General features: G+C 46.9%; 2 protein-coding genes and 1 pseudogene across 3 annotated transcripts; 1 reads left to right on the top strand and 2 right to left on the bottom strand.

Annotated features, from left to right (window-relative positions):
• Nucleotides 1-16891: 16891 nt before the first annotated feature.
• Nucleotides 16892-33612, top strand: LOC306940553 (pyrin-like; the record flags this gene model as incomplete). Its single annotated transcript, XM_079525649.1, has 2 exons — nt 16892-17034; nt 32655-33612. The coding sequence occupies 2 exons, from the start codon at nt 16892-16894 to the stop codon at nt 33610-33612; spliced, it is 1101 nt and encodes a 366-aa protein (XP_079381775.1).
• A 6917-nt stretch (nt 33613-40529) lies between these two features.
• Nucleotides 40530-41941, bottom strand: LOC306940552 (pyrin-like; annotated as a pseudogene). Its single transcript has 2 exons — nt 41930-41941; nt 40530-41378 (listed from the first exon to the last, which is right to left on the bottom strand). The product of its transcript is annotated as a pyrin-like (transcript).
• A 908-nt stretch (nt 41942-42849) lies between these two features.
• On the bottom strand, nt 42850-43998 carry LOC306940551 (pyrin-like; the record flags this gene model as incomplete). Its single annotated transcript, XM_079525648.1, has 2 exons — nt 42850-43810; nt 43982-43998. The coding sequence occupies 2 exons, from the start codon at nt 43996-43998 to the stop codon at nt 42850-42852; spliced, it is 978 nt and encodes a 325-aa protein (XP_079381774.1).
• Between the last annotated feature and the right edge of the window lie 8502 nt (nt 43999-52500).

Raw genomic sequence — 52500 nt, 5'->3', positions numbered from 1 at the left:
GTTCTACAGTAGCAGGAGTATACCTGTATATGTTTACAGCAGCAGGAGTATACCTGTATATGTTTACAGTAGCAGGAGTATACCTGTATATGTTTACAGCAGCAGGAGTATACCTGTATGTGTTTACAGTAGCAGGAGTATACCTGTATGTGTTTACAGTAGCAGGAGTATACCTGTATATGTTTACAGTAGCAGGAGTATACCTGTATATGTTTACAGCAGCAGGAGTATACCTGTATATGTTTACAGCAGCAGGAGTATACCTGTATATGTTTACAGTAGCAGGAGTATACCTGTATATGTTTACAGTAGCAGGAGTATACCTGTATATGTTTACAGCAGCAGGAGTATACCTGTATGTTCACAGTAGCAGGAGTATACCTGTATATGTTTACAGTAGTGCTACAGTAGCAGGAGTTTACCTGTATATGTTTACAGTAGCAGGAGTATACCTGTATATGTTTACAGTAGCAGGGGTATACCTGTATATGTTTACAGTAGCAGGAGTATACCTGTATATGTTTACAGTAGCAGGAGTATACCTGTATATGTTTACAGTAGCAGGGGTATACCTGTATATGTTTACAGTAGCAGGAGTATACCTGTATATGTGTACAGCAGCAGGAGTATACCTGTATATGTTTACAGTAGCAGGAGTATACCTGTATATGTTTACAGTAGCAGGAGTATACCTGTATATGTTTACAGCAGCAGGAGTATACCTGTATATGTTTACAGTAGCAGGAGTATACCTTTATATGTTTACAGTAGCAGGAGTATACCTGTATATGTTTACAGGAGCAGGAGTATACCTGTATATGTTTACAGCAGCAGGAGTCTACCTGTATATGTTTACAGCAGCAGGAGTATACCTGTATATGTTTACAGTAGCAGGAGTATACCTGTATATGTTTACAGTAGCAGGAGTATACCTGTATATGTGTACAGCAGCAGGAGTATACCTGTATATGTTTACAGTAGCAGGAGTATACCTGTATATGGTTACAGCAGCAGGAGTATACCTGTATATGTTTACAGTAGCAGGAGTATACCTGTATGTTCACAGTAGTTCTACAGCATCAGGAGTATACCTGTATATGTTTACAGCAGCAGGAGTATACCTGTATATGTTTACAGTAGCAGGAGTATACCTGTATATGTTTACAGGAGCAGGAGTATACCTGTATATGTTTACAGTAGCAGGAGTATACCTGTATATGTTTACAGCAGCAGGAGTATACCTGTATATGTTTACAGTAGCAGGAGTATACCTGTATATGTTTACAGCAGCAGGAGTATACCTGTATATGTTTACAGCAGCAGGAGTATACCTGTATATGTTTACAGTAGCAGGAGTATACCTGTATATGTTTACAGCAGCAGGAGTATACCTGTATATGTTTACAGTAGCAGGAGTATACCTGTATATGTGTACAGTAGCAGGAGTATACCTGTATATGTTTACAGCAGCAGGAGTATACCTGTATATGTTTACAGCAGCAGTAGTATACCTGTATGTGTTTACAGTATAGTTCTACAGTAGCAGGAGTATACCTATATATGTTTACAGCAGCAGGAGTATACCTGTATGTGTTTACAGTATAGTTCTACAGTAGCAGGAGTATACCTGTATATGTTTACAGCAGCAGGAGTATACCTGTATATGTTTACAGTAGCAGGAGTATACCTGTATATGTTTACAGTAGCAGGAGTATACCTGTATATGTTTACAGTAGCAGGAGTATACCTGTATATGTTTACAGTAGCAGGAGTATACCTGTATATGTTTACAGTAGCAGGAGTATACCTGTATATGTTTACAGTAGCAGGAGTATACCTGTATATGTTTACAGTAGCAGGAGTATACCTGTATATGTTTACAGTAGCAGGAGTATACCTGTATATGTTTACAGTAGCAGGAGTATACCTGTATATGTTTACAGCAGCAGGAGTATACCTGTATATGTTTACAGCAGCAGGAGTATACCTGTATATGTTTACAGCAGCAGGAGTATACCTGTATGTGTTTACAGTAGCAGGAGTATACCTGTATATGTTTACACTAGTATAGTTCTACAGCAGCAGGAGTATACCTGTATATGTTTACAGTAGTGCTACAGTAGCAGGAGTATACCTGTATATGTTTACAGCAGCAGGAGTATACCTGTATATGTTTACAGTAGCAGGAGTATACCTGTATATGTTTACAGTAGCAGGAGTATACCTGTATATGTTTACAGTAGCAGGAGTATACCTGTATATGTTTACAGTAGCAGGAGTATACCTGTATATGTTTACAGTAGCAGGAGTATACCTGTATATGTTTACAGTAGCAGGAGTATACCTGTATATGTCTACAGCAGCAGGAGTATACCTGTATATGTTTACAGTAGCAGGAGTATACCTGTATATGTTTACAGCAGCAGGAGTATACCTGTATATGTTTACAGTATAGTTCTACAGTAGCAGGAGTATACCTGTATATGTTTACAGTAGCAGGAGTATACCTGTATATGTTTACAGTAGCAGGAGTATACCTGTATATGTTTACAGCAGCAGGAGTATACCTGTATATGTTTACAGCAGCAGGAGTATACCTGTATATGTTTACAGCAGCAGGAGTATACCTGTATATGTTTACAGTAGCAGGAGTATACCTGTATATGTTTACAGTAGTTCTACGGTAGCAGGAGTATACCTGTATACGTTTACAATAGTTCTACAGTAGCAGGAGTATACCTGTATATGTTTACAGTAGCAGGAGTATACCTGTATATGTTTACAATAGTTCTACAGTAGCAGGAGTATACCTGTATATGTTTACAGCAGCAGGAGTATACCTGTATATGTTTACAGTAGCAGGAGTATACCTGTATGTGTTTACAGCAGCAGGAGTATACCTGTATATGTTTACAGTATCAGGAGTATACCTGTATATGTTTACAGTAGCAGGAGTATACCTGTATATGTTTACAGTAGCAGGAGTATACCTGTATATGTTTACAGTAGCAGGAGTATACCTGTATATGTTTACAGTAGCAGGAGTATACCTGTATATGTTTACAGTAGCAGGAGTATACCTGTATATGTTTACAGTAGCAGGAGTATACCTGTATATGTTTACAGTAGCAGGAGTATACCTGTATATGTTTACAGTAGTGCTACAGTAGCAGGAGTATACCTGTATATGTTTACAGTAGCAGGAGTATACCTGTATATGTTTACAGCAGCAGGAGTATACCTGTATATGTGTACAGTAGCAGGAGTATACCTGTATATGTTTACAGTAGCAGGAGTATACCTGTATATGTTTACAGTAGTGCTACAGTAGCAGGAGTATACCTGTATATGTTTACAGTAGCAGGAGTATACCTGTATGTGTTTACAGTAGTGCTACAGCAGCAGGAGTATACCTGTATATGTTTACAGTAGCAGGAGTATACCTGTATGTGTTTACAGTAGTGCTACAGCAGCAGGAGTATACCTGTATATGTTTACAGTAGCAGGAGTATACCTGTATATGTTTACAGTAGCAGGAGTATACCTGTATATGTTTACAGTAGTGCTACAGTAGCAGGAGTATACCTGTATATGTTTACAGTAGTGCTACAGTAGCAGGAGTATACCTGTATATGTTTACAGTAGCAGGAGTATACCTGTATATGTTTACAGTAGCAGGAGTATACCTGTATATGTTTACAGCAGCAGGAGTATACCTGTATATGTTTACAGCAGCAGGAGTATACCTGTATATGTTTACAGCAGCAGGAGTATACCTGTATATGTTTACAGTAGCAGGAGTATACCTGTATATGTTTACAGTAGTTCTACGGTAGCAGGAGTATACCTGTATATGTTTACAATAGTTCTACAGTAGCAGGAGTATACCTGTATATGTTTACAGTAGCAGGAGTATACCTGTATATGTTTACAATAGTTCTACAGTAGCAGGAGTATACCTGTATATGTTTACAGCAGCAGGAGTATACCTGTATATGTTTACAGTAGCAGGAGTATACCTGTATGTGTTTACAGCAGCAGGAGTATACCTGTATATGTTTACAGTATCAGGAGTATACCTGTATGTGTTTACAGTAGCAGGAGTATACCTGTATATGTTTACAGTAGCAGGAGTATACCTGTATATGTTTACAGTAGCAGGAGTATACCTGTATATGTTTACAGTAGCAGGAGTATACCTGTATATGTTTACAGTAGCAGGAGTATACCTGTATATGTTTACAGTAGTGCTACAGTAGCAGGAGTATACCTGTATATGTTTACAGCAGCAGGAGTATACCTGTATAAGTTTACAGTAGCAGGAGTATACCTGTATATGTTTACAGCAGCAGGAGTATACCTGTATATGTGTACAGTAGCAGGAGTATACCTGTATATGTTTACAGTAGCAGGAGTATACCTGTATATGTTTACAGTAGTGCTACAGTAGCAGGAGTATACCTGTATATGTTTACAGTAGCAGGAGTATACCTGTATGTGTTTACAGTAGTGCTACAGCAGCAGGAGTATACCTGTATATGTTTACAGTAGCAGGAGTATACCTGTATGTGTTTACAGTAGTGCTACAGCAGCAGGAGTATACCTGTATATGTTTACAGTAGCAGGAGTATACCTGTATATGTTTACAGTAGCAGGAGTATACCTGTATATGTTTACAGTAGTGCTACAGTAGCAGGAGTATACCTGTATATGTTTACAGTAGTGCTACAGTAGCAGGAGTATACCTGTATATGTTCACAGTAGTGCTACAGTAGCAGGAGTATACCTGTATATGTTTACAGTAGTGCTACAGTAGCAGGAGTATACCTGCATATGTTTACAGCAGCAGGAGTATACCTGTATATGTTTACAGTAGTGCTACAGTAGCAGGAGTATACCTGTATGGGTTTACAGTAGTGCTACAGCAGCAGGAGTATACCTGTATATGTTTACAGTAGTGCTACAGTAGCAGGAGTATACCTGTATGTGTTTACAGCAGCAGGAGTATACCTGTATGTGTTTACAGTAGTGCTACAGCAGCAGGAGTATACCTGTATGTGTTTACAGTTGTGCTACAGCAGCAGGAGTATACCTGTATGTGTTTACAGTAGTGCTACAGCAGCAGGAGTATACCTGTATGTGTTTACAGTAGTGCTACAGCAGCAGGAGTATACCTGTATGTGTTTACAGTAGTGCTACAGCAGCAGGAGTATACCTGTATGTGTTTACAGTAGTGCTACAGCAGCAGGAGTATACCTGTATGTGTTTACAGTAGTGCTACAGTATCTGGCAGCAGGAGTATATAAGTGACCAGATTTGACTGAGAGCCTGCCATCGCTCACATTCCAGCTTTTCACCAGAGGAGAAAAACGTTTTATTTTATTTATTTTTCTCCACAAACTATATGTCAGAGCTGAAATCGACATGTAAATATGAAATAAATGCTTAAACATGTAGCTAGGTGTAATGTTAGAGACCACAGAAGACATGTAAATATGAAATAAATGCTTAAACATGTAGCTAGGTGTAACGTTAGAGACCACAGAAGTGAACCTTTAATTTCAAGCCTGTTTTTCCTCAACTCGCTGTTTCTCTGCAAGACATTACTCTATAAGCCATATCTCCAAAACTGGTGGGTCAAACTGAACAACCAATATGTCAATTTGAAGCTATGATTCCCTGCTTTCTAGAGATCAGCGGATGAGCTTTTTTGTCACCCGAATCCGAGTGTGCATATTTATAATCCGCCCGTTATCCGACCGCATTAATTAGTTAATCCAATTCATATATCCGCAACCTCTTGTCCACTAGTCCCCTAACATTTTAGTCTAGTTATTATTTCTTGACGAAATTGTCGATATATTTAGTCTTAGTTTTAGTCATCATAGCTTAGTTTTCATTTAGTTTTGGTTGGTGAAAAAAGGTAGAAGCAGAACAGAGAAAGACAAGCGAGAGAGAGCCGAGTTAGATCTGTGTAGTTAGATCTGTTAGATCTGTGTAGTGTAGAGACAGCCGAGTTAGATCTGTGTAGTGTAGAGAGAGCCGAGTTAGATCTGTGTAGTGTAGAGAGAGCCGAGTTAGATCTGTGTAGTGAGTTAGATCTGTGTAGTGTAGAGTTAGATCTGTGTAGTGTAGAGTTAGATCTGTGTAGTGTAGAGTTAGATCTGTGTAGTGTAGAGTTAGATCTGTGTAGTGTAGAGTTAGATCTGTGTAGTGTAGAGTTAGATCTGTGTAGTGTAGAGTTAGATCTGTGTAGTGTAGAGTTAGATCTGTGTAGTGAGTTAGATCTGTGTAGTGTAGAGTTAGATCTGTGTAGTGAGTTAGATCTGTGTAGTGTAGAGTTAGATCTGTGTAGAGTTAGATCTGTGTAGTGTAGAGTTAGATCTGTGTAGTGTAGAGTTAGATCTGTGTAGAGTTAGATCTGTGTAGTGTAGAGTTAGATCTGTGTAGTGTAGAGTTAGATCTGTGTAGAGTTAGATCTGTGTAGTGTAGAGTTAGATCTGTGTAGTGTAGAGTTAGATCTGTGTAGAGTTAGATCTGTGTAGAGTTAGATCTGTGTAGTGTAGAGTTAGATCTGTGTAGTGTAGAGTTAGATCTGTGTAGTGTAGAGTTAGATCTGTGTAGTGTAGAGTTAGATCTGTGTAGTGTAGAGTTAGATCTGTGTAGTGTAGAGTTAGATCTGTGTAGTGTAGAGAGAGCCGAGTTAGATCTGTGTAGTGAGTTAGATCTGTGTAGTGTAGAGTTAGATCTGTGTAGTGTAGAGTTAGATCTGTGTAGTGTAGAGTTAGATCTGTGTAGTGTAGAGTTAGATCTGTGTAGAGTTAGATCTGTGTAGTGTAGAGAGAGCCGAGTTAGATCTGTGTAGAGTTAGATCTGTGTAGTGTAGAGTTAGATCTGTGTAGTGTAGAGTTAGATCTGTGTAGAGTTAGATCTGTGTAGAGTTAGATCTGTGTAGAGTTAGATCTGTGTAGAGTTAGATCTGTGTAGTGTAGAGTTAGATAAATGGTAAATGGTAAATGGTGCATTTATATAGCGCCTTTATCCAAGGCGCTTTACATAGATTGTGCATTACATTCACCCATTCACACACACATTCATACACCGATTGCAGCGGAAGCCATGCAAGGTACCAACCAGCACATCGGGAGCAATTTGGGGTTCAGTGTCTTGCCCAAGGACACTTCGACATGTAGACAGGAGGAGCCGGGATTCGAACCACCGACCCATGGATCATTGGACGACCTGCTCTACCTCCTGAGCCACAGCCGCCCCGATCTGTGTAGAGTTAGATCTGTGTAGTGTAGAGTTAGATCTGTGTAGTGTAGAGTTAGATCTGTGTAGAGTTAGATCTGTGTAGAGTTAGATCTGTGTAGTGTAGAGTTAGATCTGTGTAGTGTAGAGTTAGATCTGTGTAGTGCGGAATAGAGAGAAAGAAAGAGACACATGCAAAACGAAACAACGTCTGCGTGTTTTCAAACAGTGGAAAAATATGTAAGATCCCTTTTATAGTGTCAATTTAGCTGAAAGAGTGACTCATGGATGGTGTTGTGAGGGATGATTGTTTGGGTCATGGATGGTGTTGTGAGGGATGATTGTTTGGGTCATGGATGGTGTTGTGAGGGATGATTGTTTGGGTCATGGATGGTGTTGTGAGGGATGCTTGTTTGGGTCATGGATGGTGTTGTGAGGGATGATTGTTTGGGTCATGGATGGTGTTGTGAGGGATGCTTGTTTGGGTCATGGATGGTGTTGTGAGGGATGCTTGTTTGGGTCATGGATGGTGTTGTGAGGGATGATTGTTTGGGTCATGGATGGTGTTGTGAGGGATGATTGTTTGGGTCATGGATGGTGTTGTGAGGGATGCTTGTTTGGGTCATGGATGGTGTTGTGAGGGATGATTGTTTGGGTCATGGATGGTGTTGTGAGGGATGATTGTTTGGGTCATGGATGGTGTTGTGAGGGATGATTGTTTGGGTCAAGGATGGTGTTGTGAGGGATGATTGTTTGGGTCATGGATGGTGTTGTGAGGGATGATTGTTTGGGTCATGGATGGTGTTGTGAGGGATGCTTGTTTGGGTCATGGATGGTGTTGTGAGGGATGATTGTTTGGGTATCTTTGTCATATCAGTTGATTTCTTTTTTTGTGCATCTAAAAAGTGAGAGTATAGATTTAGTGTTCTTTCGTCTTTTGTTTTTAGTACTTTTGTGTTTTTATTCTGCACTTTTGTGCTTTTTCAATTTAAAATATCTTACCATACTGTTCTTTTTTAATATCTGAAGCACTCTAACCTATTTTGGGCGGGAACCCCTTTTGGTGTTTTAAGCAATATGTTATACTTTAGCTATTGAAAAATAGCAGATCTACAAGCTCATAGCGCGGCACCGAGTGCCGCGCTACGAGCTTGTAGGTCTGCTATTTTTTATTTTTTTTGAAAATGTGGCGCAAACCTTTGAATATATACATTATTTCAGGGCAAACGTTTTTAACTCAACATCTTTGCTTCTGGGGAGTCCCTGGAACAACATATTTTCAGATGGGGGTGTCGGTGGCCAATTTATAATTTTTGGGGTCCTTGACATGAAATAGTTTGAGAACCACTGACATAGAAACATAGGTTTTTCAGAAAACTGTCAGGATTTAGAAGACATTTGTAGAATAATCCTCAGGTCTAAATGGGTTAAACAGAGCAGGTCGTCCAATGATCCATGGGTCGGCGGTTCGAATCCCGGCTCCTCCTCCTGTCCCACATGTCGAAGTGTCCTTGGGCAAGACACTGAACCCTGCATTGCCTCCAATGAGTCGGTCGGTGTGAGCTCGCCACCGTTGGTGTGTGAATGTGGGAAGTGAGGACGCTGGCGTCGACTGTTCGCCGCTTCACCTCCCAGTGTATGAATGAATGAACCATTGTAAAAGCGCTTTGAGTAGGCACGTAGTGCATAGAAAGGTGCGATAAAAATGCAATTCATCAGTGGCGTGCACAGACATTTAGAGGGGCAGGTGCTCAAGTTAAAAAAGGGCACCTTGTGCAGCGCGTGGAACCGGCCGGTTGCCTTAATCCATTTTGGGGCGGGAACCCCTTTTGGTGTTAGCATTATGTTATTTAGTTTAGTTTAGTTTATTTGATCATCTTCACAGTAACAAAACAACTTATTCGTTAACACACGGTTACATAACCAAAAAGAACTGGAGGTGATCAAAAGGAATAGGCTGAAGCTGAAAGCTTATAGATGCCTATCCTACGAACATCAAAATAAAATAAAAATCCTCACGTATCCTCACATACCCCACCCACCCCCGTGTCACCATAGAGATCCACCAGGATCACTATAAAGTAATTACCATAATCATCATCATCATCATCATCATCATCATCATCATCATCCTCATAGGTTAAATATGTTATATACAAATGAACTTATGATATACTGTATTTAGCCAAAAGGATATACTTGAATAGTATCTTGAATCGAGAGATGTGTCTGCTGTGTTTCACATCCTCAGTCAAGCCATTCCATATTTTAACCCCACAGACAGAAATACACATGCTCTTCCGGGTGGTGCTAACACAAGGTTGTTGAAAGTTTAGGTCCCATCTTAACTGATATCGTCCCTCCCTATCCTTGAACAATTTTAGGATATTCACAGGAAGTTGTTTATTCCTTACTTTGTACATAATTTGTGCCGATTTAAATTCAACTAAATCTAATAATTTCAGTGTGGAAGACTTTAAGAACAGTTCATTTGTAGGATTATAGTAACCTACCTTATGTACTATTCTTAATGCTCTTTTTTGCATTATAATTAAAGGCTGTAGGTTGCTTCTATAGGTGTTTCCCCACACCTCCACACAATATGTCAGATATGGTGATATTAGTGTGTTATATAATGTAATCAGTGACTTATAATTTAGTATATGTCTGGTTTTGCCTAGTACACCAACACTTCTAGCTAATTTAGAACGGATATATTTTATATGGGGTTTCCAACTGAATTTGTCATCTATAATCACTCCCAAAAATATGTTCTCATTAACTCTTTCTATGTTTACATTGTCGATCTTTAACTCAACTGGTGAATTTGATTGTATTGATTTATTTCCAAAGATCATGAATTTTGTTTTTCCCAAGTTGAGTGATAGTTTATTTGTATCAAACCATAGTTTTAGTTTACCCAGTTCAAATGAGACCTCCTTCAACAATTGCTGAAGGTTCTCCCCAGCACAGAAGATGTTAGTGTCATCGGCAAAGACAACATACTTCAAGATACTTGAGACTTTACATATGTCGTTTATGCTTTAGCTATTGAAAAATAGCAGATCTACAAGCGCGCTATGAGCTTGTAGGTCTGCTATTTTTCAAAAGGGCACATTGCCAAAAGGGCAGGGGGTGCTCTAGCACCCCCTAGTGTCTATCTGTGCACGCCACTGCTTGCCATAGCAGCTGCCTCCCTATAGCCAGCCGTGCTGGTTTTACCTGCAAGTCATTCAAATTCCACAGCGACAACAACACAGAAACCAACAATGTGTACAATGAGAAACTAAAAGAGATGAATTGGAAGGGTGGGAAATATGACAAAAAATATCAATAATACATGCAGTACATGCTGCGCCACAGGAATGCATATAACTCACTGTAGAAGAGCAGATCGAGGCAACAGGCTATTGATGCAAATATATATATATATATATATATATATATATATATATATATATATATATATATGAATTCATGCCTTTTTGAAAGTGAAAACATTGAAATAGGAGTCTGAAGCCACACTATACCGAGAAGGACAAAGACAAACCCTGCTCACATTAACACCTCTGCTTTGCTGAGATAAGACAGATTTCACTTATTCCACAAGTGATTCATTTCATAACAGTAAGGGCCTTTCAAACATGAAGCGATATAACGCGCCTATAGTTCGTTTTCAATGAGACCTGCGTTTTTGCGCGGAGCACTGGGGAGCAGTCGCGGTGCGACAACGCAAGCGTATTTACGCGGTCCCGTGAATTTGTTTGTGTGCGTGCTCGTTACGTGCACACGCCCCCCCGCGACTCACCAGACCTGGATTCTGTTTAGCTCTTTTTTTTACGCTTGCGTCGTCGCGCCCCTCTTGAGCAGACCTGTAGCAGACCTCTCGTTGATCCAGACCTGTAGCAGACCTCTCGTTGATCCAGACCTGTAGCAGACCTCTCGTTGATCCAGACCTGGAGGAGACCTCTCGTTGATCCAGACCTGTAGCAGACCTCTCGTTGATCCAGACCTGTAGCAGACCTCTCGTTGATCCAGACCTGGAGGAGACCTCTCGTTGATCCAGACCTGTAGCAGACCTCTCGTTGATCCAGACCTGGAGGAGACCTCTCGTTGATCCAGACCTGTAGCAGACCTGTCGTTGATCCAGACCTGGAGGAGACCTGTCGTTGATCCAGACCTGTAGCAGACCTCTCGTTGATCCAGACCTGTAGCAGACCTCTCGTTGATCCAGACCTGTAGCAGACCTCTCGTTGATCCAGACCTGTAGCAGACCTCTCGTTGATCCAGACCTGGAGGAGACCTGTCGTTGATCCAGACCTGGAGGAGACCTCTCGTTGATCCAGACCTGTAGCAGACCTCTCGTTGATCCAGACCTGGAGGAGACCTCTCGTTGATCCAGACCTGTAGCAGACCTCTCGTTGATCCAGACCTGGAGGAGACCTGTCGTTGATCCGGACCTGTAGCAGACCTGTCGTTGATCCAGACCTGTAGCAGACCTCTCGTTGATCCAGACCTGTAGGAGACCTGTCGTTGATCCAGACCTGGAGGAGACCTCTCGTTGATCCAGACCTGTAGGAGACCTGTCGTTGATCCAGACCTGGAGGAGACCTCTTGTTGATCCAGACTTGGAGGAGACCTGTCGTTGATCCAGACCTGTAGCAGACCTCTCGTTGATCCAGGCAACAACGTGTGCGTTTCTCGCTATAACTCGTGAAACAGTATAAGAAGGCGGGACATTGAGCTGTGCACGACACAGCCAATCACAGCATTTGGGGCTGGGTTGAACCCTTAGAGTATATATGAATAGAGACGGCACCCATTGCAGCGTGGGCCCAAACACATGATCCGTTGGTCCGTTGACTATCATTGTGCACGTTCACGATGACACGTGAACGCTGAATGCCTGCAATGATAGTCAGCGGCAGCGCGTTCATGTGTTTGGGCCCAATCCATCCCAGAATGCACTCTTTTCCTACCCAGAATGCACAGTGAAATCGCCTCATGCGCTTTTGAGCAACTTAATGCAAATGGATGGGAGGAGAACTCGGGTGACGTCTCTATTCATATATACTCTAAGGTTGAACCGCACAGAGCAGTGGTTCTCAAAGTAGGGTCCGGGGACCCCCAGGGGTCCTTGAGGGAAGCCTGGCAGCATGCAACAAAGTAACATCCTGCATTTTGTTCAGAAATATTTAATGTATATTTTAAATTGGATGGTGACCCATTTTGGGCGGGAACCCCTTTTGGTGTTAGCATTATGCTATGCTTTAGCTATTGAAAAATAGCAGATCTACAAGCTCATAGCGCGCCACCGAGTGGCGCGCTATGAGCTTGTAGGTCTGCTATTTTTGAAAAATCGAAGAACGACTGACATAGAAACATAGCTTTTTCAGAAAACTGTCAGGATGTGGAAGACATTTTTAGAATCTGATCTCAGGTCAAAATGGGTTAAACCCACTATGGAGTCATATTCCAGAGTCATACAGTACTAAAGCTTTTCTAGCCTCGGAAACCCAGACGCTTTTATTTCCAGGGAGAAGGAAAAAAAGTCTGGGTCCGAGTCCACTTCAATTCGGCATACAGTAGCGCAACCGTCGATCACTCTCTGCTGATTTCTGATCGTCTGCACCTTTGTTAAATTGACACACACACGCACACCCGTACACACACACACACACTCCTCTCTCTCTCTGTCACTCTAATTAATTAGTCTCATGTCCAGCAGCTGCGCACAGTTTCTCCCGGCAGAGCTGCCTATGCCATAGAAAGCATAGGTGAGCTCCAGGCTAAAGCTTTTCAGGTTGTGACCCCCCCCCAAAAAAACTGGGGACCCCATTAGTTATTGTGATCTATAGTGTCTGCAATGTTGCTACGATTTTATTTTCACCCTTATCACAAAAAAACAATATAAGTTGTATATAAGTATATAGCGGCAGCTCAGTGTGCAACAATGTGTGGTTCTGTGAGTCTTAACTGGAATTTGCTTTGTCGTTTTTTCTTTCCTTTTCCACCAAAATGAGTCGAGCGGGATTAGTCGCAGTCGCAAATTGAAACCCGCGTTTCTTGTTTTGCTACATGTGGCGTTTAACCCATTTCGACCCGAGGACGATTCTACAAAACGTCTTCTGAATCCTGACAGTTTTCTGAAAAAACCCTATGTTTGTGTCAGTGGCCGGTGCTCAACCTTTTCCATGTCAAGGACCCCCAGAATTATCTGTATTTGGCCGCGGACCGACCCCCCCATCTGAAAATATGTTGTTCCAGCGACCTCCCCATGACGCAAAGATTTGAGTTAAAAAACGTTCACTGTGAAAAGAATATATATTAAAAGATTTGCGCCACATTTTCACAATTAAAAAAAAAAAATAGCAGATCTACAAGCTTGTAGATCTGCTGTTTTTCAATAGCTAAAGTATTTAACATAATGCTTTAGAACACCAAAGGGTCGGTCCCGCCCAGAATGGGATAAGCATCGGGCTGCTGTGATTCTGTCCCTGGCTGCCCTGTGGGAGATTGTCGCTGTTAAAGCTATACAGGCAGCATATTAACAGGCCACCCGCTACCGTGCGCGTGTGCGTGCGTGCGTTGCGTGCGTGCGTGCGTGCGTGCGTGCGGTGTGTGCGTGCGTTGCGTGCGTGCGTGCGTGCATGTCAGTGTGGCTGCTGGTAGAATATTAACGTTTCTCCCCACGGGATGGCAGGCATATCAAAGAGTAGTCTGGGAGAGAAGCCTGTGGGACAAATGTCTCACACACGTACACACACACACACACACACACACACACACACACACACACACACACACACACACACACACACTGAGCTCCGAGGCACATGGGGTTCGTAGCATTGTCTTACTAAACGTTGCACATTATTTTGGTACTGCCGTGGGTGCAACTGCTGTTTCAATCCACAAACACAGCCTCTTAAATGATGTGGTATGCAGAGATGTAGCTTAACCTCCTGGCAGAGATGTAGCTTAACCTCCTGGCAGAGATGTAGCTTAACCTCCTGGCAGAGATGCTTAACCTCCTGGCTCCACTGAAGACTACGGAAACCACATATTAGTGCCGAGGTCTCGAGGTCTTGTGTACAGTACGTACGTACAGTATGTGCGTGGATAGATAGATGCCATGGTAGATACTAGATGGATGGATAGATGCCATGGTAGATACTAGATGGATGCATAGATGCCATGGTAGATACTAGATGGATAGATAGATGCCATGGTAGATACTAGATGGATGCATAGATGCCATGGTAGATACTAGATGGATGGATAGATGCCATGGTAGATACTAGATGGATAGATAGATGCCATGGTAGATACTAGATGGATAGATAGATGCCATGGTAGATACTAGATGGATGCATAGATGCCATGGTAGATACTAGATGGATGGATAGATGCCATGGTAGATACTAGATGGATGCATAGATGCCATGGTAGATACTAGATGGATGCATAGATGCCATGGTAGATACTAGATGGATGCATAGATGCCATGGTAGATACTAGATGGATGCATAGATGCCATGGTAGATACTAGATGGATGCATAGATGCCATGGTAGATACTAGATGGATGCATAGATGCCATGGTAGATACTAGATGGATGCATAGATGCCATGGTAGATACTAGATGGATGCATAGATGCCATGGTAGATACTAGATGGATGCATAGATGCCATGGTAGATACTAGATGGATGCATAGATGCCATGGTAGATACTAGATGGATGCATAGATGCCATGGTAGATACTAGATGGATGCATAGATGCCATGGTAGATACTAGATGGATGCATAGATGCCATGGTAGATACTAGATGGATGCATAGATGCCATGGTAGATACTAGATGGATGCATAGATGCCATGGTAGATACTAGATGGATGCATAGATGCCATGGTAGATACTAGATGGATGCATAGATGCCATGGTAGATACTAGATGGATGCATAGATGCCATGGTAGATACTAGATGGATGCATAGATGCCATGGTAGATACTAGATGGATGCATAGATGCCATGGTAGATACTAGATGGATGCATAGATGCCATGGTAGATACTAGATGGATGCATAGATGCCATGGTAGATACTAGATGGATGCATAGATGCCATGGTAGATACTAGATGGATGCATAGATGCCATGGTAGATACTAGATGGATGCATAGATGCCATGGTAGATACTAGATGGATGCATAGATGCCATGGTAGATACTAGATGGATGCATAGATGCCATGGTAGATACTAGATGGATGCATAGATGCCATGGTAGATACTAGATGGATGTCTTTACCCTTCAATCCACCAGTATTGTACAGCACTGTTAATTTTGTTGACTGAAACTAAAGACTAAGTCGACTAAACTAAATGGTGTGTCATTCAAAAGACTGAGCCTTACCCCTTATCCTTGAACCTATTTGCCATTTTTTACTATTTTGAAAAAACATTTCGAAATAGTTCAACTAGTCGACCTACATCAACACGTTATGAGCCTGTAGACGTCACCACACGTCGGAGGGATCCCAAGCGACGCGTCCATAGGACGTGTGTACGTCATAGCGCATCCTCAATGATGCCGGGCGAGAGAGGAATATTCTGAATTTTTCCCTTTTCTTTTTGTCAGTTCGCCTTTCGGCTACCGTATGCTACTCTGGGCTCATGTTAGCTTACCGTTGACTTAGCTGTTAGCGCAGCGGAAAGAATGCCTCGTCTCTCCTAATCCAGGGCGCTCTCCGTGGTTTTGAACGGATCGATATACTAGCGCTTCATTTCTGCTCCTCATCCGTCTCTCCCTCAGAATATGAACGCTTTTTGGATCATATATCGTATAAATTAAAATGATAGCAATGTAAGCTAGCAATGTAAAGCAAACTTTTTTTGCGGATTGTTTCCGGGTCGTGGGTTTCAGAGTAAAAGCGGCCATGTCTTTCCGGCACCCCAGAGCTCCTATTTTGAAGGAATCCCGGCACGGATTGTGTTAAAAGGTTTTTCTAAATAGTACAAAAATAATAATAATCAAATAAGTTTATGGATAATGGGTAAGATATAGCCTTACATTTATACAGATAAAATGAACTAAACTATAGCAGCATGCTTATTTGTTGCGCGGGTATCACACACACACAGCGACTTGGTGTGAGCTTGTAGATCAGATATTTTCAGTGCATGCGCACGGCAACACCGTATACCGTGTGCAACTAAGCATGAATAAGTACAGCTTTATCACATCTGGGCGGGAACCCCTTTTGGTGTTTTAAAGCGTTATGTTACACTTTAGCTATTGAAAAATAGCAGATCTACAAGCTCATAGCGCGGCACCGAGTGCCGCGCTATGAGCTTGTAGGTCTGCTATTTTTTAAAAATCGTGAAAATGTGCCTCAGATCTTTGAATATATATTATTACAGAGTGAACATTTTAACTCAAATCTTTGCTTCTGGGGGGAGGTCCCTGGAACAACATATTTTCAGATGGGGGGGCGGAGGCTTATTACATATAATTGTTGGGGTCCTTGACATGAAATATTGAGCACCACTGATACAGAAACATGAGGTTTTTCAGAAAACTGTCAGGATTTAGAAGACATTTCTTAAATGTCGACGTCGGGCCTAAATGGGTTAAAGAAATGTGTCTGAAAAGCATCTCGCTGACGCTCTGTGTCAAACGGTGCCCTGCAGCAGCGCTGCACCACATCGCAGCAGCGCTGCACCACATCGCAGCAGCGCTGCACCACATCGCAGCAGCGCTGCACCACATCGCAGCAGCTTCGTTGGCTGAAATTGCACCGAGACTTTCCTTTGAATCTTATTTAAAGATCAGTGCAGGGTGTGTTGGGACTTTGTGTTCATCAGCGCTTGGCCTTGGCCTGCCTCGAACCGCAGCCACGTGCACGCCACCACCACCACATGACCGCAATATGAGCCACGTGCACGCCACCACCACATGACTGCAATATGAGCCACGTGCACGGCACCACCACATGACCGCAATATGAGCCACGTGCACGCCACCACCACATGACTGCAATATGAGCCACGCGCACGGCACCACCACATGACCGCAATATGAGCCACGTGCACGCCACCACCACATGACAGCAATAAGAGCCACGTGCACGCCACCACCACATGACAGCAATAAGAGCCACGTGCACGCCACCACCACATGACTGCAATAAGAGCCACGTGCACGCCACCACCACATGACCGCAATAAGAGCCACGTGCACGGCACCACCACATGACCGCAATATGAGCCACGTGCACGCCACCACCACATGACTGCAATAAGAGCCACGTGCACGGTACCACCACATGACTGCAATATGAGCCACGTGCACGCCACCACCACATGACCGCAATATGAGCCACGTGCACGGCACCACCACATGACCGCAATATGAGCCACGTGCACGCCACCACCACATGACCGCAATAAGAGCCACGTGCACGCCACCACCACATGACCGCAATATGCAGCCACGTGCACGGCACCACCACATGACCGCAATATGAGCCACGTGCACGCCACCACCACATGACCGCAATATGAGCCACGTGCACGGTACCACCACATGACCGCAATATGAGCCACGTGCACGCCACCACCACATGACCGCAATATGAGCCACGTGCACGCCACCACCACATGACCGCAATATGAGCCACGTGCACGCCACCACCACATGACTGCAATATGAGCCACGTGCACGCCACCACCACATGACCAGCAATATGAGCCACGTGCACGGCACCACCACATGACTGCAATATGCAGCCACGTGCACGCCACCACCACATGACTGCAATATGCAGCCACGTGCACGCCACCACCACATGACAGCAATAAGAGCCACGTGCACGCCACCACCACATGACAGCAATAAGAGCCACGTGCACGCCACCACCACCACATGACCGCAATATGAGCCACGTGCACGGCACCACCACATGACTGCAATATGAGCCACGTGCACGCCACCACCACATGACTGCAATATGCAGCCACGTGCACGGCACCACCACATGACAGCAATAAGAGCCACGTGCACGCCACCACCACATGACTGCAATATGAGCCACGTGCACGCCACCACCACATGACTGCAATATGAGCCACGTGCACGGCACCACCACATGACAGCAATATGAGCCACGTGCACGCCACCACCACATGACCGCAATATGCAGCCACGTGCACGCCACCACCACATGACCGCAATATGAGCCACGTGCACGCCACCACCACATGACCGCAATATGAGCCACGTGCACGCCACCACCACATGACCAGCAATATGAGCCACGTGCACGCCACCACCACATGACCAGCAATATGAGCCACGTGCACGCCACCACCACATGACCAGCAATATGAGCCACGTGCACGCCACCACCACATGACAGCAATAAGAGCCACGTGCATGCCACCACCACATGACTGCAATATGAGCCACGTGCACGCCACCACCACATGACCAGCAATATGAGCCACGTGCACGGCACCACCACCACATGACCGCAAAAAGAGCCACGTGCACGCCACCACCACCACATGACTGCAATAAGAGCCACGTGCACGGCACCACCACATGACTGCAATAAGAGCCACGTGCACGGCACCACCACATGACCGCAATATGAGCCACGTGCACGGCACCACCACATGACCGCAATATGAGCCACGTGCACGGCACCACCACATGACAGCAATATGAGCCACGTGCACGCCACCACCACATGACCGCAATATGAGCCACGTGCACGGCACCACCACATGACTGCAATAAGAGCCACGTGCACGGCACCACCACATGACCGCAATATGAGCCACGTGCACGGCACCACCACATGACCGCAATATGAGCCACGTGCACGGCACCACCACATGACTGCAATATGCAGCCACGTGCACGCCACCACCACATGACAGCAATAAGAGCCACGTGCACGCCACCACCACATGACCGCAATATGAGCCACGTGCACGGCACCACCACATGACCAGCAATATGAGCCACGTGCACGCCACCACCACATGACCAGCAATATGAGCCACGTGCACGGCACCACCACATGACTGCAATATGAGCCACGTGCACGGCACCACCACATGACTGCAATATGAGCCACGTGCACGCCACCACCACATGACTGCAATATGAGCCACGTGCACGCCACCACCACCACATTACTGCAATATGCAGCCACGTGCACGCCGCCACCACATGACCGCAATATGAGCCACGTGCACGCCACCACCACATGACCGCAATATGAGCCACGTGCACGGCACCACCACATGACCAGCAATATGAGCCACGTCCACGCCACCACCACATGACCGCAATATGCAGCCACGTGCACGCCACCACCACATGACCGCAATATGAGCCACGTGCACGGCACCACCACATGACCAGCAATATGAGCCACGTGCACGCCACCACCACATGACTGCAATATGAGCCACGTGCACGCCACCACCACATGACTGCAATAAGAGCCACGTGCACGGTACCAACACATGACCGCAATAAGAGCCACGTGCACGCCACCACCACATGACTGCAATAAGAGCCACGTGCACGCCACCACCACATGACTGCAATATGCAGCCACGTGCACGCCACCACCACCACATGACTGCAATATGCAGCCACGTGCACGCCACCACCACCACATGACTGCAATATGCAGCCACGTGCACGCCACCACCACATGACCAGCAATATGCAGCCACGTGCACGCCACCACCACATGACTGCAATATGCAGCCACGTGCACGCCACCACCACCACCACATGACTGCAATATGCAGCCACGTGCACGGCACCACCACATGACTGCAATATGAGCCACGTGCACGCCACCACCACATGACTGCAATATGAGCCACGTGCACGCCACCACCACATGACTGCAATAAGAGCCACGTGCACGGTACCACCACATGACCGCAATATGAGCCACGTGCACGCCACCACCACATGACTGCAATATGAGCCACGTGCACGCCACCACCACATGACTGCAATATGCAGCCACGTGCACGGCACCACCACATGACTGCAATATGAGCCACGTGCACGCCACCACCACATGACCGCAATAAGAGCCACGTGCACGCCACCACCACCACATGACCGCAATATGAGCCACGTGCACGCCACCACCACATGACCGCAATATGCAGCCACGTGCACGCCACCACCACATGACCGCAATATGAGCCACGTGCACGGTACCACCACATGACCGCAATATGAGCCACGTGCACGCCACCACCACATGACCGCAATATGAGCCACGTGCACGGTACCACCACATGACCGCAATATGAGCCACGTGCACGCCACCACCACATGACTGCAATATGAGCCACGTGCACGCCACCACCACATGACCGCAATATGAGCCACGCGCACGGCACCACCACATGACTGCAATATGAGCCACGTGCACGCCACCACCACATGACTGCAATATGAGCCACGTGCACGCCACCACCACATGACCGCAATATGAGCCACGTGCACGCCACCACCACATGACTGCAATATGAGCCACGCGCACGGCACCACCACATGACTGCAATATGAGCCACGTGCACGCCACCACCACATGACTGCAATATGAGCCACGTGCACGCCACCACCACATGACTGCAATATGAGCTACGTGCACGGCACCACCACATGACTGCAATATGAGCCACGTGCACGGTACCACCACCACATGACTGCAATATGCAGCCACGTGCACGGTACCACCACCACATGACTGCAATATGCAGCCACGTGCACGCCACCACCACATGACCGCAATAAGAGCCACGTGCACGGCACCACCACATGACCGCAATATGAGCCACGTGCACGCCACCACCACATGACCGCAATAAAAGCCACGTGCACGCCACCACCACATGACTGCAATATGAGCCACGTGCACGCCACCACCACATGACCGCAATATGAGCCACGTGCACGCCACCACCACATGACTGCAATATGAGCCACGTGCACGCCACCACCACATGACCGCAATAAGAGCCACGTGCACGCCACCACCACATGACTGCAATATGCAGCCACGTGCACGGCACCACCACATGACCAGCAATATGCAGCCACGTGCACGGCACCACCACATGACTGCAATATGCAGCCACGTGCACGCCACCACCACATGACTGCAATATGCAGCCACGTGCACGCCACCACCACCACATGACTGCAATATGCAGCCACGTGCACGCCACCACCACATGACTGCAATATGAGCCACGTGCACGCCACCACCACATGACTGCAATATGAGCCACGTGCACGGCACCACCACATGACCGCAATATGAGCCACGCGCACGCCACCACCACATGACTGCAATATGCAGCCACGTGCACGCCACCACCACCACATGACTGCAATATGCAGCCACGTGCACGGCACCACCACATGACTGCAATATGCAGCCACGTGCACGGCACCACCACATGACTGCAATATGCAGCCACGTGCACGGCACCACCACATGACCGCAATATGAGCCACGTGCACGCCACCACCACCACATGACTGCAATATGCAGCCACGTGCACGCCACCTCCACCACATGACTGCAATATGCAGCCACGTGCACGCCACCACCACCACATGACTGCAATATGCAGCCACGTGCACGCCACCACCACCACATGACTGCAATATGCAGCCACGTGCACGGCACCACCACCACATGACTGCAATAAGAGCCACGTGCACGCCACCACCACCACCACATGACTGCAATAAGAGCCACGTGCACGGTACCAACACATGACCGCAATAAGAGCCACGTGCACGCCACCACCACATGACTGCAATATGCAGCCACGTGCACGCCACCACCACCACATGACTGCAATATGCAGCCACGTGCACGCCACCACCACATGACCAGCAATATGCAGCCACGTGCACGCCACCACCACATGACTGCAATATGAGCCACGTGCACGCCACCACCACATGACCAGCAATATGCAGCCACGTGCACGTCACCACCACATGACTGCAATATGCAGCCACGTGCACGGCACCACCACATGACTGCAATATGAGCCACGTGCACGCCACCACCACATGACTGCAATAAGAGCCACGTGCACGCCACCACCACATGACTGCAATAAGAGCCATGTGCACGCCACCACCACATGACCAGCAATATGCAGCCACGTGCACGCCACCACCACATGACTGCAATATGCAGCCACGTGCACGGCACCACCACATGACTGCAATATGAGCCACGTGCACGCCACCACCACATGACTGCAATAAGAGCCACGTGCACGCCACCACCACATGACTGCAATAAGAGCCACGTGCACGCCACCACCACATGACTGCAATAAGAGCCACGTGCACGCCACCACCACATGACTGCAATAAGAGCCACGTGCACGCCACCACCACATGACTGCAATATGCAGCCATGTGCACGCCACCACCACCACCACATGACTGCAATAAGAGCCACGTGCACACCACCACCACATGACTGCAATATGCAGCCACGTGCACGCCACCACCACCACATGACTGCAATAAGAGCCATGTGCACGCCACCACCACATGACTGCAATATGCAGCCACGTGCACGCCACCACCACCACATGACTGCAATATGCAGCCACGTGCACGCCACCACCACCACATGACTGCAATATGCAGCCACGTGCACGCCACCACCACCACATGACTGCAATAAGAGCCACGTGCACGCCACCACCACCACATGACTGCAATAAGAGCCATGTGCACGCCACCACCACCACATGACTGCAATAAGAGCCACGTGCACGCCACCACCACCACATGACTGCAATAAGAGCCACGTGCACGCCACCACCACATGACTGCAATAAGAGCCATGTGCACGCCACCACCACCACATGACTGCAATAAGAGCCATGTGCACGCCACCACCACCACATGACTGCAATAAGAGCCACGTGCACGCCACCACCACCACATGACTGCAATAAGAGCCACGTGCACGCCACCACCACATGACTGCAATAAGAGCCACGTGCACGCCACCACCACATGACTGCAATATGCAGCCATGTGCACGCCACCACCACCACATGACTGCAATAAGAGCCACGTGCACGCCACCACCACCACATGACTGCAATAAGAGCCACGTGCACGCCACCACCACATGACTGCAATATGCAGCCACGTGCACGCCACCACCACCACATGACTGCAATAAGAGCCACGTGCACGCCACCACCACATGAACGCAATATGGATAACATGTCCTACAGTATATCCATTCCGAGATCTGGAAAGGATCTGAGTCGGAGTGGTAAAAATTGGACTTATTTCCTAAATTGGACGTGCGTGTTTGCGTTCATGTGCGTGCGTGTGTGCATGCGCGCGTGCGCGCGTGCGTGCATTTGGCATGGCTCACTGAAAACCTGATTTATGTGGTGTTTCAGACTTGCCAGTCATCAGCCTTCCTCTCCCTCCCTCCCTACTCCCTCCCTCCCTACTCCCTCCATCCCTACTCCCTCCCTCCCTGCTCCCTCCCTCCCTACTCGCTCCCTCCCTGCTCCCTCCCTCCCTACTCGCTCCCTCCCTGCTCCCTCCCTCCCTACTCCCTCCCTCCCTACTCCCTCCCTCCCTGCTCCCTCCCTCCCTACTCCCTCCATCCCTACTCCCTCCCTCCCTACTCCCTACTGCCTCGTCCTAAATCCTAATCTTTCATCTCTCGCCTCCCATTGTCCTCGTTAGCCTCCGACCGTTAGCCTCCTCTTTGTCACTCCATCCTGTTTTGGCCACACCCCTCTGCCCTCGCTCTCTTTTGATACTTTTTCTCTCTCTCTCTCTCTGCTGTACATCAGAGAGAGAGAGAGAGAGAGAGAGAGAGAGAGAGAGAGAGAGAGAGAGAGAGATGTAGGGCCTCTATTCCTCTCTCTCTCTTTCTCTGTCAATTCAATTCAAAGGAGCTTTATTGGCATGAAAAAAATACGTTTTACATTGCCAAAGCAAAGTGGAACAAAACAATCAAGATATGTACAAATAAATAATAGGAAAGGTGTAAACAGAAGCTGTGTTACCCTAACACAATTACTGGGTAATACTATCCTGTGAAACTATAAAAAGATTTTCTGGCAGAGATACTTATACATCCATATGAGAGGTTAGCTTGTATATACTTTTGAAAGTTGTCTCTCTCTGTCCTGTGTGTGCGATTTATACTGTGCGTGTGTGCGTGCGTGCGTGCGTGCGTTGCGTGCTTTGGTTTGTGCGTGTATTTGGCCACACAGGTTTTTTTACTAGTTCTTCATAGGAAAGAGCAAACCTTCAAATAAGGAATAAGGAATAACAAACAAACGGCATTATTTATATGCATATGAGTTATGCATGTATGCTAATACAGAGATGTTTTTGCAGTGGAGTCGCATGATTTATTGCAGAAGTACGGCTCTTCTTCTCAGATGGCCAAAGTTATACAGAGAACGTTCTGGTAACTTAGTTGTGAAACTTCCGAGATCTGTGTTAGCCTTCGTTCGCTGTAACATTCAAACCTCCGAGATTTGTGTTAGCCTTCGTTCGCTGTAACATTAAAACCACTGTCTACCAGACAGTGGCCTTGTGGTTAGAGTGTCCGCCCTGAAACTGGGAGGTCGGGGTTCGATCCCCGGCCGGGTCATACCAAAGACTGTAAAATGGGACCCATACAGTGCCTCCCTGCTTGGCACTCAGCATCAATGGGTTGCATTGGGGGGGTCAAATCTACTAATCAAATGATTCCCGAGCGTGGCACGGCTGCAGCTCACCACTCCTTGGCTCACCGCTCCAAGAGATGGGTCAAATGCGGAGAACAAATTTCACTGCGGTAACGTGTGTGACAAATCGTACGACTTTGACTTTTCGACTTGTCTACAACAGCAGGCTACTGAGGCAGCATATAGATAGTTATATAGATATATAGTTAAATGAAAGTTGCTACTAGTACTTGTACGTAAATCTCCTTTCTGTCATTATATATTTTTTTTAAATAAATTTTTATCCCACGATTTTGTAACCCATTTTTCACCCCTGTGTCAATTATCTAATGTGATCCTGGGCTCTACACACCCTCCGCCAACCTAGTCCCCATATATGGGGGACATGGGGAGAGCAACGGACTTGAACTCATGCTTCCTTCATGCCTGAGTGTCCAAGTTGCTCCTTTACACCTGACAGGGGGGAGTTTCCCTGGTTGGACGTAGCGCGTGGAAGGAACACGTTATTCCAACCAGTTCCTTTCCCCTCCATCAGGCGCCCCGGCTGGCCAGGGGGAGGCAGTTTAGAGACCAGGATTAATGCATGTTTTTTGTGAGGGTACCTACCCTAGGGGACACGGGGAGAACATGTGAGGGTACCTACCCTAGGGGACACGGGGAGAACATGTGAGGGTATCTACCCTAGGGGACACGGGGAGAACATGTGAGGGTACCTACCCTAGGGGACACGGGGAGAACATGTGAGGGTACCTACCCTAGGGGACACGGGGAGAACATGTGAGGGTATCTACCCTAGGGGACACGGGGAGAACATGTGAGGGTACCTACCCTAGGGGACACGGGGAGAACATGTGAGGGTATCTACCCTAGGGGACACGGGGAGAACATGTGAGGGTACCTACCCTAGGGGACACGGGGAGAACATGTGAGGGTATCTACCCTAGGGGACACGGGGAAAACATGTGAGGGTATCTACCCTAGGGGAAACGGGGAGAACATGCAAACTCCACACAGAAAGGCCCTTTCGCCAACCCCGCCTGTCATTATAAATGGAATAGTCTCAACAGAAACAGCTCCTTAGTAACTCACACTGACCGTTGAGAAAAGCATGATGTCTTATACACAGCGACGTGTAGAGAGTGAGAGAGAGGCGGGGGCTGAAATCCCGTAAGAGGGCACTTTTGGATGAAAATAGCAAAAATAGCAGATCTACAAGCTCACAAGACGTCGACGCGTTGAGAGCTTGTAGATCAGCTATTTTTGGGGGCGCAAACCATGCAGCACTCTTTAGCTATATAGCGGAGATGCGGTGTGTAACGACATGGATTTCTAAACAAATTTGTTCAACGCAAAATACTTTTAGGAAGTCCAAAGATATCCACACCCCCATTTCCACCCCCCAGGGGCCATCTGTCGATATAGTTGATAACTTTAAATTCCTGGGCATACACAACATCACAGACACATTCACATGGTCACTCAACACCGAGTACATCCTCAAGAAGGCGCAGCAGCGACTGTACTTTCTGAGGCGCCTTAAAAAATGTGGCCTACTGTATAAGTACAAAAGGACTAGTGAACTTGTACAGTTGTATAATTTGAAAGTGTCTTAACTGGCTGTATCACAGTGTGGTACGGTAACACGACCGCTCAGGACTGCAACATGTTGCAGAGGACCGTTAAAACAGCAGCTAAAATCATCGGCAGCACAGAACTACCCAGCCTCCACAACATCTACACCACTCGCTGTACGAAAAAAAGCCCACAACATCATTAAAGACACCAGCCATCCCGCAAATACCCTGTTCAAACCACTCCCTTCCAAAAAACTCTACCAGAGCATCAAATCTCGTACCAACCCGTCTCAGTAACAGTTTCTTCCCCCAGGCAGTCAGGCTGCTGGACAGCTGACCTTGAACTGTATTGCACTGTCACTTCACTTTGCACTTTGTGTTTGTGTTCTTCTTTGCACTATAGATGTTTGTTTTTTGTCCTGTGTCTATAAGACTGAGAGTGCTGCAGGGCTGCCATATGTGGCCATCATCATAATGTTTTTTTCCTATAGCTGATTTGGTGTATAAGCAGGAGCTGGAAAGTCTATTTGAAGTCCTTAACCCCTTTTGGGAGGGAACCACTTTTGGTGTTAGCATTATGTTATGCTTTAGCTATTGAAAAATAGCAGATCTACAAGCTCATAGCGCGCCACCGAGTGGCGCGCTACGAGCTTGTAGGTTTGCTATTTTTGAAAAATCGAAGAACGACTGACATAGAAACATAGTTTTTTCAGAAAACTGTCAGGATGTGGAAGACATTTTTAGAATCTGATCTCAGGTCAGAATGGGTTAAAACTTACTGTATATTATGATTCAATCTATTAGTTGAGCTGTGTGAAGTACAGTATGCTTTGTAAAAGAAATAAAAAGAAGAAGAAATGAAGGTCTCCTTTCGGAGTGGAGTCTTCATTTCTGCACCATTAAGGACAAGCACACACACACACACACACACACACACACACACACACACACACACACACACACACACACACACACACACACACACACACACACACACACACACACACACACACACACACACACATACACACAGGTTCTCCATCAAGGCTGCATATAGCCACTGGCTCTACTACTAACACACGTCTCCATAAGAAGAAATGAGATGGGGATGCATGGAGGGGGGGGGGGGTGGGGGAGAGAGAGAGAGAGAGAGAGAGAGAGAGAGAGAGAGAGGGAGAGGGGGAGAGGGGGAGAGGGGGAGAGAGGGAGAGGGGGAGAGGGGGAGAGAGAGAGGGGGAGAGGGAGAGGGGGAGAGGGGGAGAGGGGGAGAGAGAGAGAGAGAGAGAGAGGGAGAGGGAGAGGGAGAGAGAGAGAGAGAGAGGGAGGGAGGGAGGGAGGGAGGGAGGGAGGGAGAGAGAACCGACTTCCATTATGTATACCCCAACAACTTCAATTAAGCATGTGAGCAGGAAAGTCAATATGGCGACTGATGACGCAACCGCACCCATCATTCCTCATATGGTACTGACTGTCTGTCTGGGCACGCACGCACGCACGCACGCACGCACGCACGTACACACGCACGTACAGGCACACACACACACGTGCAGGCACACACACACACACGTGCACGCACGCACGCACGTGCAGGCACACACACACACGTGCACGCACGCACGCGGTCACAGTATAAATCACTCCATTGAAAAGCAGGAGTGCAGCTCTTGATATTGTGGTGCGTTTCTGCGCCTCCACATCTCGGCTCCCATTCATCAATGATGAGTAATGATCGCTCTATGATGGGGAGGAAAAAACACACAGGTGGGGAGGATTGGGGGAGGTTAGACTCTATCGATGTTTGGTTATATCAATACGCTCTGATTGGATGGCTCGGGGTCAGGTGTGACAGCGCCGCCGTAGGCTATACATGGGCAACTGGCGGCCCGGGGGCCACATGCGGCCCCCACCTTCACTTAATGTGGCCCTCAGGTTAATATCAACTGGCGGCCCGGGGGCCACATGCGGCCCCCACCTTCACTTAATGTGGCCCTCAGGTTAATATCAACTGGCGGCCGGGGGCCACATGCGGCCCCCACCTTCACTTAATGTGGCCCTCAGGTTAATATCAACTGGCGGCCGGGGGCCACATGCGGCCCCCACCTTCACTTAACGCGGCCCGCATGTTAATATCAACTGACGGATCGGGGGCCACATGCGGCCCCCACCTTCACTTAACGCGTCCCGCATGTTAATATCAACTGGCGGCCCGGGGGCCACATGCGGCCCCCACCTTCACTTAACGCGTCCCGCATGTTAATATCAACTGGCGGCCCGGGGGCCACATGCGGCCCCCACCTTCACTTAACGCGGCCCGCAGGTTAATATCAACTGACGGATCGGGGGCCACATGCGGCCCCCACCTTCACTTAACGCGGCCCGCATGTTAATATCAACTGGCGGCCCGGGGGCCACATGCGGCCCCCACCTTCACTTAATGCGGCCCGCAGGTTATAATACTGATATATTTACTGATTTGCAAACATGACCCGCTTTAATTACTTCAGTCTAAATTAGTAGCTTAATGACTAGTATTAAAATGTTATAGTCTGTATTTCATTTAGTTCATAAAGTTCTGTCAATTCCAATTCGATTCCAATTCGAAAATAGCAAAAAATAATTCAGGATTTCAATTCAAATATAGCAAAAATAGCTGATCTTTTTGCTATGACAGTAATATGCAAAGTAGCCCTCTGGAGTGAGTGTGGAAATATTAGTGGCCGTCTCCATCGTCAAAGCGCGGAACGTGTTCCTTCCACGCGCTACGTCCAACCAGGGAAACTCCCCCCTGTCAGGTGTAAAGGAGCGACTTGGACACTCAGGCATGAAGGAAGCATGAGTTCAAGTCCGTTGCTCTCCCCAGGTTGGCGGAGGGTGTGTAGAGCCCAGGATCACATTAGATATTGACTACAGGAGTGAAAAATGGCTTACAAAAATCGTGGGATAAAAATTAAGTTTAAAAAAAGAAGTTGGGGGACGGCCCCATAAGGCATGTGCGCGCACAGACACATGCATGTGCATTTGCGTGCACGTGCGCAACGCGTGCATAGACACGCACTGCAGTATACAACATGCAGACGTGAACCTATGTAGAAACACAGTGTTTACCATGTTTAATTGGATCCATAAAAGTAAATGGCAAGTCAAAAAACATATACTGTATCTTTTGCCCAAAAAATAATTGTAGGCATGAGAGAAGTGGGGGGAATGTCACTATAATGTTCTGCTATAGTTGTATGTCATCTTATGCTGTAGGTATGAATCGTGTATAGTTGTACGTCATCTTATGCTGTAGGTATGAATCGTGTATAGTTGTACGTCATCTTATGCTGTAGGTATGAATCGTGTATAGTTGTACGTCATCTTATGCTGTAGGTATGAATCGTGCCTTGATGTAATATCTTATGCTGTAGGTATGAATCGTGCCTTGATGTAATATCTTATGCTGTAGGTATGAATCGTGCCTTGATGTAATATCTTATGCTGTAGGTATGAATCGTGCCTTGATGTAATATCTTATGCTGTCGGTATGAATCGTGCCTTGATGTAATATCTTATGCTGTCGGTATGAATCGTGCCTTGATGTAATATCTTATGCTGTAGGTATGAATCGTGCCTTGATGTAATATCTTATGCTGTCGGTATCAATCGTGCCATGATGTAATATCTTATGCTGTAGGTATGAATCGTGCCATGATGTAATATCTTATGCTGTAGGTATGAATCGTGCCTTGATGTAATATCTTTTATTTACGCATTGATCTGAACGAGAGGACAAACAACACGAGACAGAGAGAGAACTAGAAGCTCTACACGCATTGCTTATCAAAGTCATCAGCAACTTGACATGATATCCTGTGTGTGTGTGTGTGTGTGTGTGTGTGTGTGTGTGTGTGTGTGTGTGTGTGTGTGTGTGTGTGTGTGTGTGTGTGTGTGTGTGTGTGTGTGTGTGTGTGTGTGTGTGTGCGCGTGCGTGCGTGCGACTGTGTGCGCGTGCGTCAGCTACCTTTGTAGCATTCAATAATTCAGCAGCAGGAAGGCAGATGCTGTCCTGTGTGTGTGTGTGTGTGTGTGTGTGTGTGTGTGTGTGTGTGTGTGTGTGTGTGTGTGTGTGTCAGTAGCAGGAAGGCAGACGCTGTCGCGTCTCGGATTTCCTGGCGAATGTCATGTCGTGTGTGTGTGTGTGTGTGTGTGTGTGTGTGTGTGTGTGTGTGTGTGTGTGTGTGTGTGTGTGTGTGTGTGTGTGTGTGTGTGTGTGTGTGTGTGTGTGTGTGTGTGTGTGTGTGTGTGTGTGTGTGGTGAATGTCATGTCATGTGCCGTCACTGTGGCAAGAGGTGACAGGGAGGGGGGGCTAGGGGCGAGGGGGGGGGGGGGGGTGACAGCATCCTGCCTGTCTGTTCTCTTCACCTCCTTCTGGGTCAGACAGACAGACAGACAGACAGACAGACAGACATAGAGAGAGAGACAGACATAGAGAGAGAGACAGACAGAGAGAGAGACATAGAGAGAGAGACATAGAGAGAGAGACAGACATAGAGAGAGAGACACTGTAAAGCCCATAGACTCCAATGCATTCATTAATGCTTAATATTTAGTACTCGCCGATACCGAGTACCGATACGAGTACTTTATTTATTTTTGTTGAGTAACCACTTGTTTTACCCCCTTTTTCTCATATGCAGATGGATCTCCGATCTACACTTATGTATGTAATGTATGCTTGTAGATCGGCTGTTTTTGGGTGATCTGCTGCAGTGTTGGGTCAGACTTGCTCCCGTTGCATTCCTTCAGCCTATAGTGTCAAATGGATGTTTTGGTACTCGGGTCAAAGTATCGGGGGCCGGTTCCGAGTACCGAGTACTTGAGGGTGGTATCGGCCCGAGTAACCGATACCAGTATCGATATCGGAACAACTCTATACAACATTGTCAACTGTTTCACAACTTCAGCTCACGAGATGCATGCTGTGAGCTTTGCTATTTTCACTAGTTTTGCACATCGCCAATTTTATTAAAACGTTGCGCGCCGAATGCATACGACAGTGCAACCATCAGCAGATCACTGCACGACACTGCGCAAAAAACATGGAATACGGATGTGTATATTACAGGAAACTCCCGCATTGTACCATCACAATGTATATTACCGTATATTAGCTGTATATGCCCGCTAAACTTGAGGTTTACGGGCATTGTGCAATGCATTGTTGATCCCGGACACAGAGGATAGCCTGAACATTGTCTATAGACTATCCAATGGAATATATGTTCACACTAGGCTCCTCTCTATCTCTCTCTCTCTCTCTCTCTCTCTCTCTCTCTCTCTCTCTTTCTCCGCCGCCACTCATATTGACACATTTGGCACAGACTTCATGCCATGCTCAGCCTCCCTCTCACAGGCCCGGCGTTCAGCCAATCAGCCAATCAGACAGACAGACAGACAGACAGACAGACAGACAGACAGACAGAAAATGCACAGACACAAAAACAATGCCCCTCAAAAATGACCAAGAGGCTTTTTGGGGGACCTTTGTCACTGTGGAACTCCATATTTGGTCATGGCTGCATGTCGTCATGTTTGATGAGGTCAGGTTTCAGTCGGCTTGACCTAAAAGCTGATTCCACAGAGTGTGAGGAGCATTAGTCAAAGAGAAGAGAGAGAGACAGACCATTAGATCACACATAGAAAGATAAACCCTTACAGCTTAATATTCTGCTGTAATCACATCATAAACATTATTGGATTGTAAAGACAGACATCACTGGTTGAAGACACCCCGTGACCACTAGTTTACGAAACCTATAAGAGACCAAACGCATCTATCAATACTTTTGTTTCTGAAATGGTTCGTCCGTTCAGGAATCATGAGTGGAAAGAAGAATATGAAGCGAAGACAGAGGCTGAAATCCAGACGATGATCCAGGAGAGACGAGTGAAGATTCAGGAGGTCAAACGCTCAGTAGAGCTCAGCAGGAAAGATGCAGACACAGTGATAGCAGGCAGTGTGCAGGTCTTCACTGCTCTGATCAGCTGTATTGAGAGAATCCAGGCTGAGCTCATCGATGTGATCGAAGAGAAGCAGAAAACAACAGATAAACAGGCTGAAGGCTTCATCAAAGATCTGAAAAATGAAATCACTCAGTTAGAGAAGAGAATCTCTGAGCTGAAGCAGAACTCACGCTCTGAAGACCACCTCCAACTCCTCCAGAACTTCACATCCATCAACACCCCTCCACCCACCAAGGACTGGACAAAGGTCAATGTCCATCAGTCTTCACATGTGGACACTGTGAGGACAGCTGTGTCTCAGCTGGAGAAGACACTCAGTGAAGAGATGGAGAAGCTCTGTGATGTTGAGCTGAGGATGATCAAGAGATATGCAGTGAATGTGACTCTAGACCCTGATACAGCACATCCCTGCCTCATCCTGTCTGACGATGGAAAACAAGTGTATGATGGAAACATACGGAAGAATCTCACAGACAACAAAGAGAGATTCTCACATTGGGTCTGTGTCTTAGGAAAACAAGGCTTCTCCTTAGGAAGGTTTTACTACGAGGTTCAGGTTAAAAGGAAGACTGAGTGGGATCTAGGAGTGGTCAGAGAGTCCATCAACAGGAAGGGAGACCTCACAGCGACCTGCAACAACGGTTACTGGACTATACGGTTGAGGAATGGAAATGAGTACAAGGCTCGTGCTGACCCTCCTGTCCTCCTCCCTGTAAGAGAGAAGGTCCAGACAGTGGGAGTGTTTGTGGATTATGAGGAGGGTCTGGTCTCCTTTTATGACGTGGAGGCCAGAGTTCACCTCTACTCTTTCACTGGCTGCAGCTTCACTGATAAACTATATCCATTATTCAGTCCATGTCTTAATAACGGTGGTAGAAACTCTGCTCCTCTGATCATCTCTCCTGTCAACATGGTGAGGGAGGATGTCCCCTCCAAGTTCAAAAAGACTAAAAACAAATATAGCTGTAAGCAGCGATAAGATGGGGGTCAAGCCATAAAGCAATAAAGCACTAAATACAAATGTATATAGAGAGGCGTGATGTCATGCTCTGACAAATTAGGTTGGAGATGAACGTCACTGTTTTGCTATGCGCTCATTGGCTGAAGCGATTGTCTGTCAACTCTGTACTTCGCATGCATTAGCAGGGTCCAGACTCCAGCCAACCATGCATTAGCAGGGTGGAGACGCCAGCCAACCATTTATTAGCAGGGTCCAGACTCCAGACAACCATGCATTAGCAGACTCCACACATCCAACCATGCATTAGCAGGGTGGAGACTCCAGCCAACCATGCATTAGCAGGGTCCAGACTCCAGCCAACCATGCATTAGCAGGGTCCAGACTCCAGCCAACCATGCATTAGCAGGGTCCAGACTCCAGCCAACCATGCATTAGCAGGGTCCAGACTACAGCCAACCATGCATTAGCAGGGTCCACACATCCAACCATGCATTAGCAGACTCCACACATCCAACCATGCATTAGCAGGGTCCAAACTCCATCCAACCATGCATTAGCAGGGTCCAAACTTCATCCAACCATGCATTAGCAGGGTCCAGACTCCAGCCAACCATGCATTAGCAGGGTCCAGACTCCAGCCAACCATGCATTAGCAGGGTCCAGACTCCAGCCAACCATGCATTAGCAGGGTCCAGACTCCAGCCAACCATGCATTAGCAGGGTCCAGACTACAGCCAACCATGCATTAGCAGGGTCCACACATCCAACCATGCATTAGCAGACTCCACACATCCAACCATGCATTAGCAGGGTCCAAACTCCATCCAACCATGCATTAGCAGGGTCCAAACTTCATCCAACCATGCATTAGCAGGGTCCAAACTCCATCCAACCATGCATTAGCAGGGTCCAGACTCCTCACATCCAACCATGCATTAGCAGGGTCCAGACTCCTCACATCCAACCATGCATTAGCAGGGTCCAGACTCCATACATCCAACCATGCATTAGCAGGGTCCAGACTCCAGCCAACCATGCATTAGCAGGGTCCAGACTCCAGCCAACCATGCATTAGCAGGGTCCAGACTCCAGCCAACCATGCATTAGCAGGGTCCAGACTCCAGCCAACCATGCATTAGCAGGGTCCACACATCCAACCATGCATTAGCAGGGTCCAGACTCCTCACATCCAACCATGCATTAGCAGGGTCCAGACTCCTCACATCCAACCATGCATTAGCAGGGTCCAGACTCCATACATCCAACCATGCATTAGCAGGGTCCAGACTCCAGCCAACCATGCATTAGCAGGGTCCAGACTCCAGCCAACCATGCATTAGCAGGGTCCAGACTCCAGCCAACCATGCATTAGCAGGGTCCAGACTCCAGCCAACCATGCATTAGTCGTGTCCCGTCAACACGTCACTTTGTCGACGTCAAGCGCTGATAGAGCAGATCATATCATTAATTAATCTGGAGATCTAAAGGTCAAAGGTCCTTGGATGAATGACCGTGAGCTTCAGTTCTTGACCGTTTCCCATGAGCGCCTCCATATTATTGCTGAGTTTCGTGGGAAAACGACAGAACTGCCAAAACTGTGAAAAATGACCAAAAGAATAATGAATAAATAAAATGTAAAAACAATAAGAGGTCTTCACCCCTTCGGGCTTGACCCCTACTGACATTGTCCCTCTGGTAAATTGATTTAGAAATAAATTATGGACAAATTATGAATATAAGCTGACTCCACACGTGCATTAACCCATTCTGGGCGGGAACGCCTTTTGGTGTTTTAAGCATTATGTTATGCTTTATCTGTTGAAAAATAGCAGATCTACAAGCTCATAGCGCGGCACTGAGTCACTGAGTGACCGTAGGTCTGCTGTTTTTGAAAATGTGGCACAAATCTTTGAATATATATTCTTTCAGAGCGAACGTTTTTAACTCAAATCTTTGCTTCTTGGGAGGGAGTCCCTGGAACTACATATTTTCAGATGGGGGTCGGCGGCCAAATACACATCATTCTGGGGGTCCACCTTGACATGGAAAAGGTTGAGCACCACTGACATAGAAACAGTTTTTTTTAGGAAAACTGTTTTTCTGGATCTAGAAGACACTTTTTTCAGGTCAAAATGGGTTACAGTACATGAGCCTGACAGTACATTTAATTACAGTACATGAGCCTGACATGGCGACTGTGGCTCAAGAGGTAGAGCAGGTCGTCCAATGATCCATGGGTCGGCGGTTCGAATCCCGGCTCCTCCTGTCTACATGTCGAAGTGTCCTTGGGCAAGACACTGAACCCCAAAGTCGAAACACAGCCGAAAGCCGTACAACAAAAATGTTGTGTCAAACCATGTGACTTCCATTGGAAATGCATTGGGGCAAGATGTAAACAAACCCTTTGTTTACATCTAGCATGCATCAATGTTGTATGCTAGATGCGAAGGTGTGAGTCAGGCCTTAGACTGTGTTTCAACCCTCAACCACTACACTCTCCACCAGTGTTGTTTTTGGCAGCAAATTTCTATTATAGTTTTCACTTAAAGGTATATTCAGTGATTTCACTTAATTCAAATATCACTTATTTGTTCTTATTTTTTGGATAATCCTCCCTACTATAAAGTGTGCTGACCATATAAGGAGTTCCTCCCTGTCCCCAGTGAGCCCCTGGGGTCAAAAAACCCTAGTTTCGGTTTGGGCTTTGGGTGGCAAAGCCTTCATCCAATCAGGATGAGAGGGGCCTTCCTCCAATCATGGTCGAGTGGGGCGGGCATTGGTGCACGTGCTGTTGGTCTGTTGTACTTCCCCCCACTGTAGAGCGTGTGCATGTGCACATCTTGTTACCGGGGCGGACCGGGTTTTTTTCCAAATCACCCAAATCACTGAATGCTCCTTTAAATTTAGTCACATTTTAGTCACCTGGAATGTGTTGGTGTTAGTTTAGTTTTAATCGACAAAATGTCACGAGATTTTAGTCGACTAAATCTACAGGTGACTTAGTAGACTAAAATGTATTTTGGCGGGCCTTGATGCCTTCATAATGGCTGATTTTACACTTGTGACGCGTTGTGAGCTTGTAGATCTGCTATTTTCAGCATGCAACCACGTGTAAAATGACTTATACTGGATCTCTTTTTCCACTAGTCCCTTCCTGACATTGTAGTCTAGTTTTTAATTTGTTGACAAAATTGTCAATATTTAGTCTTAGTTTTAGTCATCGTGGATTAGTTTTCATTTAGTTTCCATTTAGTTTTCGTCAGTGAAAAAAGGTAGTCGACGAAACTCTCCCCTGTCAGGTGAAAAGAAGCAGCTTGGACTCCTCATGCATAGAAGGAAGCATGAGGTCAGTTCGCTGCCCCCCTTCCCCAGGTTGGCAGAGGAAGTGTAGTGCCCAGGATTACATTAGGATTAGATAATTGACACTCTGTGAAAAAATGGGTTACAAAATTGTGGGATAAAAAAAAAAAAATCTTGCCATCAGAGTTTGGAAGCACTCGTTTTCAGTAAAGCGACGTCCTGCTGCCTCCTGCATTATGTGCAAATTCAAAACAGGTGGTACGCAGGGCCGTTGAGTGATATCTAACGAGCACTCCCAAACTGCAACACTTAGAAAAAGAATCACCTGCAAGGACAGAAAGTAGCTCATAATATGTATACAGTGTATTTTTATGAAAAAAACACTTTGAGGATTTAGAAAGAGAATAATTCAAGCTTTCCGTACAGCTGCAATGTTGGTGAGCTTGACGTTGTGTAATACAATCAGATAGGACTTTTCTGTTTGGATGAATGGGCTGCCAATGGGAAGTTGCACCTTGTTAGCACCTTGCCATTAACTTCTACGGTAAAATGGCCGCGGTCTGCATTATGGTCCATTGAACAGAACATGCAGCACCGCAGGGTAGTGGAGGCAGTGCTGTAGCAGGATGGAAGCCCAATGGGAAGTGACAGAGTGCATAAAAACAACACACGATAAGAGGAAAGAGATTGATGGTGGTCAGTCACACTCCCCCTCTCTCTGTCACACACGCACGCACACACAGACACACACACACGCACAGGCACACACACACACACACACACACACACACACACACACACACACACACACACACACACACACCCTTCTGAGAAACCTTAGGGGCACAGGGGGTGCTAATGGCCCTGCTCATCACACTCTCACAGGTCCAGAGGGAGAGTATGTCTTTGTGCGTGCGTGCGTGCGTGCGTGCGTGCGTGCGTGCGTGCGTGCGTGCGTGTGTGCGTGCGTGCGTGTGCAGCGTGCGTGCATGTGTGCGCGCACACATGTACGTCTTTAGGGAGTTGCGAGAGAGAGAAAAATAATGGTACAAAGATAGCACGGAGATAAGCAAGAGAGAGAGAGAGAGAGAGAGAGACATTCACATACATCCATGATTGAACTACTAACATTCAGTAGCGCTAGTTTCCTCTACCATCCCACTGGTTCACCTTTTCAAGAACCGACCTCACCACCGCCGCCCAAACCACCCCACCGCCGCCCAAACCACCCCACCGCCGCCCAAACCACCCCACCGCCGCCGCCCAAACCACCCCACCGCCGCCGAGGCAGTGGCGTGCAGAGAGTGTTAGAGGGGCAGGGGCTGAAATCCCGCTAGGAGGGCACTTTTGGACAAAAATAGCAGATCTACAAGCTCTCAACGCGTCGCAGCGCGTCTTCACTGCTTGTAGATCAGCTATTTTCGGGGCGCAACCCAGCACTCCTTAGCTAGAGGAGATGCAGGTGTGTAACGACATGGATTTCTAAACAAATTTGTTCAACGCAAAATACTGTGTTCAAGTTCAGAAGACTTCTGGAAGAAAAGCAATTCTCCTGAATGCTGCCTTCCGGTGTGGCATGGCATGGAAAGCATGTAAAAAAGAAAAAAAAAAAAGAAGAAAAAAAGCAATTCTCCTGAATGCTGCCTTCCTTCCGGCATGGAAAGGAAAGGAAAGGAAAGGAGTGGCATTTTTGCGTTTCTTTCACCATGTAGTAAATGCTGCATTGGTGATCTGCAGAGGGCACACATGCGCAAAAAGCATGGAATACGGATGTGTATATTACAGGAAACTCCCTTTAAACATTCCAACAAACTCCGGTAAACTCCCGAATTGTACCATCACACCTGTATATTACCGTATATTAACTGTATATATGCCGGTAAACTGGAGGTTTACGGGCAAATCTAGTGCCCATAATTGCCCGTTAACTCCTCTTTTCACACAGTGGCAGTTGTTTTACAGACGGGTAAAAGGGCAGGGGCTGAACTTAAACCCCCTTTGGTGTCTATGTGTGCACGTCCCTGCCACCGCCACCACCGAGGAATGGTGTCTATGTGTGCACGTCCCTGCCACCGCCACCACCGAGGAATGCTGACTCTATCGTCTAAACAAAATGTCACTAAATCCTGCCATTCCGCTGATAGCAACGACGCGCAGGTGTCATTTTGGAAATGTCAAACCTTCACCCGCTGGCACAGCGGACACAGGAAAGAGCATTGTGCGCATTATTTTTTATTTTAGAGCTTTCCGAGCCGCTCTTCTTCCCTGCAGCAGAGCCTAGGGGGGTGTAGACACATTCAAGCCAGGCAGACAGACAGGCAGACAGGCAGACAGACAGGCAGACAGACAGGCAGACAGGCAGACAGACAGGCAGACAGACAGGCAGAAAGACAGGCAGGCAGGCATGCAGGCATGCAGACAGGCAGGCGGGCGGGCGGGCGGGCGGACAGGCAGGCATGCAGACAGGCAGGCATGCAGACAGGCAGGCATGCAGACAGGCAGGCAGGCAGGCATGCAGACAGGCAGGCAGACAGACAGGCAGACAGACAGGCAGAAAGACAGGCAGGCAGGCATGCAGGCATGCAGACAGGCAGGCGGGCGGGCGGGCGGGCGGGCGGACAGGCAGGCATGCAGACAGGCAGGCATGCAGACAGGCAGGCATGCAGACAGGCAGGCATGCAGACAGGCAGGCAGGCAGGCATGCAGACAGGCAGGCAGACAGACAGGCAGGCATGCAGACAGGCAGGCAGAAAGACAGGCAGGCAGAAAGACAGGCAGGCAGACAGACAGGCAGGCATGCAGACAGGCAGGCATGCAGACAGGCAGGCATGCAGACAGGCAGGCAGAAAGACAGGCAGGCAGACAGACAGACAGGCAGGCATGCAGACAGGCAGGCAGAAAGACAGGCAGGCAGACAGACAGACAGGCAGGCATGCAGACAGGCAGGCAGAAAGACAGGCAGGCAGACAGACAGGCAGGCATGCAGACAGGCAGGCATGCAGACAGGCAGGCGGGCGGGCGGGCGGACGGGCGGTTAATGGTTTGTGCACAGAGCCTATAGGCAAGTTGGCCTTTTTGATGTCCAATCCTAGACAGTAAAGTGTTCAATCTACAGTACAACATTACACACGGTTCCACACGTTTCATCCTAATCATGTTTGGCCAACAGCTTGTATTGAAATAACTGTCAAGTGGCAGCATAGTTGTTTGACAGTGATTGGGTAATTTGTTATTAATTAACACTGAATACAGAATACATGATGTCTGGACCCTGCTAATGCATGGTTGGCTGGAGTCTGGAGTCTGGACCCTGCTAATGCATGGTTGGATGGAGTCTGGACCCTGCTAATGCATGGTTGGATGTGAGGAGTCTGGACCCTGCTAATGCATGGTTGGATGGAGTCTGGACCCTGCTAATGCATGGTTGGATGTGAGGAGTCTGCTAATGCATGGTTGGCTGTCGGAGTACAGAGTTGACAGACAATCTCAGCAAAACAGTGACGTTCATCTCCAACCTAATTTGTCAGAGCATGACATCACGCCTCTATATACATTTTTATTTATTGCTTTATTGCTTTTATGGCTTGACCCCCATCTTATCGCTTCTTGCAGATAAGATGTATATGTATGTATTGTTATATTGTTGTAAGTCTTTTTGAACTTGGAGGGGACATGTTCCCTCCGTCACCACCAAGATCAGCGTCCATGTTGACAGGAGAGATGATCAGAGGAGCAGAGTTTCTACCACCATTATTAAGACATGGACTGAATAATGGATATAGTTTATCAGTGAAGCTGCAGCCAGTGAAAGAGTAGAGGTGAACTCTGGCCTCCACGTCATAAAAGGAGACCAGACCCTCCTCATAATCCACAAACACTCCCACTGTCTGGACCTTCTCTCTTACAGGGAGGAGGACAGGAGAGTCAGCACAAGCCTCGTACTCATTTCCATTCCTCAACGCTATAGTCCAGTAACCGTTTTTGGGGTTCACTGTGATTGATCCCTTCCTGTTGATGGACTCTCTGACCACTCCTAGAGTCCACTCAGTCTTCCTTTTAACCTGAACCTCGTAGTAAAACCTTCATAAGGAGAAGCCTTGTTTTCCTAAGACACAGACACAACGTGAGAATCTCTCTTTGTTGTCTGTGAGATTCTTCCGTATGTTTCCAGTATACACTTGTTTTCCATCGTCAGACAGGATGAGGCAGGGATGTGCTGTATCTGGGTGCAGAGTCGCATTCACTGCATATCTCTTACTCATCCTCAGATCAACATCACAGAGCTTCTCCATCTCTTCACTGAGTGTCTTCTCCAGCTGAGACACAGCTGTCCTCACAGTGTCCACATGTGAAGACTGATGGACATTGACCTTTGTCCAGTCCTTGGTGGGTGGAGGGGTGTTGATGGAGGTGAAGTTCTGGAGGAGGTGGAGGTCGTCTTCAGAGCGTGAGTTCTGCTTCAGCTCAGAGATTCTCTTCTCCAACTGAGTGATTTCATTTTGCAGATCTTTGATGAAGCCTTCAGCCTGTTTATCTGTTGTTTTCAGCTTCTCTTCAATCACATCGATGAGCTCAGCCTGGCTTCTCTCAATAGAGCTGATCAGAGCAGTGAAGACCTGCACACCGCCTGCTATCACTGTGTCTGCATCTTTCCTGCTGAACTCTACTGAGCGTTTGACCTCCTGAATCTTCACTCGTCTCTCCTGGATCATCGTCTGTATTTCAGCCCCTGTCTTTGCTTCATATTCTTCTTTCCACTCATGATACCTGAACGGACAAACCATTTCAGAAACAAAACTATTGATGGATACGTTTGGTCTCTTATAGGTCTCTTAACTAGTGGTCACGGGGCGTCTTCAACCAGTCTGTCTTTACAATCAAAGAATGTTTATGATGTGATTACAGCAGAATATTAAGCTGTAAGGGTTTATCTTTCTATGTGTGATCTAATGGTCTGTCTCTCTCTCTTCTCTTTGACTAATGCTCCTCACACTCTGTGGAATCAGCTTTTAGGTCAAGCTGACTGAAACCTGACCTCATCAAACATGATGACATGCAGCCATGACCAAATATGGAGTTCCACAGTGACAAAGGTCCCCCAAAAAGCCTCTTGGTCATTTTTGACCATTTTTGACCATTTTTTTGTCCGTCCGTCCGTCCGTCCGTCCGTCCGTCCGTCCGTCGGGCCGGGCCGGGCCGGCCGGCCGATTGGGCCTGTGAGAGGGAGGCTGAGCATGGCATGAAGTCTGTGCCAAATGTGTCAATATGAGTGACAGAGAGAGAGAGAGAGAGAGAGAGAGAGAGAGAGGGGCGGACGGACGGACGGACGGACGGTTAATGGGTTGTGCACAGAGCCTATAGGCAAGTTGGCCTTTTTGATGTCCAATCCTAGACAGTAAAGTGTTCAATCTACAACATTACAAACGGTTCCACACGTTTCATCCTAATCATGTTTGGCCAACAGCTTGTATTGAAATAACTGTCAAGTGGCAGCATAGTTGTTTGACAGTGATTGGGTAATTTGTTATTAATTAACACTGAATACAGAATACATGATGTCTGGACCCTGCTAATGCATGGTTGGCTGGAGTCTGGAGTCTGGACCCTGCTAATGCATGGTTGGATGGAGTCTGGACCCTGCTAATGCATGGTTGGCTGGAGTCTGGACCCTGCTAATGCATGGTTGGCTGGAGTCTGGAGTCTGGACCCTGCTAATGCATGGTTGGATGGAGTCTGGACCCTGCTAATGCATGGTTGGATGTGAGGAGTCTTCTATAATGCATGGTTGGATGTGTGGAGTCTGCTAATGCATGGTTGGATGTGTGGAGTCTGCTAATGCATGCATGGTTGGCTGGAGTTTGGACCCTGCTAATGCATGGTTGGCTGTCTATATACATTTTTATTTATTGCTTTGTTGCTTTTATGGCTTGACCCCCATCTTATCGCTTCTTGCAGCTATATTGTTGTAAGTCTTTTTGAACTTGGAGGGGACATGTTCCCTCCGTCCCCACCAAGATCAGCGTCCATGTTGACAGGAGAGATGATCAGAGGAGCAGAGTTTCTACCACCATTATTAAGACATGGACTGAATAATGGATATAGTTTATCAGTGAAGCTGCAGCCAGTGAAAGAGTAGAGGTGAACTCTGGCCTCCACGTCATAAAAGGAGACCAGACCCTCCTCATAATCCACAAACACTCCCACTGTCTGGACCTTCTCTATTACAGGGAGGAGGACAGGAAGGTCAGCACAAGCCTCGTACTCATTTCCATTCCTCAACGCTATAGTCCAGTAACCGTTTTTGGGGTTCACTGTGATTGATCCCTTCCTGTTGATGGACTCTCTGACCACTCCTAGAGTCCACTCAGTCTTCCTTTTAACCTGAACCTCGTAGTAAAACCTTCCTAAGGAGAAGCCTTGTTTTCCTAAGACACAGACACAACGTGAGAATCTCTCTTTGTTGTCTGGGAGATTCTTCCGTATGTTTCCAGTATACACTTGTTTTCCATCGTCAGACAGGATGAGGCAGGGATGTGCTGTATCTGGGTCCAGAGTCGCATTCACTGCATATCTCTTGATCATCCTCAGATCAACATCACATAGCTTCTCCATCTCTTCACTGAGTGTCTTCTCCAGCTGAGACACAGCTGTCCTCACAGTGTCCACATGTGAAGACTGATGGACATTGACCATTGTCCAGTCCTTGGTGGGTGGAGGGGTGTTGATGGAGGTGAAGTTCTGGAGGAGGTGGAGGTCGTCTTCAGAGCGTGAGTTCTGCTTCAGCTCAGAGATTCTCTTCTCTAACTGAATGATTTCATTTTTCAGATCTTTGATGAAGCCTTCAGCCTGTTTATCTGTTGTTTTCTGCTTCTCTTCGATCACATCGATGAGCTCAGCCTGGATTCTCTCAATACAGCTGATCAGAGCAGTGAAGACCTGCACACTGCCTGCTATCACTGTGTCTGCATCTTTCCTGCTGAGCTCTACTGAGCGTTTGACCTCCTGAATCTTCACTCGTCTCTCCTGGATCATCGTCTGTATTTCAGCCCCTGTCTTTGCTTCATATTCTTCTTTCCACTCATGATACCTGAACGGACGAACCATTTCAGAAACAAAATTATTGATGGATACGTTTGGTCTCTTATAGGTCTCTTAACTAGTGGTCACGGGGTGTCTTCAACCAGTGATGTCTGTCTTTACAATCAAAGAATGTTTATGATGTTATTACAGCAGAATATTAAGCTGTAAGGGTTTATCTTTCTATGTGTGATCTAATGGTCTGTCTCTCTCTTCTCTTTGACTAATGCTCCTCACACTCTGTGGAATCAGCTTTTAGGTCAAGCTGACTGAAACCTGACCTCATCAAACATGATGACATGCAGCCATGACCAAATATGGAGTTCCACAGTGACAAAGGTCCCCCAAAAAGCCTCTTGGTCATTTTTGAGGGACATTGTTTTTGTGTCTGTGCATTGTCTGTCTGTCTGTCTGTCTGTCTGTCTGTCTGTCTGTCTGTCTGTCCGTCCGTCCGTCCGTCCGTCCGTCCGTCCGTCCGTCCGTCCGTCCGTCCGTCCGTCCGTCCGTCCGTCCGTCCGTCGGGCCGGGCCGGGCCGGGCCGGGCCGGCCGATTGGGCCTGTGAGAGGGAGGCTGAGCATGGCATGAAGTCTGTGCCAAATGTGTCAATATGAGTGACAGAGAGAGAGAGAGAGAGAGAGAGAGAGAGAGAGGGGCGGACGGACGGACGGACGGACGGTTAATGGGTTGTGCACAGAGCCTATAGGCAAGTTGGCCTTTTTGATGTCCAATCCTAGACAGTAAAGTGTTCAATCTACAACATTACAAACGGTTCCACACGTTTCATCCTGTTTGGCCAACAGCTTGTATTGAAATAACTGTCAAGTGGCAGCATAGTTGTTTGACAGTGATTGGGTAATTTGTTATTAATTTACACTGAATACAGAATACATGATGCAAGAAAGCAACTTTTGGGAAAATAGCAAGTGGGCAATTAAGCTTCTGTTCCTTCTCACTTTTCTGGACAATCACTGTTGAACCCTGATCAGACAACTTTTGAGTATGTTTTTAAGTAAAGCAACCCAAAGAGCAACGCAACTGTTTTGTCCAGTTCCTACTGTATGACCATTGTGCAGAACACAGTACGCCATATAATATTTAATTACACACACACACACACACACACACACACACACACACACACACACACACACACACACACACACACACACACACACACACACACACACACGCTGTGTGTCCGTGGGGGTCTGTGCTCTTTTCTGGCCCAGCACATACAGGGGACCAGAAAGGTTACTCCTGAGTGTTAAACAGCAGAATTAAAGCCCGGCACATCTCGTATAGAGGGAATTCTGTCCGCCCGCTGACAAGCTCCGCCGTCCGGGGTCACTACAGCCAGATTGGATGGCACCACAACCTTCTTTTGGCGATACACAAGGTCAACACAAGGTCAACAAGGTCAAAAGTCAACTGGTATCTTGTTTGTGTGACAGAATACACTTAATGTTGTTGAGTTTAAGAGGAGAAGGAGAGGAGAGGAGAGGCAAATTGAAGATTCATGGTTTTCTCTGGTCTACACAATTCTTTGTTTTTGACTGCTCTTAACAGCGCGCGTGCGTGCGTGCGTGCGTGCGTGCGTGCGTGCGTGCGTGCGTGCGTGCGTGCGTGCGTGCGTGCGCGGCACCTAGCCGTGGAATCACACTACTTCCTAGTTGTTGCTGACATTCTGTTCAGCTCCCATCCTCCAACCCTTATATGTTATCTTTAGTTCTCTGTAGAACAACGACTGCTTGTTTTTAACAAGAAGGACTTGGAGGTTCGTATTTGTTTTCCCAAACCGGAGAGGCCAAGTTCTCCCTCTGATGAACAAAAGGGTTGTTTGTTTTCCACTCAAGGACGTCCCTGAGTGTGTCCCTGCTCTATAATTAATGGGTGTGCACGACACACACACGCACACACACACACACACACACGCACGCGCGCGCACACACACACACGCACACGCACACGCACACGCGCGCACACGCACACGCGCGCACACACACACTCGCGCACACACACACACCAAACAATTACACCAACAGGGACTATTAGTCTCCCTGCAAGATAAAGCGTTTCATTTCTCATGTCTCTCTCTCTCTCTCTCTCTGTGTGTGTGTGCATGCGCTCGTGCGTGCGTGTGCTTGTATTGTGTGTATTGTGTGTATTGTGTGTGTGTGTGTGTGTGTGTGTGTGTGTTTGTCTGCTACTGTCTGCACATTCATTGTTTGCAGCAATTATAGGCGACATTGTAATTACAGTTTACACGATAATGATTAATGCTATAGAGCCTGAGAACCATTGAACGTATCAAGAAATTAAGTAATGTCCGTCACACGCACGCACGCACGCACGCACGCACGCACGCACACACACACACACAGAGAGCTCAGTGATATAATTACAAATGTACCAAAACACATTAGAACAATGTGGAGGATCAGAGGTGAACTGACATGTGCTGTATCTTAGTGGAGTGGGTAGGAGAGCAGTGGTTCTGAACCAGTGGTCCATCTTAGTGGTCCATCTTAGTGGTCCATCTTAGTGATCCATCTTAGTGATCCATCTTAGTGATCCATCTTAGTGGAGTGGGTTGGAGAGCAGTGGCTTTCAACCAGCGGGCCTTGAGGCGGGGAACACCAGCGGTCCTTGAGGCGGGGACCACCAGTGGTCCTTGAGGCGGGGACCACCAGTGGTCCTTGAGGCGGGGACCACCAGTGGTCCTTGAGGCGGGGACCACCAGCGGTCCTTGAGGCGGGGACCACCAGTGGTCCTTGAGGCGGGGACCACCAGTGGTCCTTGAGGCGGGGACCACCAGCGGTCCTTGAGGCGGGGACCACCAGTGGTCCTTGAGGCGGGGACCACCAGTGGTCCTTGAGGCGGGGACCACCAGTGGGCCTTGAGGCGGGGACCACCAGCGGTCCTTGAGGCGGGGACCACCAGTGGTCCTTGAAGCGGGGACCACCAGTGGTCCTTGAGGCGGGGACCACCAGTGGTCCTTGAGGCGGGGACCACCAGCGGTCCTTGAGGCGGGGACCACCAGCGGTCCTTGAGGCGGGGACCACCAGTGGTCCTTGAGGCGGGGACCACCAGCGGTCCTTGAGGCGGGGACCACCAGTGGTCCTTGAGGCGGGGACCACCAGCGGTCCTTGAGGCGGGGACCACCAGTGGTCCTTGAGGCGGGGACCACCAGTGGTCCTTGAGGCGGGGACCACCAGCGGGCCTTGAGGCGGGACCACCAGTGGTCCTTGAGGCGGGACCACCAGCGGGCCTTGAGGAGGGGACCACCAGCGGGCCTTGAGGCGGGACCACCAGTGGTCCTTGAGGCGGGGACCACCAGCGGGCCTTGAGGCGGGACCACCAGTGGTCCTTGAGGCGGGACCACCAGCGGGCCTTGAGGCGGGGACCACCAGTGGGCCTTGAGGCGGGGACCACCAGTGGTCCTTGAGGCGGGGACCACCAGTGGTCCTTGAGGCGGGGACCACCAGTGGGCCTTGAGGCGGGGACCACCAGTGGTCCTTGAGGCGGGGACCACCAGTGGTCCTTGAGGCGGGGACCACCAGCGGGCCTTGAGGCGGGGACCACCAGTGGTCCTTGAGGCGGGGACCACCAGTGGTCCTTGAGGCGGGGACCACCAGCGGTCCTTGAGGCGGGGACCACCAGCGGTCCTTGAGGCGGGGACCACCAGTGGTCCTTGAGGCGGGGACCACCAGTGGTCCTTGAAGCGGGGACCACCAGTGGTCCTTGAGGCGGGGACCACCAGTGGTCCTTGAGGCGGGGACCACCAGCGGGCCTTGAGGCGGGGACCACCAGCGGGCCTTGAGGCGGGGACCACCAGTGGTCCTTGAGGCGGGGACCACCAGTGGTCCTTGAGGCGGGGACCACCAGCGGTCCTTGAGGCGGCGACCACCAGTGGTCCTTGAGGCGGGGACCACCAGTGGTCCTTGAGGCGGGGACCACCAGTGGTCCTTGAGGCGGGGACCACCAGTGGTCCTTGAGGCGGGGACCACCAGTGGTCCTTGAGGAGGTTCCAGGTGGTCCCATGCAACTATAATGATGGAGAGTTGGTAACCAAATGGACCCTTATTATTAGATCTTTAACTCTCGAGAGCGTAAAATGCATACCTCCTGAGCCACAGCCGCCCTACATGTACACAGATTACATTACAGCCGCCCTACATGTACACAGATTACATTACAGCCGCCCTACATGTACACAGATTACATTACAGCCGCCCTACATGTACACAGATTACATTACAGCCGCCCTACATGTACACAGATTACATTACAGCCGTCCTACATGTACACAGATTATACCTCCTGAGCCACAGCCGCCCTACATGTACACAGATTATTATTATCATACCTCCTGAGCCACAGCCGCCCTACATGTACACAGATTATACCTCCTGAGCCACAGCCGTCCTACATGTACACAGATTATACCTCCTGAGCCACAGCCGTCCTACATGTACACAGATTACATTACAGCCGCCCTACATGTACACAGATTATTACCTACATGTACACAGATTATTACCTACATGTACACAGATTATTCAGGGTGTGTGTTCTTGAAAATAGATGCTTTTGGCCCCCATTACATAACACAGCTGGGCAAATCAGACGGAGTGACATTGTGGCAAAATAACCTATTTACTTCAACTAGTTGCTGTTACTCCAAATACTCTGGGTCTCCCACACGTCGCTGTAATATCGATGTCTCCCCTCTCTCTCTGGGTCTCCCACACGTCGCTGTAATATCGATGTCTCCCCTCTCTCTCTGGGTCTCCCACACGTCGCTGTAATATCGATGTCTCCCCTCTCTCTCTGGGTCTCCCACACGTCGCTGTAATATCGATGTCTCCCCTCTCTCTCTGGGTCTCCCACACGTCGCTGTAATATCGATGTCTCCCCTCTCTCTCTGGGTCTCCCACACGTCGCTGTAATATCGATGTCTCCCCTCTCTCTCTCGATCTCTTGCCCCAATCCGTATCACATGGGAGCCTTTTGTCTAAGATAAGAGTCTCTCTTTTCCAGGAGGTTTATACGGTACGCCACACACTGAGGAGTTGTTACAATTGCAGCTCCCCCGTTGCAAAGATCTTATCTATGTAGTCACTGTGAGGGTTCGTTTGATTCATTAAACGTATTTATTTTCATTTGAAAATCAAGTCACTTGAATTAAGGAGCAGATGCTCTTTAAGATGTTTTCGAGTTTCTCTGGAGAGACGCGCACGCTTTCAAGGAGCCCATGTGTGACAATTTGAAAACATTTCTTTCTCCATTTTTTTTTTGTCAGTTGAATATTATTTTCATAATAACTTTCATGAAATTACATTCCCCTCCAACATCAAAGCAGTGTGTCTCTGTTTTATATGCCGTTATAGTTACGTCTAGGGATGTCCCGATGTCACTTGTTCCGCTCCCGATCCGATCCTGATACCTCACTTTCTGTGTTAGCCGATACTGATACCGAATACCTATCTCATGTTGTGTTTATAGCTATATATCTCATGTTGTGTTTATAGCTATATATCTCGTGTTGTGTTTATAGCTATATATCTCATGTTGTGTTTATAGCTATATATCTCGTGTTGTGTTTATAGCTATATATCTCATGTTGTGTTTATAGCTATATATCTCGTGTTGTGTTTATAGCTATATATCTCGTGTTGTGTTTATAGCTATATATCTCGTGTTGTGTTTATAGCTATATATCTCGTGTTGTGTTTATAGCTATATATCTCGTGTTGTGTTTATAGCTATATATCTCGTGTTGTGTTTATAGCTATATATCTCGTGTTGTGTTTATAGCTATATATCTCGTGTTGTGTTTATAGCTATATATCTCGTGTTGTGTTTATAGCTATATCTCTCGTGTTGTGTTTATAGCTATATATCTCGTGTTGTGTTTATAGCTATATATCTCGTGTTGTGTTTATAGCTATATATCTCGTGTTGTGTTTATAGCTATATATCTCGTGTTGTGTTTATAGCTATATATCTCGTGTTGTGTTTATAGCTATATATCTCGTGTTGTGTTTATAGCTATATATCTCATGTTGTGTTTATAGCTATATATCTCGGTTGTGTTTATAGCTATATATCTCGTGTTGTGTTTATAGCTATATATCTCGTGTTGTGTTTATAGCTATATATCTCATGTTGTGTTTATAGCTATATATCTCGTGTTGTGTTTATAGCTATATATCTCATGTTGTGTTTATAGCTATATATCTCGTGTTGTGTTTATAGCTATATATCTCATGTTGTGTTTATAGCTATATATCTCGTGTTGTGTTTATAGCTATATATCTCGTGTTGTGTTTATAGCTATATATCTCGTGTTGTGTTTATAGCTATATATCTCGTGTTGTGTTTATAGCTATATATCTCGTGTTGTGTTTATAGCTATATATCTCGTGTTGTGTTTATAGCTATATATCTCGTGTTGTGTTTATAGCTATATATCTCGTGTTGTGTTTATAGCTATATATCTCGTGTTGTGTTTATAGCTATATCTCTCGTGTTGTGTTTATAGCTATATATCTCGTGTTGTGTTTATAGCTATATATCTCGTGTTGTGTTTATAGCTATATATCTCGTGTTGTGTTTATAGCTATATATCTCGTGTTGTGTTTATAGCTATATATCTCGTGTTGTGTTTATAGCTATATATCTCGTGTTGTGTTTATAGCTATATATCTCATGTTGTGTTTATAGCTATATATCTCGGTTGTGTTTATAGCTATATATCTCGTGTTGTGTTTATAGCTATATATCTCGTGTTGTGTTTATAGCTATATATCTCATGTTGTGTTTATAGCTATATATCTCATGTTGTGTTTATAGCTATATATCTCATGTTGTGTTTATAGCTATATATCTCATGTTGTGTTTATAGCTATATATCTCATGTTGTGTTTATAGCTATATATCTCGTGTTGTGTTTATAGCTATATATCTCGTGTTGTGTTTATAGCTATATATCTCGTGTTGTGTTTATAGCTATATATCTCGTGTTGTGTTTATAGCTATATATCTCGTGTTGTGTTTATAGCTATATATCTCGTGTTGTGTTTATAGCTATATATCTCGTGTTGTGTTTATAGCTATATATCTCGTGTTGTGTTTATAGCTATATATCTCGTGTTGTGTTTATAGCTATATATCTCGTGTTGTGTTTATAGCTATATATCTCGTGTTGTGTTTATAGCTATATCTCTCGTGTTGTGTTTATAGCTATATCTCTCGTGTTGTGTTTATAGCTATATATCTTGTGTTGTGTTTATAGCTATATATCTCGTGTTGTGTTTATAGCTATATATCTCGTGTTGTGTTTATAGCTATATATCTCGTGTTGTGTTTATAGCAGACTTCTCACTCAAATGTGCACTTGCAGTTTGGGGCAACTCCAAAGAAAACTCCACATGTCCCAACATTTTATTTACCTGCCATAATATCAACCCCTTATTACCCCTGTGTCGGATCGGTGGTTAGACTGGCATATTCACCGATACCGATATGACCCGATATGACAAATAAGGGCCGATCCGATACTTTTCCCGATACCGATACAGTATCGGGACATCTCTAGTTACTTCCTACGTCCTAATGAGCACGGTCAGATACTGTAGCCTAACCCTACGTCCTAATGAGCACGGTCAGATACTGCAGCCTGACCCTACATATGAGCGTGGCAGTCCCGCCCCCTGCGAGGGCACCATGAAGGACAAATAATTCCCTAGTTAGTCTTGATAGATTTATTCTTACCTCCCGTTGTTGTCGATCGCATCTTTAGCATTGTGGCTATTGTTAGCTGCTACACACACATTCGACATCCGGTCCGTCGGTAAAAGTGGTCCGGGCGCTATAAACGATGGGCACATTTTATTAATGGATTAAATAGGCCCGGGCGCTATAAACGATGGGCACATTTTATTAATGGATTAAATAGGCCCTCAAGGTGTTAATTATATGTGGCATATAAAAATAATATGCTCATATATTTTAGGATTTTCTTTTCTAGGGTGGGATGTGTCTGTATTTCTCTAAATTGATGTTAAAAAATATATAATCGACATAAAAAAAAGGCAAGGCAAACCTTTTGCCCAACGCATCATGTAACCTCTTTCCTTTTCCTGAAAGTTGGCAGCCCTAGAGTTAAGTGGGCGGGAACCCCTTTTGGTGTTAGCATCATGTTATTCTTGAGCTATTGAAAACTAGCAGATCTACAAGCTCGTAGCGTGCCACCGAGTGGCGCGCTACGAGCTTGTAGGTCTGCTATTTTTGAAAAATCGAAGAACGACTGACATAGAAACATAGCTTTTTCAGAACACTGTCAGGATGTGGAAGACATTTTTAAGAATCTGATCTCAGATCAAAATGGGTTAAGTCTTAAACCTACGAATAGCCTTTTGGGACGCGAGGACCGGCAACATGTCCTCCGTGGATTTCCTCAACTCTCTGTCCTCGTGGGTTACGTCTATTTGCTCCTCACAACAGTCACACATAAATGGCACCTT

This window comes from Electrona antarctica (genome assembly GCF_951216825.1).
Source record: "Electrona antarctica genome assembly, chromosome: 17".
NCBI lineage: Eukaryota > Metazoa > Chordata > Actinopteri > Myctophiformes > Myctophidae > Electrona > Electrona antarctica.
The sequence above is the reverse complement of the archived record's forward strand: the minus strand, read 5'-3'. Positions and strand labels throughout refer to the sequence as shown.